Raw genomic sequence first — 66,866 nt, forward strand, 5'->3', positions numbered from 1 at the left:
GAAAACTAACTTAACCACCTTTTGCTTGTTCAGGTCGATGCTTGTCTTCTTATTAATTCATTTTCAAAGATGGAGTAAAATTCTGGTTTTTTTTTTTTTTCGATGTAGTATAAACCCACTCTCACCACTCGGCGGCCGAGTGGTGAGAGACGAAACGCAAAGTGGGAGACGAGACGTGCTGCCGCTATTCTAAAAGCAGCGATTGACTTGCTGGTCGCTTGAAGATAAAGCTGAAATACATGAGAAATTCTAGTAGGCTGAGAAAAACTTGTATTTACAGACTGTACAAAGTTTCCTTAAGTACGCACGTCAACGTTACAAAAATAAAAAGGGAACACCTTGGAAATGAACCGTCTCCTGTAGGGTGACCCTACGGGATTCGGCAGCGCCGATGGTGCCCAACACCGCAAGACCGGTTCGGTACGCTTTGTAGAGCTCCGGGGCCTCTTCTTATTTCCTCGGTGCTCCTCCCTCTCGGCGAATCGTCGTCTGCTTGTCCTCTGATAGAACAGCACTTGGTCAACCAAAACCCCGTCACAAGGACGTCAGCTTCGTACACGTGCGGGCTTATGCACTCTCCCCATATAACACATCAACCAAACGGTAAATAACACAAAACTATAAAATGTCATAGAAACAAGGGTCAGCTCAGCGAGGCACAATTATCTAGACTTAGAGCTACACGTACTGGATATTGCGGCCATAGGACGACGTTCTCTGTAACACGTCAACTTCTTGATGACGATGAAATAATCTATTTGGCCTTGTTTGCCCTAAGAGGAACCGCTGGCTGACCGCCCGTGGCCCCACCTACGAGCTCATTTGCAAGAATTGACGCGGGAGCAGTCAAAGACATGCCGATTCCCCAGACGCCGACTTGTCGCGAGCCGACCCGCTTCCGAGAGCTACCCAACCGGACATGAACGAAAGGTTCACGGCGATCACTGCGGTTTCGCAGTGCGCACCACCGATCTTGCAGGCGCGCAAGCAGTACACGGCCATGCTATAGACCGAACCGATGCGAGAAGTCGCCGCGGTGCGCAGGGTCTCGAAAGAGGCCCATTGATATGCGTTGGCTGCATGGGCCTTGAGGTAATCAGGGGGCCGTCACAATGACGTTTTTAATGCCTGCTGCTCCCGTGGGGGTCGGTTTATTTTCCCTGAGTTAACTGGAACTCGAAACGCTCGGCCGTCTCTGGCGCTGCAGAACTACGCGGGGTACCATGCAGGCAGCAGACTCTCTCTGCGTTCACGGCTAATCCGATCGGGCGCGCTTCGACCGAGTGCAACTAAAGCAATGCTGCCTGCCAGAGGCTACGTGCCTGCAATTCAATGCTATCCTGTTAATTTTTTATTTTTTTGTACACAACTGAGTCGTCAGCGAATAAACGTATTCTAGAAGTAATGCCATCAGGAATATCATTATTGTAAACTAAAATCAGTAGCGGCCCTAAAACGGACCCTTGAGGGACACCCGACGTTACTTCCACCGTAGAAGGAGTACCATTGAGAATGACACATTGTCGACGCTGTGATAGATATCAAGCTATCCAATTCAGTACTTTCTTATCAATATTTGCCCTTTCGTGTTTGCGAAGAAGCAAGGGATGACACACGGTGTCAAACGCCTTTTCTGAAATCTAAGAAAACACAGTCTGTTTGACCGTTGTCGTCAACCTCGGACACTAAATCATAGTAGAACTCAATCAGCTGTGTTGTGCAAGACAGGAGCCTGCGGAAACCATGTTGATCATCAACTAATAATTGATGTTGAACTAAGTGTTTTATTATGTCTTTATAGAAATTGTGCTCTAGTATTTTGCAGGGAATAGATGTTAATGATATAGGTCTATATTTGTTGGCCTCTTTTTTGGAACCACCCTTGTGAATGGGAACCACGAAAGCCATTTTCCAGTCCTCAGGCAGAATTCCGGTAGAGAGAGGTTTTTTGTATATTAGGTAATGATAAGATGCTATTGGCCAGGCACAGCGCTTCAACACATGTGGGGAAATACCAACTAAACCAGGGGCCTTGGTTCCGTCTATATTTTTAAAAGGGATTCGATACCACTCACACAGAGTTCAACCGGTGGCATTAATGGCTGAGTTCCCAGAGGTGGCTCTGCCAGCGTAGATAATTTCTCAAAATCCGTTTGAGGTAAAAATACGGAGTGAAAGAAATCATTAAGACACGACGCTTTATCAACATCGCTGGACTTGATCTGATCATCATGAAAAATTTCGTTTACTCCGGTTGAATCAGCTCCACAGTTTCTCATGTATCTCCAAAAAAGCTTTGGGTTCGTTTTTATACTTTCGTTTAGTCGATTGAAGTATTGATCCTTTGCGCTACGGACTTTAGATTTATATTCATTAGTTAGCTCGACTAACTTGGTGTCCTGATAACTACAATGGGTTCTTTTTAATGCCTTGTATACTCGTCGTCTTTTCCTTATTAATCTAAAAATCGCTGGTGTCACCCGTGGCTTCTTGCACTTTTTGAGTTTAACCGCGTTTGCACTTGGCACATACTTTTCCGTTAGTTCTATGACTTTCGCTTTAAATAGAGACCACAGTTGTAAAACATCGGCGCTCTCGCAATGACAATCGAAAACAGGCAAATGAGCAATTAATTCCTGAAAAATAGCAGAGTAATCACCCTTATCATAAAAACATACCTTCCTCGATTGGCGGGGCTTGGGTCTCTTGATCTCATGTTTAATAGTTGCTACAACAGCGAGATGGTCACTGATACCGGGTATACACGTGACAGAGTCTACAATATTTGGCGAATTACAAAAAAGCAAATCTAAAATGTTATTATTCCTTGTGGTCACAGTAACGTATTGAGTAAGACCGAACGTATCCACGATGTTTTTCACGCTGATGTTTTCGCGACAACCAGTCAAGGCGATACATGTTCCATTATAACACGTCGAATCCGGTAGATTGAAATCACCGGCAAGTATAAACTGATCTGATGTTCTGTAAATTATGTCGTACAGTTGCTGCAACGTATTCGGGTCAGAATTTGGTGGTCGATAAAACATTCCGGCAATAAATTTCATATTATCAGTAAGTGTCACCATGCACCACACAGATTCTACGTCATCGTGCCCGATATCAAGTTCAGATGACCATAAGGAAGAGTGAACTAACGAAAATACCCATCCGCCTGTTCGTGGCCTATCATTTCGGTAAACGTTAAAGTGGCTAGGAAACACCTCACTGTCATTGATTGACGGTATCAGCCATGATTCTGTCCAAAACACTATTTCTGCCTTCGCCGATTCAATTAAGCCCTCGAATTCATCTATTTTATTCACAATACTTCTGCAGTTTACAACAACAGCTGTTAGGTTGCGTGAGGATAAGGCGGTCTTACAAGCATGGTGTCACTTCTTTAGAGCTGGAACTACCTTTTCTTTTTCTTTGTCCCACGTAAAAGCCTTGCCATCAACAATTAGTTTGTCAAAACTTAGTTTAACCTTTCTACTGCTGTCTGCTAGTTCAGTTTTAGCATAATTCTTCAATCGTTTTCGGATTTCTCGTGTTTCTGGTGCGTAGTCCTGATCTACACTGTAATCAGACCCTTCGAATTTCTTAGCGTTTTAAGGACATCCATTTTTTCGTTGTCGGAGGAAAAATTAACAACGATAGGCCGGTTGAACTTCTTGTTGAATCGATCGATACGGTGTGTTCTTTGTGCTGACGTCAGCTCTATTGCAAGACGAGTTAGACAGATGTCCTTAATCAGTTCCTCAGACTGCTGCCACGTCTCTCCCTTGTCATCTTTAATGCCACAAAAGACCAGGTTGGCCCTTCGGCTTCTATTTTCAAGCTCAACGTCTTTTGTTTGCAGTTCCTGAACTTTCTTTTCGAGCTGTTTGACCACGTTTCCATGCTGTTCTACTGTCTCGTTAATAACTTCAATCTATCCTTCAGCTTTGCCCAATTTATGATTTATTTCAGAGAGTATAGCTTCATGTTTTGCTAGTTCTTCCCGGATAGTATCCAGCTTCTTCATGATGCTGTTCTGACCTGCCTGCAAACTCTTGAGCAATTCTAGTTCAGTTTCACTGCGGGGGCCAGGATTTATCTCTACATCACCGGAAAGCAACTGTAATAGAATCAAATACAGTACCCGTTAGCAAACAAACGGAATCTTCTATGGCGAGCACGTTCTTTCACTCGTTTGCTACAACTACAAACAGAACATGTCGTCATGGGAGGAGCCGGCAGCGCACAAAGTAATCTACGTACATGAAAAGAGCAGTGTTCACTAACTTGCAGTACCAACATAGGCATTAACTGCATGTCGGCCAGCGTGCCGGCTCCAAATCCCACGAAGGCATGTAGTTGTGCGCTTAAATAAGGTTGCACATGGTCCCGTGACACTTGATACTGGTGAGTCTCCGCCATATCACTTTCAATGCAGACGGTATCGCTGGCGTTCCTGTCGTCGAAGATGGCTGGCGATTCATTGAGGCAGTCCCTCGCAGCCAATTGGCACGATGTAGTGTCCGCGACCGCCTTTGGAAATAAAGAGATCACTGCCCATTGATGGAACGCATCGAAATTCAATGCAGCTCGGAGAGCGACGAAGAACCTGCAGTACCAACAAAAGCATTAACTGCATGTTGGCCAGCGTGCCGGCTCCAAATCCAAAGATATTTGTATTTATCTGTTATCTCTAGCGTGGCCTCCTGTATCCTAAGATCATGACTGCTGATTTTTCCTTACGTAATCTGAAATATCACCTATCCCCCTCATTACCGCAGATGTCAATCAATCTTTGCGAATCTTCCTTGTTGTCTGCCATTAGAACTATATCACCTGCGTACATCAATGCTGGTATTGCCTGTTCAATGAGTTTTCCTTGTTTGACGAAAGAGAGGTTGAAGCCAAGTCCACTTCTGTCTACTTTGGCCTCTAATCGTTGTAGGTTCATCATGAATAACAAGGGTGACAGAGGACACCCCTGCCTAAGCCCCCGTTTTACCTCTGTGGGCTTCGATACCTGTTTTGCCCATTTTGAAACTACCTTGTTATTTTTATAGATATCCTTTAAAAGATTAGTGACTCAATCTTCCACACCTAGTGTGTCCAGTATACTCCGCAATTCCTCTTGAACCACGCTATCGTACGCTCCCTCGATATCCAAAAATGCTAGCCACAGGGGCCTGTGTTCCTTTTCTGCTACTTCGGTGCACTGCGTCAGTGAGAACAGATTGTCTTCCAACCTTCTTTGTTTCCGAAACCCATTCTGCAGTTCCCCCAGCACCCCCTCATCCTCTATCCATGCCTACAGTCTTTCCTTTATAATCTGCATCGCCAGCCTGTACACCACTGATGCCATTGTTATAGGACAATAGTTGTTTATGTCAGCTCTTTCCTTCTTTGCTTTATACACCATGCTCATCCTGCTAAGTTTCCATCCATCGGGTACTTCACCATCGAATATTATTTTGCTCACCGCCTCTCTCAAAGTCTGTTTGGACTTCGGACCCAATGTCTTTATGAGCATAATTGGAATGCCATCTGGGCCTGTTGATGTACTACTAGGAACCCTCATCTCAGCACTTTCTCCCTCTCGTTGTGAAAATGGAGCCATTGTGCCACATGATCCATCCTTGTCTATTGTGGTGCGCAAGGCACTTCTTTGTTGAGATTCTTCTGTCGCCTTTGTTCTTATAAATTCAATAGCTTCATCCCCTTCTAGCCTAGCATCTTAAGCTGTAGTTATGAACCTCTGTTCTAGGATTGTCTTGTTTCTTAGGGAGTTTTGAAGGTTCCGAAATTTCGCAGCTGCCTTTCTATTCTTTTTACGTACTTCTGCCAGCCGCTGAGCCCCCTTTATTCTAATCTTTTTATTGATCAGAAGGGATGCTTCAATTCTACAATTTAGAAATATTTCCCATTTTCTTTCAACATAATCTGTCGGTTTACCCGGCTGCTTAGCATGTCTGTGTTCCCTAGAGGCTCCCTGACGTTTTGCTCTGGCTCTTTTGACTTCCTCATCCCACCAACTTTTTTGTTGGTGTCTTCTTTTCCGGGGTGAGTTGTCACATGACTTACCAAGCTCTATCTCGAGCAGTATAATTAGATTCGTGTATATCTACACAGTTTCATTATCCTCAGTCATTACTTTCTCAATTTGTTTAGTAGGTATTTCTGTTCGACTTTCTGAATAAAAATTTTCCTGTAGTTGCTCATCTTGTCTCCTTCCCACTTTCACTGCTCTTCTAAAACCCAGCTTGACACGTTTGTGATCACTATCCAGACTTCTGGAGCCATATTCGTCTATGTGCATTCCCTTGAGCGTATCATACATCATTTGTGACAGCAGTACATAATCTGTCGTCGACTGCAGCCTTCCTACCTCCCCTATTATTTGCCCTTTACACTTCTCAGTACTGTTGCAAATGATCAAATCATGCCTTTCACACATATCCATAATCATTTTGCCTGTTGGGTTAGTATTCCCATCTATATCTTCTATGTGCGCATTCATATCTCCTAGTATATATATCTCGCACTCTCATTTTAACTCCTGAATGTCATTTGATATGCACTCTACTATTGCCTGGCTCTCCTCTCTGGCCTTTGCTCCCGTCCACAAGTACACGAAACCAAGGAGTGTCATTTGCCCTGCCACTTTCCTTTTAGCCATAAAGGTTCCTTGCACTCCTGCTTGACCCTTTGCCAGTCTGTATTTTTATGAAGGAATGCCCCAATACCACCCCCCTTTCTGCTGCCTTCTGTTCTATTACAATATTCCCACGCGTTGTCCAGATTGTTAGGAGGTTGTTCCATGTCCCTGAGATCTGTTTCTACAAAACCGTATACCATCGGCCCCTCCTCCCTTAGCTGTTCTTCTATCTCTTCCCACTTCAGCCTGTTAATACCACCCTGCATGTTAATATAGCCTATGTCTGACTTAGCTCGGCCCTTGTGCTTACGTCGATTTCTTCTCCCACGGACTCCGTGTGGCTTGAATATTTGTGCCCATTTAGAGCCATCTTTGGCTACACTGTTGGCCTCAGGGCTCTGAGTCCCCCTAAAAAAGCTGTGGCTTGACGACCAATCCTATTGCCGACCTTCCTGCCCGTCGCACCATTGCAGTGAACGCCATCCTGTGCGAAGATGCGAGCGCCGGGCTCGTACACGTCTTGGTTCACCTCCATTACGCTGTACCCGAGTTGCCGGCTCATACCATTGATCCCACAGCTGGCCTCCACTGCCCTCTTTTCAATCCCACGAGACTGCTCCAGACCTCTGGGACGGTGCATTAGCTCACATGCACACTCCCAGAGGTTTCTCAGAGCTTACGCATCTATCCTCTAACTGTCTCTGAAGGGTCTCATCCTTGCCCTTCAACACATCATTGAGCCTAGCATGAATAATGACGAGATTTTCGTCCTCCATGCTGTCCTCTGTAACTTCCTGAGCTTTGGCCAGTGCATCCACCATACTCTTCCTTTACTGGGCCTCCACCTTACCTCTCCCATCTTTCTTCACTGTCATGAAGGCGCCATCCCTAACCCTGGCCACGTTAGAGTCCCCCACCACTAGGACTCTTTTACGCTCCAATCGTTGGCTTCCTGTTTGTTATGGCGCCCCTGTTTGCTTCACCTGTTCTTTCTCTGCCGTCTGTCCTGTGTTCCTGCCCTGATCGAAGACTTCCGCGCCACCGATCTGTATGTTCTCGGAGCCTCCGTGCTGTGGCCAGACAGTGCGGCCCCCTGACCTCCCCTCTCACCTGTTCCTTCCCGCCTGTCACCTTCTCCGCTACCCACACCTTCCTTCTCACACCACTCGGGGTGGGGGCCAAGCGTCATTAGCTCCTTTACCCGCTGCTCGAGCTCGGTCCGCCCTTCCCGTTCTTTTCGAAGGTCGCCTTTCATTTGCTCTAATAGGCTGGCGGTAGCCTCCCCCCCCCCCACCGCTCACGCGACGCTCCAAGCTGTTCTTCGAGTTCTATCCTCTGCTCCCATTTCTCCCTAAGCTCCCCCTGAAGCCCCTCTATGGGATGCGCTGCACCGCTGCCTTCAGTGCCTCACACAGTCTGCACCCGAAGCTCGCCTTCTGCGCGTCGGTCAAACTCGAGAATTCTGTCTCGTTCAAGTAGCACCAGCGCTTAAATTCTTCGCACTGCACCAGCTCACTCTCGCCCGTGGTTTTCCTAGCCTACGTAGCCATCGCCCGCCCGACCATCGGACCGAGCGCCCGACAGCCCTAAATTCAACCCTAATCCCGCTATCCAGCCACCTACGCTAACTCTCCTACCTTAAAGACTGTTAGAACTTGCCGCCTACACCACACACACCCGTGTTCAATTTCGCTAGTAGTCTCTAACTAGGTCCCCTTCGTGTTCGGCTCCAGCTGTTTAACAACTAACCTGGCGCCCCGAACTTCTTCAAAACAGCCGCCAACCTCGTTCACGTGGTGAACGTCACTGCAACGTTGCCCGTGTCGCACATCTACAGTACTCGCAACGCAAGTTATTGATTATGAGAGAAATAATAATATTGGTGTTCACAAACTCAAGAAAATAAAGGAAGACTTATCTCTCGTTGCGCGCTGCCTCTGCACCAACCGACCTGCTCGACTTGTTCGACCTGCTTAACCGACTGCCATTGCTGCGCCGTCTCTTGTAGGAACAGAGAACTAATAAAAAAACGTTTTTGAATGCCTGTAGTGCCGCGCTTTTCAAATGCCGGCGTCTAAAGTTAGTTAGCGTGTAAACAGCATTTACTTAATTAAATATGCTTGTTTTCTCTTGTTACAATGTTAAACCAGTCTGTAAAGTTCATCGGAGCACCCCCCAGGTTACATTTGATAGTTATATTGCCTTAGAGGCTATGGCGACACGTACAGGAGTTCAATAAAGATCCATGTAGACCTATGTGGAAATCCAATCACGAAAAAGCCTTGGCCCTACAATGCTCATAAATTGCATACTAATTAGAAGTGCTATTTCAATGCTTGATGATGTTGTCGCCATGTAGTTAACTAAATGATAAAATTCAAAATTTTAGTCCGAACAATTAGAATAATGTTCTTGTCACCAAATTCACAGTACCTGGGTTGACTCCTCACTCAGCACTCTCCCTCAACACCGCTAAAAATTGAGTAAAAGTGCTGCTCACGATGATTATAAATATGCCACCAATACTGCTTGCTCCATAACTATATCGAGTTTTTGGAGCGCAAAACCTTAGTTGTGCTTCATGTCTTGATCGGGAACTTACACCTGCCGAGAATTGAAGGTGTGTGTGTGTGTGTGTGTGTGTGTGTGTGTGTGTGTGTGTGTGTGTGTGTGTGTGTGTGCGTGTGTGTTTGTGTGCGTGCGTGTGTGCGTGCGTGCGTGTGTGCGTGTGTGCGTGTGTGCGTGCGTGCGTGCGTGTGTGTGTGTGTGCGTGTGTGTGTGTGTGTGTGTGTGTGTGTGTGTGTGTGTGTGTGTGTGTGTGTGTGAAATCTAACAGACAATAATGCCAAGGAAAGTGTAGGTGAGGTTATTAAACTGAATTGTAAGGTAATTGTGAAGAAAAAAATGTGGGCGAAAAGATATCCCTCCCAAGTACTGGCCGAGCCCAATGAGTGGTATGTGTATGTAGTGCAATTCTTGTCAAAAGGGTAAGCTTATAGCCTATGCTAACATCGCATTTTTCGGTTTCGTAACATTTCCTTCCATTTGAGTGAAATCAACTCGTAGTGTAATTCTGGTCAAACAGGTAGGCCTATAGCCTTTGCAAATCTTGTATTTTCCGATTTCGTACATTTTTTCCCAATTGATTGATATCGATATGTAGTGTAATTCTAGTCGAAAGGGTTTGCAAACGTCTCACTTTTGAATTTTGTAACATTTCGTTTCTTATGAGTGATATTTATCTGTAGTGTAAATCCGGTCAAAAAGGTAAGCCTAGAGACTTTGCAAATCTCGCATTTTTCAGTTTTGTAACACTTTGTTTCATTTGAGTGATATTGATCATTAGTGTAAATCTGGTCAAAAGGGTGAGCCTATAGTTTTTGCAAACGTCGCATCTATCGATTTTGTAACATTTCGTTTCATTTTGGTTATATTGGTATGTAATGTAATTCTTGTCAAAAACAGCTTTTGCAAACGCCACATTTTTCAATTTAATAACATTTCGTGCCCATAGAGTGATATCGTTGTGTATTGCAGTTCTGGTCAAAAAGGTAAGCCTTTGCAGATCTCGCATTCATTGATTTTGTAACATTTCGTTTCAGTGAAGTGATATCGACATCTCGTGTTTTTTGTCAGAAAGGTAGGCCTTTGCAATCGTCGCATTTTCAATTCAGTAGCATTTCGTTCTATTTCAGTGATATCAATCTTTAGTGTAATGCTGGTCAAAAAGGTAACCCGTTCTATTTGAGTGATATTGGTGTGTAGTGGAATTCCGGTGAAAAAGGAAAGCATATAGCCTTTGCTTATCTTCAATTTTTTGATTTTGTAACATTTCGTCTCATTTCAAGGACATCAATCTGTAGTGTAATTCTTGTCAAACAGGTGATCTGTTGTGTAATTCTGGTCTAAAGGTAAGCCTATAGTTTTTGCAAACCTCGCACTTATCAATTTTATAGCATTTCATTTCATTTGATTGATATCGCTGTGTGGTGTAATTCTGGCAAAAAGGGTAAGCGCTTGCAAATCTCGCAGTTTTCGATTTTAAACATTACGTTCTTCGTAATTTTGATCCGAAAGGTAAGCCTATAGCCTTTGGGAAAACTCATTTTTTTTATTTCGTAACATTTCGTGCCATTTGAATGATATTGATCTGTAGTGCAATACTGGTTGAGAATGGTTAGCCTTTTTTAGCCTTTACAAATGTCGAATCTATCGATTTGATAACATTTCTTTTCATTTAGGTGGAATCAATATGTAGTGTAATTTTGGCAAAAAAGCAAAGCCTATGTTATTTGCAAATCTTGCATCTATAGATTTGCTAACATTTCGTTCCATATAAGTTATATCGATCTGTGGTGTAATTCTCGTCAAAAAGGTCAGCCTTTAGCCTTTGCAAATCTCACATTTATTGATTTTGTTACATTTCGTTTCATTTGAGTGATATCTATAAGTAATTATGGTGAAACAGGTAAGCCTATTCTTTGCAAACGTTGCATCTATCGATTTGGTAATATTTCGTTTCATTTAGGCTGTATTTGTATGTAGTGTAATTCTCGTCAAAAAGGGTAGCCTATAGCCTTTGCAAACGTCGCATTTTATATTTAGTAACTTTTCTTTCCACTTGAGTGATATATATTGTGCAGTGTAATTCTGATCAAAAAAGGTAAGCGTATAGCCTTTGAAAATATCACACCAATTACTTTTGTAACATTTCGTTTCATTTAGGTGATATCAATATCTAGTATAGTTCTGGTAAAAAATGCAACTAACCTTTGCAAATCTCACAATTTTCGATTTTGTATCATTACGTTCCATTTGAGTGGCATCGATCTGTAGTGTAATTGTGGTCAATAAGGTAAGTCTATGCCTTTGCATCCAGTCAAAATAGTCATGTGGGTCAGTCACAATAGTCGTGTAGAAATCTTGGTAGCGATCGGCAGCACCCATTGAACCAGTGACACAGTGAACGCAGTATGAACTAATTTTATTAACAAATGACATACATCACGTTTTTGTAGTACAATATTATAGAGTACTATATACAAAATCTGAACCGTGTTCTCTCTAGCTTCTCGACCGTTCAGAACGTGCAGCCTTGAAGTACAGATATCAGCGTCAATGGAAGATTTTTTCTTAGACTCAGGGATCATCGTCTCTCCGCATTTTCTCGTACAGGGAAGCAATTTCGTCCATGTCCATGTAACAACCTCTCAGGATCCTGAAACATATAATGACAGAGTAACACGCACCTTGAATCAGTGTAAACTATATCCTAGTGACAGCCTGAGATATGTTTCTTAAAAGTGGCCAAAAGCAGCAAAATACGAAAATTCGAAATGCAAGCACCATCATGACATTCTTTTATTTCAGAGAGCCTTGATGATAGAAACTACTCTGCCATATTTAAGCCCGCATTGTATAGACTGAATTCATATCTGTTCTTCGGTTGATATTTTTATCACAGTTTTAACAAGACTGTTCCCCTGTTAAATTTAAAATGTTATCTCTGTTTTTTGGCACTATAATAACATAAAGACACGACAGTCGCTACGGGCGAAAACGTGAGCGCACAACAAAACTACGCAATCTCACCAACATGAGATTGCGAAATGTAGCTTGGTAGTCTACAGAAAACAGGATGTTCATCAAGGGATCTAATAGGATGACGCTTGTCTTTAGCAGACCTCTCACAAGCGTAATTTCTTAAGCTTTCCTGTGCCTCCTGCAGCACCAGTAGCAAAAAAAAAACAGTATTGTGCCATCGCTTCGCATCGTACTTCAAGCATTGTTGCATCACACGGTGCTGTCACTTCGCACCATACCGTATATCTAATGTTGCAACAGTGAAACGTGGTTACTGAGAAGTCCGTGTGACCGAAGAAATTAAGCCACCGCTCTTGTGCACGTATGACAGCAAGCTTGCAATTTTTACGATCGAAAATGCTGCACCGAGGCAAGCTCCACAAACGTTACGGAGAAATGGGGTATCGCCTACATGATGCCTTCTGTTAGATATCTTTCCCACAAAAAAAGAGACAAGGTTTAGCGCCTGGAACTGTGGTTCAAAAACGCAGTCTTTACAGTGCGCAGGCAGGTGCCACAAATGTAAAGACTGCCCGTGTGAACCACAGTTTCAGGGGACAAACATTAAGGACGGAAGCCGAAAGTAAGCAGCTCGAGAGCTATTGGAACCCGATTTCAAAAGATAGAAATGTAGCAACTGTGTCATTAGTGCCTGTAATTGATCATTTTTTACTTAAATGTTATTCTTCAATAAGTAGCTGCCCTGCGTGGCTGATGAGCGGACCGATTTGTGGCTGCGCATGTGATAAATCGCTATACAACGCTACGTCTTTGCATGAAAAGAAGTTGAAACCTTATTGCTCCTGCCATTGTCATGCCGCCCTTTATCCTGCTCGTCTGCTTGTGCGGCCATCATGTTGAACTGATCAATGTTTGGTGGGCTTTTACACGTCTTTTTTATTAACAATGAACAGTGTCCACAATTGGAGTGTCCACGACATCCCTTCGATAATGTTGACGCTTTCATTGCCAGGCAAAGCATTAATTACCAGAGCATTTGAGGTCTTGCAAGAGCACCTCCTCAATGAACCTTTTTTAAGAAAAACGCCACCACAGCTGTCACCATAAGCGCGCTGGCTTCACTCTTTAGTTTTTTTCTTGTGCAGGGATAGCACGTCTCAGATCAAGTGAATTTGGCAAAGCGCAATGCGTTACTCCGGTATTCAATCAAGAGCGTCTGTCTTAAGCAACAATGACATCTACTATTTCCATCTGCTTCGTGCCCCGCCGCGGTGGTCTAGTGGCTAAGGTACTCGGCTGCTGACCCGCAGGTCGCGGGTTCGAATCCCGGCTGCGGAGGCTGCATTTCTGATGGAGGTGGAAATGTTGTAGGCCCATGTACTCAGATTTGGGCGCACGTTAAAAGAACCCCAGGTGGTCTAAATTTTTGGAGCTCTCCACTACGGCGTCTATCATAATCATATGGTGGTTTCGGGACGTTAAACTGCACATATCAATCCATCTACCTCGTGTTTCCTCGAGCCAGTACCCGTGTCGGACGAGCCGAGCGGTTCAAAAGTGTAATTTTTGTCTTCCTTTTTTTGCGCCAATATTTCCTTCATATAAATTGCATAAAAATGTAAGACGGGGATTCTTAGAACAAGTATACAAGCTTTCTATTAAATCCGCAGATGTGTTTAGATTCAACGTTCGCCGACAATGTCAGTGAGTACTAGAAGAGATTCTGATAAAAGCAAACACGAGGGTCCAGTTGGAATTTAGTAAAATAAGATTGATAAACTATACAGTGTGCACGTTACTAGCACCTTAGCTCACAAATGATGTAAGACTTGATTTTTTTTATTTGAAAATCTTTTTTCTTTTGAAATTCCTTGAAAACGAAAACTTTCTATACTTTTTTTGTGAAAGCTCCACATAAACAAGTGAACTGACCCGCTTACGCAAGTCTACACATTAAAACCAAGCGTGTAATTACAATAGTGGGCTCAAAAACTGCCACCCAATGTGAAGACTGCGTTTATTGTGCAATTCCGGTACCTGAGGGTTAAAGATAGCGCCCATCTTGTGGCAACTTGGCAGCATGGAACCCCCGGGTCTCACGATCAGATGTCGCTGGCGTATGTGTCCCCTACTTTTACTTAGAAAAAACTATCTTTTGTCTTTATGAAAAAATTAGGCCCATTATACCTGTACGCTTGTCGGTTCGCCTTTTACTAGTTTTGCGTCTCCATGAACATTTTAACCTTGGTAGCATGATCATGGCATAATTTTTCGTGAGCGGTGCGAGCTCGGGAACTCGAACCATGAGCCTCTTAGTTTTGAACTGAACACCATGCCCGCTCCGCTGCCCGCACGGCACACGACGCCATGATATCTGTACATAACCGCAGTTCAGGATTGAAAGAAGAACACTTGGGAGTGTTAGTCACTGTACAAACACCACCGTATGACTTGGTTTTCTTTTTACTTTCAGTTAGAGACGAGGGAGGGTGGTTACCGACGCCAGGCCCATGATTTGAGCAACCGCCCTTTCGTTTACGACTTCCACATCGTACCGACAAGGCCACTGAAACTCTGCTGAGAAAAGACTTGAAAAGTCGCTCTGTACAATAATTAATCCATATTCATTCCGAAGATAGGTGCAGACAACCCTCCCTTGAATATAAGTTCGCTCTGCACACCTTAAAGCTAAAGCCTTTGAAAATGTTTATTTCACGTTTATTTTCTTTTTTAAGCGTATTTTCTTTATTTAACGCCTTGCATTGAAACAATTTTTCCAGCGGGCCCTTAGAATCTCACCTCAAACCACAAGGCTGTACATCTAGCATTCTTGGTTTTTTTTAATTTTTTTATGTTTTCTATTGTTCTTAATAAATAGCATTTGCCATTAGTCCTCTCCAAACTGGCGAGCCGTTATTCTTTGGAAACCTTCATGGTTTTAATTTTTTTAGGGTTCTCAGACATTTTGATCCAATCAATTTTTCAATAATTTTGTTTGTTGTTTCAATTTCTTTCGACTAAAAGGACGAGCTCGGTTCCCCCCCCCCTTTTTTTTGCGAAAGCCTCTGAATATAATGACAAAATCATCAACACAATAAGCATAAACTTGTGAGTGGTGCGCCGCTACACATACGTTAGCCATTGTGGCATGGCCTGTCGTAACCGAGTTCCGAAGCCTTCTTGCATTTGGTCTAGGATGCGTCGTCTGCATGGACTATTGGGAGTCTCGCGTATAGTTACAAATCCATGCACCAAAAGCCACTGCTTATCTACACAGCACTCTCTAAGGCCTTTCCCATTTCTTAGAAACATTCGCTTATAAAAATTCTTAAACACGAAGCTATGCCTGATATCGAACATCTGACTAAGATTGCTTGTTGCCTTGCCTAATAGTATATTCCCATAGCTTCACCGCCTGATGCGAGTGGTGACTGACGATGCACTTTACGAGTAAAATTCAATAAACTTTCATATTCCTCCTCCTCCTCCTCCTCCTCCTCCTACTACTACTACCACCACCACTACTACTACTACTACTACTACTACTACTACTACTACTACTACTACTACTACTGCAACGACTACGACTGCTATTGGCTCTCTACTACAACCATTCCTCTACTATACTGCAACCACCCATACCACCACAGGCACCAATACGAATATTACCCCTGTAATTGCTACTACTACTACCATGGCTTAAAGGCCACGTAATAGAAACGATTTTATCATAGCAGCTGCTAATAATAAAAGAACCGAAGACAGTAGCAACGTACACGTCCTTGTGGTCTGGACCCAGCTCCTTCATGCCATGGAGGATACGCCTGTTGTTGAAGGCCACCAGGTCTCCGGCCGCCAAGTGGAAAGCGTACTGGGACGATTCTTCCTCCATGCGCTTGGTGAACGTGCTGCGTTTGAATCAAGTGATTCGGACGTAAGTGAACGAAGAATGGATAGGGACTTGTTCCTATTCCATTTCGAAAGTGATTACAGCACAAGGGAGGACAACGAGACGAACGAGGACAAGCGCTTGTCTTCTTTCGTATCGTAATCCTGTGTTTCTCTTTGCATGTAATCATTCTCGTGCGTGAGCAAATCAGTGACATTACTTACTGGCGAGTGTGTTTCTTTAGCGTAACTAGGCAACAAAAGTAATTGTATTCATTACAACATCGAAAAATAGAAACTGCACAACCTAGCCAGAAGGCACATGGTTCCTGGTGCATACATATGAGGAAATATTTTGAAAATCATACGAACGTTCTCTTATAAGGAATACTCTGAATCTGTTGTGAAGATGGGACATGATACGTTTTATGTATATAAATTGCCATGCTTCCCCAACGCGTGGCGCCAAGTATGTGAGAAGATTGAAGCCAGCCGAACTTCACTCGAACAATCAATCTACGTCGTTATCACATGAATAATGCGAGATATTTTGCCACCTGGAAGGAATTGCTTTATTCACAGCCTGTGCCTTATTCAGTTATATGAAAAATTTTTGCTCAACACAGCCTTCGTTCAAGTGACTTTCTTATATACGCCGCGACTGCAAGCAACTACATCTATTCTACAGCTGTTACGTGAATGTTCTTGCCTCTACTGAAGTTCCGATTTCAAAGCTTGTCGCGCCTCTACACACGTGCAACAGCACAGCAGCAAAAGTTGAACAGTAATGACTTCACGTGAAAGCTCCCAGCTGTTCTTTTTGTCTCTGGCACAAAGCCGCATATTACCCAGTGAATCTGAAGACACCCTTTCCATATGGCAGTGCTGGTCCCTTCTGATTAATAGTTTTTAACATTGCGCCAGGAACCAATTACAAAAACAAGAGTCGCAATAACGAGCCCTCTCACAAGGTACTAAATTTTCGCACCTTCATGTTACTTAAGTGATATAAGATCAAGGAAATTGTGTAGGCCATAATGTGTTTTCTGAATACGCTACAGCAGTCATGCTTTGAACACTTACAGCTTTGACTTGACGCTCTCAACTCTGACACGTAAACTGATCTTTGTCTGACCAGACAGTATACTATTATGTAGAACTCAGACTAATTCTGACTTTTATTCCAGGTTAAATTAATCTGCAGATTGTATTTGTCAATGGTACAGACATGAGAATAATAACCATTACACAAGAGATAGAGCATTCCACTGTTGAAATTGTAAGGTTCTTAAAACACACAGAAATTCTTAGAGAATATTTATTCACGACGTTTTTTGGTCAATATGTTGCGATTGTAAGGAAACAAGTGATAGGACATCTGACAACCTTAGATGTATGCACACAAAAAGAAATGGACTTGTTAAGGTCCTGTGTGACTGAACATAACAGAAATGAATTCGGAGCCGATGGTCAGTGAAACCTTCATCTTCTTCAAGTCCCCTCCGCCTGACAAAGTGCGACTGCTCAATTGTTAGCTCGAAAAAACCCGTCTTCTTCTTACTTCATTTGACCAAGACAATTCACTTGTTCACATTCTGGCAAGAAATTTCTCTTGTTAGACCTCTTGTTAGACCCTTTCGTTGAACTACACCAGCTGTTCTTGGCTATAAAACTGATGAGACCGGTTTAAATGATTATGGTTCTTGAGCTACTTACGTCTGGATGCAACCGGACATTGAAGTGTTGGTGAAATTCATGTTAAAAAGCAGTGGTTTACCATGTGCTTACCCAAGACAAACAAAAAATTTGTCATAGGAACAAAACAACAAAAATATCTGGATTTATACCCTAAGGTGCTTACCTGTATGCCTCGTAGAACTTCGTGGCTTCGCTAGAGGACAGCAGTGGGGGCCTCATAGAGAATGTGCTGTAGTGAATCTTCTTTATCTTCCCATAATTATTTGTCCTGATAATGGGAAATGTATCTCTAAGCCACACCTAGGAAGAAAGAAGAATGTGGAGGTTTTACAGAGACTCTAGAAAGATATAAGGAAACAACAATTCCTGTAGTTCCAATGGCTCTATGTTACACCTCACAGGAATTGCGTTATTATGTGCTGCTTAAGAAGGTGTGTGAGAACACTTCTATTACTGCTTCTGCGTCGATAAACTACGTATCCCTGTGTAATCTAAAGCTGTATGTGTAGACTGCTATTTAACCGGCACATTTTTGGCAACTTGGCTTCAAATATGACCTTTGCAGACAGGCACTGTTACTACAAATGGGAGATCATCTTGGAATAGCTTGTGGACATTGACAACACTTTTAGCACGTGACTCATGTGCTCATAAGGGCAGTATTTAAAAAAGCGGCACTTAGGCAAAACACCAACACCACAAATATGTTGCTTGTATCACCTTTAGTATCCCTCTTCTATGAACACACGCTAACATGACAATGTTCTACATCACTAGACTCCATTGCCCTATCTTGATGCAGCTAATTAGTGACGACGATGAACACAGTGTAATACTAATATATTTCCAGGCACTTTACAATAAATACTTCCAGGGCACTTGACTTTCGCCTTGAAGAGTAAGACCATACATCGCACAATCATGCATTGAGCACAACTTTGAAACATTCTGCAACGACAGGAACGTTTGTGTGCGTAACATCGGTCGCTGCAAGCTATCCTGGAATGCCTGCTACAAGTACAGCTGTGAAGTGGCCACTACATAATAATTTTTTATTTTGAAAATTGATGAAGTACCCACTGAGCTATCGTAAAATGTCACGTGCAGCTGCACAGCTGCACAGTTGGTTATGAGCAGGCAACTTTAAACAGTGCACTCGTTGCATAATTAATACTTTCTGACGCCTCGTGCAATTCCACGATGCGGTTACTCAATACAGCATGCGTTAAAAGGGCATGTTCTACTGCATAATAATTTTAGGGCACTATTTTACGAAGTACTTTGAAGCACGTGTGTTGTGGTAGAACATCTGAAGGTCACGCAGCAAGTTTTAGTAGGAGCAATTATTTTTTTGTAATATTTATTTGCATATATTTCATATTGTCGCACACGACTGCAGCCGATTTATCGCTTAAAACCAATGACGCCACCACAGCCGCCACTGATTTCTGCGAATTGAGGCCTTTAGCACTCTAGCGTTGAAGAAATAGAGTTAACCGTAACTTTTTGAATTAGGAGTACGGCAGTCGCACAGGGCACTCAGTGTTCGTGTTATCTCGAGTATTCCTCAGGTTCACTTTGCGTTTCGCCGCACTGCCGACGCCCGACGCGGATCTTCGAGGCCAAACAGAATGAAGCATGTCGTCAAGATCTCCTCTGCCACGTGCCACTGCGATCGCATCTGCTTGTACCCAGACCATTTCACCTTTTAATGAACACGTTAAACTAATTTTCATTATTTACCATAACAGTGAATTGGCCGTGATCTCAAGCAAACTTATGCTGCCATATCATGTCTTACAAAACTCAACTTGAACCCGGACTTTCGATTTTGTACCGGCTTAATTGTTTTAATCGCAGAAAACCAGGTGTTAGGGCTTGACCTGAAGTGTTCGCAAAAGAAACAAGCACGTCACTTCTTGCTCGAGCCTCTAATAATTACCCATGCATCATATGTTGCCCTACTCACCCCTCTCCTAGAGTCGTAGTATGAAAAGGTGACCGGCGTGGACACGAGCAACCTGAAGTACTCCGGGTGGTTGTACTTCATCCATTGGGCGATGTAGAAGCCGTCGACGAAGAAGGTCTTCCCTTTGCTGGGCGTCCCACTGAGTGTCTGCTTGGGGACTTCTGACGATAGGCACAGAAGCAGCTTGACGCCTGTGTGAAACGAAACCGGCATTCGGTAACTCAGTCATGACTTTCTTATACCTAATGCACTTCGCCTACATCACTGCCGAACCTTACATGCTATCAGGTGTGTCTAAATTAAAAAATAAAACGGATCACAGGAGAAGTTGATGGACTGGCATATTCGTTAAATTGTTTAAAAGAAAGATGGTAGTGATCCTTATTTTGATGTATAGAGTGAATGAAGACGTACATTTGAGATGTATACGAACATTATAGTTTTCCTATACAAATATTTTTTTTCCTTTCGAGCTAGAGTGTTCTACGTAGGCTGTTCCCTTTGTTTTTTTTTAATATTTGATAATGACTAAAATGGGGCTAAGTAAAAATAAGCCGAGTGATTGTGAGCGTAATTTCATTTTCGCAACAACTTTTTTCAGAATGCGTCCGAAAGCAACTCGCCCAAAAGTTGACCTGTCCTAAGGAAACAGAAAGAAATCAGTGAGTTAAGCTTTTCACAACGCCAGAAGCACTGTTACTGCAGTGAGAAAACATGCAAAGAGAAAAACCCGCCGCTTCGAGGTGCCTGCGCCAACTCGTCGTGACGTCAGACATATTTACAGCGTTTTCTTGGCTCTAGATAGCTTACCCGTGAAAGCTAGTTTACCCGTAAAAATCTATTGTACTGATTTCTGAGGGATCGCGACCCCTAACATTGCAATTTCGGGAGAACCATATTGCACCAGTTTCTAAATAAAAAACATTAAAAGCAGCCTGAGAAGCGATGCCGAAATGCACGCGCAAACTTCAGGAATGAAACTTAGTCTCATTTGCTCATTTATAGTGAAGCTTCGACGACGATTAACTTTTGAGTCTACACTGACTCATTTTCTCACTTTAGTATCACTTCAAACCACTTCTGGTCGAATGTACCTAGCCATATGCGTATTAGTTATGTCGCCTCTCATTGAGAAATCGAAGCGTCAAACGCTTAATTATTTTTTCAGCATATCTCTGGGTGCAGGTGTTTCTCGTGCAAGTGAAAGATATGGAATATAAGTCATGTAGGACGGAAAACGAGTGGGAGGAAAGGACTTTAACTAAATTTGCATAAATGGTATGCTACGCTATAAGCTATAAGTAGAAAGGTTAACTAGATTATACGCCCTGCTCATTGCCTTCTACACGTAGGGAGATGAATCAGGTTGTAAAGATAAAGAGAGGGGAAAACCATCAGCGCAAGCATTTCACAATACACACAGCGCAGAGGCCTTCAAGAAGTGCACGAGGCCTCGTGTGGCTTTCTGCGCTCTGCGGCTGCTCGTGCAAGATTGTGGCGTAGAGAGATAGATATACATGCTGTGAAACCCGGCATAATTTTCTTTAACAGGTACTTCCGGGAAACCCCTTTCTTCTTTGATTCCTGTTGGCTTAATGGTGCTCGTGCTACATGCTCTGCGGGTACCTGGGTGCTGCCGTGCCCAGGTGCGACCAGGTGTGGTGCGTGCGACACGTGTCCCGTATTCACCTGAAGTCGACGCTTCGTCGTCAACAGCGCTACCATCTCTGCGGACCCTTGAGCTCCATCCAACGTCACAAGCGTTCTCGGCAGCAGCAGCTTGCGCTGCGCCAACTACAAAACCGTGGCGTTCGCAAGAATTACTTCGAAAGCACGGAGGCTATGCCTCGGGAAAAACTGCTATATAGGTTCCATATATTGGACAGGCGGAATTCCACAGCGTATAGCTAGATATCCAAAAAGCCTAATTGTGGCGGTTCTGTGCTGCTAAGATTACTACAGCTGTTTAGATGACCACATGTGGATGTCATTGTGTTGCTGTGGGTGTACATGATGGTTATGGATTTCTCTACACTCAAAACTACACAGACGATAAAATACCGGCTGGGTCGACCACATTTTGATATCGGCGAAATGCTAGAGGGTGGTATGTTTAAATTTAGTTGTACATAAAAGAACAGCTGTGGGTCAAAATTTCTAGAGCCCTCAACTACGGTGTCCCTAACAGTCATATCATGGCTTTGGAATTCTAAGCCACAACAATTATTCATTCAGTGCTGCGAGTACACTACGCTTGTGGGTTTTCCCACACAACAAACTATGTAGACTGTTTCTCTCTTTTTAGAACACAGGCGAGAGGGGATGACGTAGCCTCCGTGCCACCGTCTTCCTCGCAATAGTGTGTACGGATGGCCATGCATGACAGTGCTGGCTTTGTGCAGAAGCGGCAACGGTGCCTTGCGACTTAGAGTAATTATAGCACATTTCACGAGTGTTGGCCGTTAGTGCGGATGCGTCAAGCTCAACGAACTGCGATTGCTCCGTCTTTAGGAGCATATATAGCTTTCAAATGCAAAGGACGCAGCCTAAGCAATGCGAATCGCATCTCCAACCACGGTGACATCGCAGTTGCAAGTTGCTACGGCTGACACGGATTGCAAGAAATTAAAGCGGGTTACACTTGTCGATAGCCAGTGTAACTATAGAAAGTGCTAGTGCAAATTAAAGATAGGCTGTTTGCTAGTAATCGAAAACATATTCAGCGCTTGTATACGATGACGTAAAGGAGACGATAGCACAATGCGATGACTTCAACAATTTTATTTCAAGGAAACAACTATCTATCTGTAAACTGTGGCACCTCCAGTCCACTCACCGAACAACCAGAAAGGCTATCTTTCTAATGGAAGAGGTCAAATTGTGGTGCATTCCCCAAGGAGACATGGCCAGTGGCCGACGGTTGAATAAGGGTCGGCAACCAGTCGGTGGTCAGTTTAGTCGGCGAGACAACCGAAAAAAGTGGTCGGTCCGTGACTGGCCGTTGACCAGGGCGGCAGCACGTCAGCCAACGTGGTTAGGCCGACGTCGTAAATTTACCATTTGCCAACGCCACTTGGCCAGGTCGGCAGTATGCCGGCCATCGTGCTTAAACCGTCATCGTATATTTACCATCAGCCAACGCCATTTGGCCAGATCGGCAGTAGGTCGGCCAGCGTGCTTGACCTGACGTCGTAAATTTACCGTTTGCCAACGCCACTTGGCCAGGTCGGCAGTATGCCGGCCATCGTGCTTGGACCGTCATCGTAGATTTACCATCAGCCAACGCAATTTGGCCAGATCGGCAGTAGGTCGGCCAGCGTGCTTAACCTGACATCGTAAATTTACCATTTGCCAATGCCACTTGGCCAGGTCGGCAGTATGCCGGCCATCGTGCTTGTACCATCATCGTAGATTTACCATCAGCCAACGCCATTTGGCCAGATCGACAGTAGGTCGGCCAGCGTGCTTGACCTGACGTCGTAAATTTACCATTGGCCAACGCCACTTGGCCAGGTCGGCAGTAGGCCGGCCTCAGTGCTTAAACTGACATCGTAGATTTATCGTCAGCCAACGTCATTTGGCCAGGTCGGCTTGTAGGCCGGCCAGTGTGCTTGGTCCAACGTTGCAGGTTTACTTTGGGCCAACCTCTTTTTTAAATCAGTGACAAATGCAAGCGCGGGTGATCACGCTTGTAAATCTGCCCGTCGTATAAGCAGAAACACACGTCTGTACTGCGCTTTCATTTTCTTTTGAAATATTGGCTGTGACATTACTTTTACTTCGGCATACTTGCAGTGTATGTGACACATGAAGGGTGTATAAGATACAAGATTCCAGCTAAAAATTAATTCTTAGACATAAATTTCAAGGAAGTGTACTAAGGTAACGTAATTTTTTCCACAACCATAAGTTTAATTGTCTCGCATTTTTAAAATACGCTACTACGGCCTAGATGAAGATACGCATCTGTTGAATAGTAGTTGCGGCTGCAACCACTTGGAGGGCTGATTTTACTGGAGACAACGTGTCAACGTTGTGGTTCCAAGTTTGGTGAGTATATATGCCTCAATTCTTCGTAAAATGAACGTTAAGACGACAGAGAAAGCACAATGTCATGTCCTTTTAACGTTGTTATACATCCATGACCCCCTAAGCTCTCTCGCCTGCCCTTATACGTACTCCCGTGCAGCGATCATGTGAGGCTTAGAGGTGTAAGGCCTAAAGAATAGAATGTAGCAAAATCTTTGTTAAGAAGAAAGGGTAGAATATTCCAGCCATGCTTTCGTTATTTTTGCTGTTAATGAAAGGTGAAAGCTTGACAGTATAACGCTCTGACTGAATGCAGAACCGCATGTGATTGAACTGCAGTTTGATTACCGACACACTGGCACCAACATCGTGGGCGCGGAGGGGGGGGGGGGGGGGGCTCTAAAGACAAGCACCGTATTTCTGTAACAGTATCTGAGCACATTGCTACACTATTCAAGCCATAGCAATAGCATGCAATGGTTGCAAACTTGTACTCTGCACGCAAAGCTAAATTTAAACACTACCCTTGAATGAGTGATGACTGACTTTTTGATTGCTATAAAGCCGCTTCTATCATTTTTAGGCTGAAAATATTGATGGGCAGTGTCACTGAATTGAGAGTTCCATTGCTTATAGCTTGTATAGCATACTGACGGAAAGCGCTCATTTTTCCGACCAGTTTAGCTCCTTTCAGCATTGGTCATAATCTTTACACTTCTGTTTACAAAAAGTAAGTAGTTTCACCTATGTTTTGCTGGGTTGGATTGTCTGTTTGTTTAATTGGTTTCAGCAAAGTAACAAGCCTCTTAAACTACCATTCATCTCTGGTCATACTCATTAGCTTGGAAGCAAGTCAACTTCTTTCCTATGAAATCTTAAAGTGGTGCTTCAAAGCCTTGGTGACTGCTCTCATTGGGACGTTTTTTGTATTTATTGATTTTCTTGTATTCGCAGGCTGTCTCATGGTAAATCATGTCGGTGCATCAATACAGGAAGTCCGCAATGTCAAAGAAATGGTTGCCGAAACCTAGGACAAGGAAAGCAGTCGATCGCACAGGCATCACGAAAAGATCATCCACAATTAGCCATAAGTGTTCGTGCGAAGAATTTCTATAAATAAAATGTTTTAGATCTATATGTCTGTGGCGTGAGCTTCATTGATTCTCCTAGTTCATAGTATCTATAAACTACTGTGGCTGCTACTGGCGTGAGCTTTTTTTTTGGGGGGGGGGGGGGGGCAGTGGGGTGCAAACATACTTTATGTATGTTTGTGCGTGTGCATGCATATGTATACAATACAGTACACGTGCGAATTGAAAAATAAAAAAAAAGTTAAAGCCCCCCCCCCCCCGCCCCCCCCAGCTACGCCCTAGGGGCCGCCAGCTAGCCACGTGCCAATTTTCACCGGGCCGAACATGGCCCTACGGAGGCTGGCACTAGGCCAGGTCGGCCAATAAGGTCGGCCCTATGTCGGTGGCCATAGCATTGGCCAGCGTGAGGTCAGTGTCAATACCCATACGTGAGCAGACCTCGGCAACTCACCTTATGCCCAATGTCGGCGAGGTTGGCCAGCGACCTCGGGCCAGCGTTGCGCCGAGCGCTTTTGTACCATTGGGTCACACACGCTAAAATTTGAAGTTCGTCATGAACAGCACGTACGCTGAACAGCCTGTCTAATTTCGAATCGCACACACCAGCCAAGTCTGTCAGATGAGAGCTGGCGCTGCGGTCGCAAAATATCAGCCTCCTCGGGCAAATGGCCTGTATTCATTCAGTCGAACCATGCATGTGGAGTAATGCTCTGCCGTGTTGTAGAATGTGTTTTCGAGTTCCGATTACGAACGTGCCCCAAAAAAATGACAATGCAGTTTCATAGTCTTCTCGAATCAACACGAGAGTCAGGTTAGACTATGACGGCTCCCGCGGTAGTGTCGGAGAGGCAGAGGGGGCGTCTTACGCACGCATGGAAGCTGCGCATCGTATGACTCCCACCTGCGATTATTGCTCGCAGCTTTGGCTGTAAGAGGATCGGTTATTCGATCACCTGCGGGATGCCGGGTACATGTCGACCGCGCGAGAACGTAGGTGGAACCGCCTCTTTCCCACGGCTTTTCTATCATATCACCAGACAGTAATGTGCCGCCTCCCCGCTTCTGCGTACGCTGACACTAAACTTACGCGGCCCCTGTCACCGCTACCCAGCCTTGCAATGACTCACCGAAGTCTGCAATACAGGACACATTGCCCATGTGTTGCATATCAACTGAGTGCACACCCATCTCACTCTTTTTTTTTTTATCTCCAAGCAGTAACCCATTGCTGTTTGAATTTGTAGCCGCTTAGAATTTGCATATAATTTCCCAGTTTAAAAAAAAATTGCTGTTCTACCCCAGAAAAACGCTAAAATTTGAACTTTCTCCCCAAGTGCGCGTACGGTGAAGAGCCTAATGCATAATCACACATACTGCAGCGAAGTGTGACAAATGAGAGTTGGTGCTGCGTTCGCAAAATGGCAGCGTCCTCAGGAAAACGGTCTGTATGCGTTCAGTCTAACACTGCACGTGAAGTTGAACTTTGTCGAGAAGTATATTAATTCAAAAAGTCACTGGGAAAATTCTATCATTTTACAAAGCACGAAACCTTATAACATCAAAAAATACACTGAGCACACGTTCCCATCACAAGTAAAACCGTGGATCTATTAAAACGAAAGCAAAATGTGGCAGCAGCAGTTAGTATAAAATTAAGCAGGTCATAACTGCTCTGACAGCTTGTCAGGTTGGCGGGGTAACAAACTGCATCGACGGCCGCTGGAACACTCAGTCAACGTCGAATTCCGTTGCGCCCTTTCGCAGCGTCCTAACATTTGAATCCTGTACTTATGCGAAGATGCGCTGGCTAATTTTCTGAATATTTTGAAGTCGTCTTGCAGATAAAGTAAGAAACAAAGAGAATCTAATCCACAAATTAAAAGCGGTGTCACATCGCGCTCTGTATTTTATCGGTAATGGAGCTTCCACTATTTTTGAATGACTAAATCATTGCGCAAATGAAGCGCATCAGCAGAAACAATGACAGGGGCAGCAAGGTGAGTGCGTATAGCTCGTAAACGTGAGCGAATGGTTAACTACGTTCCCGAAGCAGTTAACCTGCACCATGCTTACAGCATCGCTGAATGCGTAACGGCCCTTAATTTTGATAGCCGTAGCATTAGGAACAATGAGGACACAAAGGGCGAAAGGCGCGGCTATAACGAAATGTTCCCGTAAATTAGAGCTTGGTGGTGCACATTCAAGACAACCAAGCTTATGGGCTCATAAGGGTCTCTCATCGCATGAGAAGGCGACAGCGAAAGCCATTACGTTCGCTCTATATGAGTTGCGATTTCAACACGAAAACGATAACTATACTACTCCCTAATGCACACAATAAATCAGGCAAACCTGAATGATTACCGTCATTGCGGCCACGCGTGTTAGAATTCAACACTGTTGACAGCCTTCGTGACCTCTTCAGTTCAAACCAACGACACTGGGAAGTCCACCCTCAACAGCACAGTGCGTACAACTCCAGGCCACTCAGCAGTCGGCTGCAGCCAGGTCTACTAGTCCCATCATAAGTGAATAAATCGGGTCATCCCGGGTTGCCCCGAGCATAACGTTTTAGGCACTTCAATAAAGCTCTTGGGAGGTCATGTCATACATAAAAACCTCTATACCGGACGCTTTGTCTCCTTTTTCTTACGTGCGCCTTTGCCTATTTCTCACTGGTATGTTAGGTATGCCAACTTGCCAACCGCATACTTTACTGCACTATTTTAGCCTCTGCACTATTGCATGGTCGTATTCATTTATCTTCGGTTACGTTCATATAAACTCAATTGCTTTGAATTACCTCGAGTTACATAGAAGCCCTTCTTGATTACTCTCAATTACTTTTTGTCACACTTTGTAGTGCTTTATTAGACGTTGGGCGTCTCGCATATCTCGCGTGACGCAAGGTGCCACAAAATGATACTGTTGCTTTCTTTGTTTTTTTTTTTTCAACCAATCATCTTGACACCGACAGTCGCTTTCCGAGTTCCATGAGTCAGCTGGGGCGTCTTCCTTAACATGAAAACACCATAGACTTCTCGCGTAAGGCACTGATTATTCAATGGCCCGTCAGAAAGCACGCTCGCAATGAGAGCGACCAACGAAGACATCTTACCCGGGGCGCTCTCCCGGTCGGGCAGTTCGGTGTGCTGATGGAAACGAGAACCCCTGTGTGCATCCGGCTGACAGGTGGCGTCGAACACGCGTCCCATGCCCGTTTCACGAATGTAGCCCATACGGGAAGCAACTTTCTCCAGCTCGTCTTCGTGGGGAGGAACGCCTGCATCACGAAAGGAAGAGACGTGAAGAAACTGCACACCTACCCCGGAAGCTACACAGGAGTCTGACCACATGAGTATGTGGAACACTCCCTTCACGTATTCATTGGCAAGCTCAAATCCCCATACACTCAGTCTATATAACCGATACAGGATGATGTGTGTCCTGTACTTGCAAGCCTACAGTAGGCACCATGACTCGACTAGTACCGTTATTGATAATGAGGCCACACGTGTGTCAATCTCTACAACGTAACGTGAAACGCTCGAGAACTTGCGTTCCGAACCACCAAGCTGTCAAGGTACGAACCAATGCTTCCCAGTGTGAACTGTCAAATAGAGCCTTTTTTTTTTTTAAGTTGCGAGAGAGCTTATACAGGAAACTGAATTTAATGTGAATATCATGGTGAATGCTGCACTACTTTGGTAGTTATCCCACAACGTAAACTTGACACTAACTATGACGACACATCGTAACACTGAATATGAATAAAAGCAACAGGGAATCTTAAATGAGCTGCCTACCGTGCAGCACGGAGATGCCGTACTTGACGAGGTTCTTCACCATTTGCTTGAGGCCGGAGCGTTCTTCCATGAAGTTCTTGTAGTCCAGCTCCGGAGGATTTTCGTCGAATTCGTCGCGGTTCCATAAGATCGTCGACGACTTGGTGTTGGTGTAGAACATGTCGGACACCTCAGCCGGTTCGCCGTCTTTGTTCTCGAACAATTTGCCGAACTGGTAGAGCCTTCAGCACCGCGACAAAACGAAAAGCAAAATACGGTTTACTCGGGGATAATGGGGATATACTGATATTATAATTGATAATCCTGCTTCTATTTTGAATGAGCATGATCTGCGTTATCAGCAAGACCCAGCTTAAATAATGGCCACCACATGGTCGCCCCACTGAATTGCGGTTTTATGCGAAATATAAAAGTAGAGGGCATATTGTGACTGTACATACATGAAACGTGAACAAATAAAGCATATGATATTGCTAAATGAGCCCTACAAATCACCGGTTATAAATCTCGCCCACTGCCACGACATAAGCGACGTCATGTGGCGTCATTTTGCCAAGGCGTGAGTGGCGTCACGTGCTGCAGTGCAGACATCGTCTTGTGCCTATCAGCCGCTTCATGCAAATCGTTCAATTTTCAATGTAAACCTGAAGAAAGCTGTATTTGCTCCATTGTGCGCGCAGCTGACCACGATACAATATCATTTTCGGGAATATAAACGCTCGCAGGGGAAGCGGCTTGTGTATGTCATGGCTCGCAAGTGTGCCTGTGTTGTCAGACTCTCGAGCTACTGACGCGTTCACAAAAATATTCATTACGAATTCACTGCTTCACCAAATGCGCTGAAGATTAGCCAGCCTGTCTGCGAATTTTCAAGAGATAACCTGCATAACACATATAATGAGCGAAAACTACCTGTCATGGTTTGATTAATTTAACTGCTGCTGCCTCTTTGTTTGCTCCAAATGTGAACGCTGCGTTAACCTTTCTCCTACCACAGTTATTTCGAGATGGACGCTCGATTTGCCTCACCAATCGCAGGAGTAGGTGCTGGAGTGAGGCGGTGACGAAGGCTGTTGCGGCCAGCAGATCTCCAGCTTTTCTCCGTCCTCGACCGACCACGAGAGCGGCTGGATGTTGGGGTTAATCTTGACGCTGTTAACCAGCTTCTGCCGCGTTGCGGGGTGTACACACGCTGAGCATGTACAGCTGTCGCGCAGCTGCAATAGAAAATGAGTATTGGAACCCAACTATTATGCAATAACTACCAACATCGAAGTTTATAATATTATTAACAGTGTCTATCAACACTGTTCATGCAATAAGGCACGATGTTCAACTGTTTTACCACTTGAGGACTTGATCATTGTTTAAAAAAAAACACGTCAAAACTAGCTGCAACAACATAAGAAAAGCGCTGCCCTACTTTATCAGTGTGGCATATTTTTTTTTATAACTCTCTAAATGTATGACTTTTTTTTCTCACGCGCATCACGAACCACGGCAGTAGAGAAAAATAATAAAAGATACGTGGTTGTTCGCAAAAATGTTGGTAGGGTGTGTTAAAACAACCGAGTCACATTTTGACATTGTTCACCCAAATGCGGGCGAGAAATATACATCACGAAGCTAATAGCACAGAGAAAAACGAGGACGATGATTACGGGATACACAGAAGCGCTTACTTATCGCAATCGTTTCTGCGAGCCAGAAACACCAATACACAGAGAAGTCTTTTGTATAGAGCATCATACAAGTGTTGTTTGCAAGACTTGCATATATCTTTACAAAGATAGGATAACTCTTTGCGGGAAAGGGTAACTGCTGGTTTTAGAACATTGTTTTTTTTTCAAGCCTTTCAATCATTTCTGCTCGATAATTACACGAGTCATCATCGTTTTTTAGCTATATATGGAGTTGCTTGTCTCCTAATAAAATGCCGTTGCAAGTCGGCCCTTGTGTGTCTCACTCATCTTTCCTCGTCTTGCACGCTTTCACTCAGAACTATGCCAAACCAACAAGCCCAAGCAGCTGCCTTAGTACACGAGTTAACATTCCCCGGGCACAAACTACGACGGAGAAGTCTCTGTATGCTGAGGCGCAGGTGATGCGAGTCGCAGGTGATGTGGTCGCAGGTGATGTGATCACTGTCAAGGTGGCACGTCGACAAACCCACCACACTTCTCTTTTACGTTGAATCGGTGTTCCTTGAAACGATTGTTGAGACAACTCTCACCTTGTCCCGTAACAAGTTTTTTTACACCTTAAAGCAAGGTTGTAAACAACTACGCTAGCGATTTCCAGCCCCTTGTGCGAGAAACAAGCGAGCTTCTTTTAGGGCTGAATGCACTTAGTGTTCGCCATAAACGATAATTTCTAGAGCCCTTCACTTCGGCTTGGCTGTACACACTGTCTATGTTCTGACTCGTAAAAGTGCGGATAGTATCATTATTTGAGAAACGCATATAAGAACGTTAATACTGATATAAAAATTAAGACAGCTTCTCTACAGGAGCCCTGAGCTTGAAAGAAGTGCAGATCTGAGCGGCCTACCTTGTTTCCCTTTGCTTATTTATATTTGTTTCCTTCTCTTTTTGCTTCTTTTTCTCTTCCTCCATTTCATAAATATTTGTTGTTCCTCGATATATCTATTAGTTTATTTCTCTCTCTTTATCTATACACATGCACCCTTTTGGGTGCTTTGCATATCTATAACTAACACCCTAGAATGAGGGTGTTTTGGTTTGTCAAAACAACCTTTTTTAGGGTGTTAGTTATACACACGTAAAACACCACTACGGGTGCAAACTGGCTTACAGTGTATCTCTTTCTCGTTCTTTCAGATTTCTGCCTATTTTCTTTTTATCACTCTTTTTATTTCGAGCTTGCTTCCATCTTTTCCATATTTTGATTCGCGGTTGTACCAGCGTTAGGTTAAGCACACTCGTCGAAGGACAAGGGGAAGAAGACTTCTAAGAGCGAGTGCACGCTCACTTATTGTCATTAAAGCGCTCAAAGAACAAGAGTAAAAAAAGGTTCATTTTGGAGTCAGAACACTGGACATGCTACACGTGGAGCGGTACGCCAAGTAAGGGCGACAGCATACGACAGCTTGGCTTCCTAAAGCGTCCCGTTCTTAAAGGACAAACGTCAGCAACCGAATGACCTGGCGCGTCACTCACCCAGACGCTGTTGAATTGGCACTTGGTGTCGTCGGAGAATGTGACGCACAGGGTGGTGTCGTTCACCTTGCGCACTTCGCGGATGACGGGCTTCGGGATGTTCTCCTCGTCGTCCATCTCGGCCAAATCCGACGTGATGGAGCGCACGCCGGTTCCTGCGCGCAGAACGCGCGTCCTTGCATCTCACCCCGAAGAAGCGAGCGTCGACGTCAACCCACTCAATAAAGCGAATTCGAAAAGCTCGCGAAGCACGACCAAGGGAAAGCGCCAACATGGCACTGACCAACCACTGCTCGTTACGGTTCAACCAGCAGATACTAGAAGCAGTATCTGACAGACGATAGAAACGAAGAACAAGCTTTTTTTTTTAAGTCAGCGCAAGCGAAGTAACAACAAGATGTCACAATTTCGATGGAAAATTTTGGTAGCTTTGAATATTAGATACAAAAAGAAGGCACGCTAATACCCTTGTTACACAAGCAGCCTAAACCTCGGTCAACGCAACTGTGGTTACGCGTAACCGTGTTCTGCTTATGTTGCACGGTACGCAAAACCGCGCTTACGCCGCTAAACGCGGTTGTGGTAAAGCGAGGTTGGCAAGCTCAGTTAAGCGGTTAACCGAGGAAACAGCGGCGTCTATGGAGGACGGGCTAGTCGCCTCAACGAGGATGCTGTTGCGCTGTGTAACGTCGGTGAACTATGGGCGGTGATAACCACGCTTCAACGTGGTTAACCGTGGTTAGTCGCAACTGCAGTGAGCTTGCCTGTGTAAGAAGGGTATAACGAAGGGATCGCCGTGCCGGTGAATGTAAAACTTTTCCCCCAACACAGGTGCACGTTACTCCTCTTTTGTTGGTGTTTCCTCTTTTCTTGTGTTCCTTGGTTCGGGAATCTTGTAGGCGCAGATACTACTTTCCGCATGTGGCAGTTAAATTGTAATATAGACGGTGGTTGTTAACAAGCGCAGTGTCTATCGTCCTGACTTTGACCTGTGATCAATCCTACCTTAAAAATAACGTAACAACTAGCTTATTCCAACACGCTTCCGTATGCTAGTGGAAACATCTTTGAACACCCTGGTGGCCTCCCATGGGGAGCTTTCATACAACAAACAATAAACAGCTGTTTCTGTATGCTTGAGCCTACTGGAATTTTTTTTTTCTCTCCTCTGCTGATCTTGATATTCGTTCGGAAACATATCTAATTGAGTCCTCTCACTGCTTCAGTGAAGTAAACATAAGAGGAACTCATATGTATGCAGGTCGTATTTTTCTACTCCTACTTATTGTTGAACAATTCATGACGGAAACTGCCATGTTGTACATAAACCCCATGGTCCACGCGTGCGCATTTTTGTAAAATTCACCACGTTGAAAACAAAACACATCCGAGTGATAATGAAGTTGATATCAGCAAGATTCTTACCTCCACTGCGTGCAGCAGCATTTCTGAGTAGACCACGGCCATTGTTTAGGCCCGAAAACAGAAGCCTTCGGCAAGCTGCATGAAAGAACGTAACCGGTTACGTGAAGAAGTATGCGATCGGAAGAGGGAACTAATGCTGGGCAGAGGCGGGAGGGATGCCGATGCAGAACCGTTCACAGTTGTTATTTGCCAAGAATGTCATTCTAGTTGGTAACACTATTTCCGACTGCTTTGATTTTCAATAAAAATTGGCTTCTTCAAGCGGCTGTGAAAGTGATGTCTCGTACCATGCAAGAGTGACACACTGTGATTGACTGTGTCTGTATGGTGTGTTATGTGCTGTCTCTCTCTCTCTCTCTCTCTCCCTACCCTGTTCCCATGTGTAGGGCAGCAAACCAGTTCCCTAAACAAGTTAACCTCCCTGTCTTTCCTTCTTCACAAGTTCTCGTTTCTTCGAAAGTGCTATTATTATTCGTAGTGACTGGCATGCTTCATTTCAGAATATCGATACAAACACCTGCAGTATTTATTCTCGTAGAAATATGTAAAAAAATCTCGTAGTCGGTTAACTCTCAAACAACATAGACCACATTAATCATTTTACATGAGTTTTTATGTATTTCACGGGTCCTGTAAGAGGTCAGCTAATCTTCCTGTCTCAATGCTATTCAAAAAACCCTCAGGCATCACTATAACGTGAAGCTCAAGTATTGCAAGGAGGTTAGCATAAATATCCAAAACGCATATTCTCCTTGCGTAGGCAGAGTGCGTTGAACCTGTTCAACGAACAGTGCTCGCTTGTCAAGATAAGGAGTTGGACTTATTTTATGTCAACAAAGGCTTCGAGGCATAACAACAAAGGCAAAGATAAATAAATGGGCAGCGCGATAAACCGTAGTGCCAGTTCAGAGTGTTGTTCTTGGCATTGCGTGTGTACAAACGCAGACCCTTCACGTTTAGGTCAGGGACCTACTTCGACCCCCGGTGACAAAAGCCATACGGTTTTCTACCTGCAAGACATTGCAAAATAGATCTGTTTATAGCAACTCCATCCGCGTCCAAAAACATCCACAGGGAGTTAGAATGTATTTCAAGTCCAATGCACAGTGACTGGAATTTGTATTTACAACTCTCCTGCGCTTCCTACTCATTTACCGTTTACTGGGTGTGAGAAAAGTGCTTGACACCAACGAAGACGAAAGGTGCATAAAAAGGAGTGGCAGTATAAGTCAGGCAGATAACATAGGATATCTTTAGCGCTTTCAGGGAAATATTTCGTCACTGTACTCTATCTTTGCGTTTTGCTTAGATGTGGAGTGTTGTCAGTGTCACTTTAGGTTTTATTTTCAACACGTGTGCATCAAACAAGCTCATCTGCCATGAGATCTTTTATCATGTGCATACGTTCGTGGCTGGTGAGTATGAAAAGGAGGAGGAGATGTCTGGAAGTTATGTAAGTGAGGCATATTCGAACTGCTTAGACGTTCGAAAATGTTGATGCCTAGTTTACAGCAGAAATATAGCTTTTCGTTATGCTGATCGACAGTGCTGTATGGTCGTCATTATTAGGCATTCATCGAAAGAAAGGTTGTATATGTGCTGAACACACTTAAAAAAAAACTCACTCAGCGCCCAGCACGTACAACCCTGCGTTTATGTCAGGATCCTCGCTCATTCTTAATCAACAATGTCTTGCGATATGAGGACGAAGATTGAGGTTACACTGACTAGATCGACACGAAATGCCGGAGAGTGGCCTGCAACAAAGTAACAGCCATGACTTGCTGGCCGTGATCAGCATCGGGTGAGATGTTCAAAGGTACATAACGAGGTTTTTTTAAGCTTCTGGTGTAAGCTGTCAAGTTTTCTCATGAAACATGCATTTGCTGTTGAATCGGCAAAGATGAAATATTTTTCACCCTGTAAGCGCTACTGTAAAGAGATTGGGTGAAAATATTATCTGATTTGTTGTATACACTACAATCCGTTAAGCACTGTCACGTAACTCTGCAATAACCTGACAGCACGAAAAAAAGACTATCGATGTCGTATTTTAAATGACAGCCTTCAAAACAACCCCCTTTCGCGGTCTTCATGTAAGAATTTTCAATAGTTTGAACAAAAACAAATCTTATTGTCTTTTTTTGTTGCACAAAATAGCTTCTACAGTACACCTGCGTTGCGTTTTAAACAGAGCGTGTAATAAAAAGATATTGCAACAGCCTTCCTAACGCATTTATATTTATTCAGCTTTTAAGCCTAAATTGGCAGGACGAACGCGTTCTAATTTTTCACTGTGGTCGTTCTCCTCCGAACTTCGCGGTACCCTATCGGCGCGTTGCTATCGCGCCCACGAGCCTAGCTGATACGAGGGACGGTGGAGAACTTCCGAGATGGCTCTCTCACTCTCTTCCATCATCCTCGACCATCCGCCGGCTGGCGACACTCCACTTTTGTAAACAAACTGATTAAATTCACGGCCTCGCGCTTCGCCATGTGCGCTCGAGCGTATGGCATAGCGCGAAGTGAACATTCCTCATGGCTTATTTTTATTGACCCACCGTTTTACTTTTCTTGTAACAAATTTTGAGAGAAAAGGGTAGTATTATACAAGTGGTAAGAGAAGCGTGGGAAAGATTCTTATTGGCGCTAAGCAATGTTTTAAGTATTTGTGTTAACGTACCATAGCTCAAAAGTTATGCTGAATGTTCCACTAGTACGACGCGCATTTCGACGCATTACCGACGAGTTAGAAATGCAGAGTGGTTCCCCAAATGAGATACCGATGCTGCTAACACAAATATTCCCAGAAACATTGAGAAGAAGAGGTATAGAAAGAGTATGACACTTCCCTTTATGTGCAAAAACAGTTCATGACTGAAGTATGAGTTATGCTTGACCAGTACGCTAGCACTTCAGAGAATGTTATATTGCATAATTGAACTTCCGCCATTGCAAATTCTAGATATGGTCAGGAAACCATTGCAATCTCGTTCAATACATTAATATTTGAGATTTCAATACATGACCGAATCTCCACTATTAGTTTATGCTTCCAAGAAAGCGGCTATCTTTAACATCCTGTCTATTCAGTCTCCAAGTAATTCAGAAAAAAAAAACATAAATAGTGTTCACCGCTAAAGACCATCAGCTGAATTATAACGCTTGTGACACTTTGTTAACCTACGCCTGTTAATAACATGCCTCTCCACCGTTTTGAATCGTTTCCCTTCCCCTCCTCGTAGAGTAGGATAGCTAACCTGATATTTCAATTTAGATTAGCATCTGTACCATTCACTCATCTTTACCAATGTTGATTTCTCTACGGCAATACAAATACCAGGATAGCTGTTCTTTCAGTAAAATTTCTTTATCAGGGCATGTCTCACGTAATGGGTTGGTGATGGACGAGTGCTCAGTTACTAAAAATTGAAACACACGCACCTTGCATCTCGACTGCTCTTCGGGCTCCCGAAGTCTCATGCGCGCGGCGTGTTTATCGTCTGCGTCCAGCCGTGCCGCCGCCTGCTTTGAAACTCGGCCGTCCTTGGGCACCCCCAGTGACGTAAAAATTGGTTGCCAGCTCCGCCGCCAGGCGTCCTGCCGAGTGAGTAAGGGAAGCCCGCTTACACATGTGAGAACTCGGCTGCGAAACGTGCGAAGGCTTCGCGTCTAAGCGGTGGGCGACGGGTCATAGCTGAGAGAGCGATCAGGTAACGGAGCAGCAGTACATTGTATCTCAAATATGAGAGAAGCCTGGTGCGGCGTTTTAAGGGCGAAGCTTCTTATGCCATGGGTCGTGCGTCCGCGATGTATGTAGTAGTAGTCGTCGTCGTCGTCGTCATCGTCATCGTAATAGTAGGTAGGATGGATCATCGTAATAGTACGATGGATGCCTGGGCGAACACAGGCACGGACACACGGACAGCCGCACGGATGAACGGACGAACGCATGGACAGACGCACAGATAAACGGCCACCTGTACGGACGGACGGAAGCAAGAATGATCGAACTGACGGACGCTTCGCCCCACTTATCATCATTCCGTCCATGGATATGCTGTTATTTTTATTCACTGGTAAGACAGAGCTCCGACACACGTTTCGTGTATTCAAGGGTAATTGTGAAGACTTTTTTGTGGGTTAGAACGCATTCTTTTGTACAGAAGGACACTCGCTGTCAAAATTAGAAATGGCTAGGCAAGAAATTTGCAGAAGTAGTAGAATGCCGAGCATCAGTCTCCACTCCTTGCACAGCGCACTAGTTGCTCAGAGCAAGAGAAGTTCGAGCCTGCTTGCAAACTGCTCACTTTTATTTGTTTGTTGAATTATTATTTCCCCCACCCCCCGAATAAAGTGGTAAGTGAAAACCATTGTACGTTCCCTCTTATAGTAGAAGTATAACGAAAGTCCTTTTGCGGCACAAGGTGGCGCTGGTGTACCGCTTTCTGTCATACGGACGAGAGGCGATAAAGAAGGAGGAGGCAGGGCAGTTTCCGCTCCCCCCATTGGCGAGGGCGCGAACAAGCAGTGGAGATGGCACGGCTTTGCCGAAGCCAGCCGGCTACGCGACTCTGATCACGTCGGTACACCGGCGTCATCTGCGCATATGAGTTTTTGTTGTGCCAGTTGTGCGGGCGAAAGAATGGGGCGCAGCCGGCGTACTTTAAAGAAAACACAGACAGGTCCAAGCGAGGAGCTCGTGAACGAGGTCAAAATAGGTTATGATGCCAACTGAGTCGCTTCAATGTGTTTTTTAGGAGTAGCGAAGTCGTAAGCACGCCCATCGTTGGTTGCGAATTATTTAACAAGAACGTGCTATAATGAATGTAGTTCCTCAATTTTTTTATTGTCATATCAACGGCCTAGTAAAAGGCCCAGAGGATTTCTCCTCTCTGGCGTCACATCGATTTCTGTTTATGTCCAGCAGACATGGCATCAAGATTGCCGAGCATGAGAGTGAGCTTGTAATTCCTTTATTTCAATGCTTCTAGGCCAGTGATTTCACGATATAGGCCAGTGATTTACCGATTACACAGCCGCACCGTTTTTGAGCGACATGGACAGTGTTTCTTGGGAAAATGCACTTTGGTCGAAATAATTTCGATTTATGACCTCGAATATAGCGCCAAAAAGCAGACGAAAAGGCTGAAGCGTAACGTTTACGAACATGTACGTAAGGACGAAAAAAAGAGGTACTGCATCTGGGTAAACTTCATCATTCGAACACAGAAGTAATCTCGAAAAGAAAACAAATTTGGCGTTTACGTGAAATTATAGCCAAAATTTTTATTTTTTCGAGAGCCCCACTTTCTGTCTAACAAAAATGGGCCAATGGTTTCATTTCGCGGAAGTTGTACTCATCAATTTAACTAGTCATATGATTTAGAGTGCTATAAAAAGTATGAATATTTCATTATTCCTAACATTATAAATGGTATCAGCACGTTCTTAGAATACTGATATTTGTTTGCTATTTGTTTTTGTTTTCTCTTTACTTTTATATACGTGTCCCCATAATCAAGGTTTTGACGTGTAATACCCCACTCCAGCTGTTCTATTTCACGGGCATAGCAGAAGTCTCTTTACAGATGATCATGAAGCAGTGAAGAGATAAGCTATTTTGATGTATGTTCATGAGTGTTTGTATCATCTATAGTATACGTCTGCATATGTGCATACGCAAGACTAAAAAAAAAAAAAATTGGCAGATCCCACGTACAGTGGGAAACGATGATATGCAAAGCACGAATGAGCAAGGGTGATAGGTCACTTTAAAATCAGCACAATGTTAAGAGGCGGAGGTAAATTATGCCGTACATGACTTCCATGTTATGATTATCATGTTTGGACGTTTTACTTACCTTCGTCGTCTATTAACGTCACCTGATACCGACTTTGGCATATATGGAGCAAGCGAAACGCCTGTGAGCGTGCTATGAGCATAGCATGTAGTCATGCTTTACATGAAATCCATATCATGATTATTATATTTGGACGTGTCATTTACATTCATCGTCCATTTCCACCACGTAATACTAAATTTGGTATATGTGCAACTAGTGAAACGGCTGCGAGAACGCTATGAGCGTATCATGTAGTCATGTTCTACATAAAACGCATATTATGATTATCAGGTTTGAACGTGTCATTTACTTTCGTCGTCTATTCACTTCCCATGGTACCTAATTTGGTACATTTGCAGCCAGCGCAACGGCGGCTAGTGCGTCATGAAAGACCCAATATACTCCGACGCAACGTTGACGCACGCGCAGGCAGGGCGCAGTGACGCCACGCTAGCAAAACGCGAGCACTCTATAGCGCGATGCCAGGCGTGACCAGCGCGACCAGCGTCCGTCGGCGCGGCCCAGTGGCAACCGGTGCGAAATGTGACATGCTGCATTTGTTGTTTGGTGCATGCAGTCATGTTGTTACATTACACACATCTCATGATTATCATGTTTGCACCAGTCACGTACCTTCGTCATCCATTCAAGTCCCGTAAAACCGAATTTGGTCCCTGAGGAGCTAGCGAAACAGCCGCGAGCGCATTATGAGGATGTCATGTAGTCATGTTGTTAATTTACACGCATCTCATGATTATCACGTTTGCACCAGTCACATACCTTCGTCATCAATTCACGTCCCGTAATGTTAAATTCGGTATACGCAATGCTACCGAAATGGCCGCGAGCAAATCATGAGTGTGGCATGTAGTCATGTTATTACATGACACGCATGCCATGATTGTCATGCTAGGGTCTGTCGCTTGTGTTCGCCATGCAGTCATGTCATGCCATACCAGTTTTGCAACATATCATGTGAATGAAACCACCGCAAGAGCAGCAAGATCATGACATACATGTCATGATTTTGATGTTATAACTAGTCAGTTATGTTCGTCATACAATCATGTTATATCATATCAAGTTTGGTATCGATGCCTCTATCCAACTGACCAGGAGAGCTAAAAGTCGTAGGCAGCTACATAGATAGATAGATAGATAGATAGATAGATAGATAGATAGATAGATAGATAGATAGATAGATAGATAGATAGATAGATAGATAGATAGATAGATAGATAGATAGATAGATAGATAGATAGATAGATAGATAGATAGATAGATAGATAGATAGATAGATAGATAGATAGATAGATAGATAGATAGATAGATAGATAGATAGATAGATAGATAGATAGATAGATAGATAGATAGATAGATAGATAGATAGATAGATAGATAGATAGATAGATAGATAGATAGATAGATAGATAGATAGATAGATAGATAGATAGATAGATACGGTCAAAGTCGCCGAAGTTCGTTAAGAAGTGCTTCGCATTTAAAATTTCTAAGCGAAGTTTGACCCCCTCCCCCCTCCCACGCTATTCTTCTAATTTACAACCTTCAGCTGCATATAGCTGATCCAATTATTGGTGTCTAAAGTTTTCGTGAACCTAAACGGTGCCACGTGTTCGTCAGTATCACGTACTTAGTTAACTTTATTCTTGTTACCACTACCTGGGACTACATATCTCTTTGCACCACGGGCAATTGTGCAAATCAAGCGCGCAAAGGCCAGCAGCTAGGGACCAGTGCATAACAACATTACGACGACAACAGAAAAAGCGAGAACTATTCATTTTTATAATTGCTACTTCAAAATCCATGTTACAAAAAAAGAAAAGCGCGCCTGTAGCGAGTCAGACTAACGAACGTTGTTATTTACAGTTACGGTCTGAGCAACGCAATTTTCAATGAAATGACCACGCCTGTGTTCACGTGGTGTTTCTGAACGCCGAACTGAGGACCATCACATATGCCCAGCTGAAGACCAACTTGATCCTGCAACAAACTGCAAAACGCCGAAAAAAAAAGCTTGCGTTATCCCGACGAGGTTACGAACACCAACTGCATGAGGCACTGAAGGTCATCGACTTAAGTCAGCTTCGATGACAAACGCGCCGACCAATTTATAACATGTTCGAACAGCTGTCAGAATATCTAGTTACATTGTAAAAACCAAGCAATGAACCAGGTTAACATCTCAGGGAGGGGGGGGGGGATCATTAAAAATTTCTGCCTGCCTGCTTGCCTGATATTCATCTGCCTACTATATTAAAAAAAAGGAAGCAAGCAAGAAAGACAGCAAGCTAGCAAGCCAGCCTGTGAGCGAGAAAACAAGCGAGCCATTGATCAAACAAACAAACAAACGAACGAACAAAAATCGGGAAAAGCTAAGCGGCAAGTGCTACAGATGCGATCATCGAGGTAGATATCACGAAATATTTTTAGCCAAGCCAATGTATTGATATTAGTAACACGTACTATACGTTCACATATAAATGCTTGTAGCCCGATCAAATTTTGAAGGAAACATCAAGACGCTAATTAAGGTAACTTAACTTAACAGTCTTCCCTCATGTGTCTGAAGGCCGTCTTTGACACACTTATTTGGGCATATGCTTGTACCTTTACATGCATGCATCAGAGTTGATCTTCGAGTTTTCGCACCACACCTATACGCAATAATCAATGACAAAAAGAAACGGATTGTTGGGTTAAAAAGTAGACTGCACTGTACTAGAATATATCTATGTAAAACTACAGCTGCCAGAAATCAAACTTTGCGGAGACGCTTTACTAAGTTTAATATTTCGAAAAGTGGCTAGGCGCAGTTTTAGGACTCGAAGTGCTACACGCTCGTAAAAGGCGTAAGCGTCAGTGCTCGTACTTGTTGTTCTTCTTTGTCCCTGGGTGCTTGCTAAAGTGGCACTTAGATGAATTTACAATCGCAGTAGTTGTCACGCAGGTCCCGTTAATTAGGGAGGCGATCGCCGGGCTAATTCCAAGAGCCGAAGTATCGGCCCCCCGATCCGCACCACGAAAGCGTGGACAATTTAGAAGTGGTTCTTATTGGTGTGCCAGCAGACGCCGGCTGTGGCCCAAAGAACAAGTCAGAGCCGAGAGTTGACAAACAAACACAATTATATTCTCAATAATGGCCGATCAGAAAAACAATACACAAATATGCTCACTCCACAATAGCTGAGTACAATATGTCCCCGATCAAACAACGTACTACACAGTACAATCAGCCACACTCAAAACAACGGACACAGACAACGATACGCACTACAATGCAGTCGCATGCATTGAACAACCAAGACACTTAAAGACTAAAGAGATAGAAAACCTATTCAGTCCAAAGTCCTTGGAACAAAAGTCTGAATGATACTCTTCCGAGAATCACTCACTCAAAGTCCAGCGTTGTTGCCGTTCCGCTGCCCCGAAGTTTCTCTTCCAGGAAACCTCGCGTCTTCAATTGGCCACTCTTCAAACTTCAACTTCTTCGCCGGAAACACGTCGGCTTCACACACGCAGCTGTTGCCACGCGTCTTCGCTCGATAGCGGTAAACACACGCTCTTGCCTGTAGCTCGAGCCTTCACCCCTCAGGTGGAAATCGTCTTCTTCTCCTGCTTTGTCGCTACGGGCAAAACCTTCGCCGACTACACGGCGGGATACCCTACGCGCTCTGGCGCTAACCTCCGTCTTCTCCTGATCTCTCATCTCCGCTGCTCGGTTAAATACCTTCCGCGCGACATTCCAGAAGGTTCTCGTCATTTCGTCGGCGCGATACGCAGCGAACGCTGGGGAGAGGCGCGAGACTGTACGAGGGCCGTCCCCGACCGATGACTCAACCCGCTCCAAACACGCCCCTTTCCTTCTAGAACGTTCCAATGCTTGCCCGGCCGCCGCTGTGGGATGAGGAGGTTCATCGGCGAAGCCACGCTTCCGAGGGGAGAGCATCGCGCGCCCGGGGAGCCTTTAGATGTTTGTTTTCTTTTTTTTCCCATTGACCTTGCGGCGTCATTCCGGCGCGTTATCGCAAGAATTTGGCGGCGCGCCCATTTCGAGCACTCGTTCTGTGACACTGCTCCCCACTTTAAGAATATTATCTCATAATATTCAAAACCACACAAACGAGCGCGAACAGTCACCACACACTCTGAAAGACTGTAACACAAACCGTCGCTCATGACACTTCACATTCGGAATAGATCCTCAATACAACTGTACATTGTAATTCAATTCCACGACACATGAAATATAGCCACAGGTACATGACTACAACACTTCATCACACATTCCAAACAATACAAACGTACAAAGTTCTCTCATTACAACAATTATACAACACTATACATCACATCACAGCACAGACACTTCGACACTTGTGACACAGGATAACACAACATTAACAGAACATATGACACTCAGCACTGCCAAACACATTCTGATTCGACTTCAGCACTTATCCTGTGTACTTTGAGCGGCGCTTGCGCCCTTTCTTGTGGTACTCGCTCGATCTCTTCTTGTGTTTCCACGTTCTTTTTCGGCGAGCCTTTTCCAACGACGATATCTGAGGCGGCGTCTCAGCCATCGTTGTCACTTCCGACACCGTTAACGGGTCATAACGTTCAACGGGTCCTGTCTGTTTATTTACCAGCTTGATCATGTCTCTACATTTTGACCGGCTGGCCAATTCCGTCCCCTTTACACTGTCGGTCGGTTGAGGTCGTGCCGACGTAAGTCCAGTTGCTCGGCCCGTGAACTCATTCAACACGATCATCTTCTCATTCACGGTCTCTTCTACCGCGGCTTCACCTTGGGCTCTAGTGAGATCCGTCACGGGCGGCTCCTCCCTTGTATCTCGCGGTCGCTGGGTTGGCGAGGACTCTATCTTAGGGTCTTCTCCCAAACATTCCGGATCATTCGGTCCTCGCGCCCCGTCGATGTTTCCGATGACAAGGTCGTAAAGGGGGGTCGTCATGCATAGAGCAGTAACCTTCCCGCTGAAGTACGGGGTTTCAACCTCAATTTCTGCTTCGGGAAGCATCCGAACCGTACGTTCAATTAGGCAAACCAGTTTCGTTCTGCCTGTCAACTCACTTTCCCGTACCAAATTTCTCCGCACGATAACCGTGGAGCTACCGGTATCTCTTAGAACCGTAATCTTTTTGCCCGCAACCTTTCCAGGCAGCGTTGGCATTCCCTTCGTAACACCGGTTGGCTGTTTTGACATTACAGCTCCCACAATAGGAATTTTCTCCCCATTTTTCAACTCTACAAATCCGTCGGTGACGGCATTATCATCGGATTTCGGTGCTGCTAGCACACAGGATACCTGGTGAGTTTGACTCGCTCCGTTTCGACATGCGTCTGCTTTGTGCCCAGTCTGACGACACTTAAAACATTTTACTGCCGTAGGGCTCGTAAAGATCGTTCGACAGTTTTTCGCGCGATGACCCACTCGGTTGCACAGAAAACATCGCGGAATGCTCTCTGGTGCACGCTTCTTTTCTTCGGGAGCCAATTTCTTCGAATCATCGGGACAATCCTTCTTGACCTTGGCCAAATTAGTTCCACCTTGCGCTTCCAAGAATTGATCAGCCAATTCAAGCATTCCTTCAAGTGAGTCAGCCTTCCTCTCTTTCAAGTACAGCGACAGGCTTGGGTGGCAACTAGTAAGAAATTGTTCTCTAATTAGGAGCTCTCTAAGCTCATCGTACTCCTGCGCTGTCCCTGAAAGTTCAATCCATCTGTCGAAATAATGGCTAAGTCGGGTGGCGTACTGCGTAGCCGTCTCACCATAAGCTGGCTTTCCTGTCCGAAATCTGTCCCGGAAACCATCCACAGTAAATCTAAATCGCTTCAGCAAAGCAGCTTTCACCTTCGCATAGTTGGCTGCATCGGTTGGCGTCAGCCTACCGTACACACTGAGCGCCTCACCACTCAAGCAAGTACTCAAAGCAGTTGCCCATTGATGTTCCGGCCAGTTCTGGCTCCTCGCAATCGTCTCAAATCGGTGAGGGTACGCGTCAAGGTCGTCCTTCTTTTCATCAAACGCTACGAGCAGCTTGCTTGGGTTCAAGCGGAAGCCGTGGTCCTCCAGTTCGCTGCTTTCAACTCTAGCTTGGACGGGAGTTTCACTTCGTTGTTGCAAACGGAGCCGCTCGCGTTCCATCTCGTGCTGTCGCTGCCGTTCCCTTTCTTCTCTTTCTTTTTTCGCCCTCTCACCTGCCAGTCTTTCTTTCTCCAGCTCCAACTTCAATTGCAGCTCACTTTCTTCTTTCAGCTGTCGCTCCTCTGCCTCTCTTTCTTCTCTCGCCCTTTCAGCTGCCAACTTTTCTCTCTCCAATTCCAACTTCAATTGTTGCTCTCTTTCTTCCTTCAGCTGTCGCTCCTTTGCCTCTCTTTCTTCCTTCTCTCTCGCAGCTGCCAACCTCTCTCTTTCCAACTCCACTGCTTTTTCTTCCTTGGCTCTCTCAGCTGCCAACCTATCTCTCTCCACCCCCTCTTTCTCCTTCTGGCTTACCCACTTCCGTAGTTCGGCGCCAGAAAGACCCATCTTCTCACCAAGAGCTACTAACTTTTCGAGATCCATTTTGTCTCGCAAATAAAACCTTGCCGCGTGTAAAAGGTATCTGCCTAAATCACTCTATCGGAACACTCCCCTGCACTCGTTAACGAGAACACTGAGCGACACACAAAATCGTTCCGATAGCACTATCAACAACTCGAGGCTCTTTCTCACTCCTTTGGACACACTGTGCACCAATAGGTCCTGTCGCGGACGCCAGATTAATTGTCACGCAGGTCCCGTTAATTAGGGAGGCGATCGCCGGGCTAATTCCAAGAGCCGAAGTATCGGCCCCCCGATCCGCACCACGAAAGCGTGGACAATTTAGAAGTGGTCCTTATTGGTGCGCCAGCAGACGCTGGCTGTGGCCCAAAGAACAAGTCAGAGCCGAGAGTTGAGAAACAAACAAAATTATATTCTCAATAATGGCAGATCAGAAAAACAATACACAAATATGCTCACTCCACAATAGCTGAGTACAATATGTCCCCGATCAAACAACGTACTACACAGTACAATCAGCCACACTCAAAACAACGGACACAGACAACGATACGCACTACAATGCAGTCGCATGCATTGAACAACCAAGACACTTAAAGACTAAAGAGATAGAAAACCTATTCAGTCCAAAGTCCTTGGAACAAAAGTCTGAATGATACTCTTCCGAGAATCACTGACTCAAAGTCCAGCGTTGTTGCCGTTCCACTGCCCCGAAGTTTCTCTTCCAGGAAACCTCGCGTCTTCAATTGGCCACTCTTCAAACTTCAACTTCTTCGCCGGAAACACGTCGGCTTCACACACGCAGCTGTTGCCACGCGTTTTCGCTCGATAGCGGTAAACACACGCTCTTGCCTGTAGCTCGAGCCTTCACCCCTCAGGTGGAAATCCTCTCCTTCTCCTGCTTTGTCGCTACGGGCAAAACCTTCGCCGACTACACGGCGGGATACCCTACGCGCTCTGGCGCTAACCTCCGTCTTCTCCTGATCTCTCATCTCCGCTGCTCGGTTAAATACCTTCCGCGCGACATTCCAGAAGGTTCTCGTCATTTCGTCGGCGCGATACGCAGCGAAGGCTGGGGAGAGGCGCGAGACTGTACGAGGGCCGTCCCCGACCGATGACTCAACCCGCCCGAACACGCCCCTTTCCTTCTAGAACGTTCCAGTGCTTGCTTGGCCGCCGCTGTGGGGTGAGGAGGTTCATCGGCGAAGCCACGCTTCCGAGGGGAGAGCGTCGCGCGCCCGGGGAGCCTTTAGATGTTTGTTTTCTTTTTTTTTTCGTTGACCTCGCGGCGTCATTCCGGCGCGTTATCGCAAGAATTTGGCGGCGCGCCCATTTTGAGCGCTCGTTCTGTGACAGTAGTACAGGAGCTGATTAGTACAGGGCTGCGTTCCGCAATACATGTGAAAATATCTGTAGTAAAGAAAAACTAAACTAAGTGTCATGTCAGAAGAAGGCAAGCGTTTTACGTATTGGTCACGGACATACCAATGCCAGGAACGAAAATGATTCGTCACTGTTGCTTGGAGCACTCACTTTGACGAGCTTGTCTTGTCCAATACGGCTATGTTTCTGAAACATACCAACGCAGAGCTGTGCTCATTAACAAATTCTGGTTCATTAATAAATCACACAGGTTGCCCTATAGCATCTAAAAGGACGTGTACTGATCAAAATGGGTAGTCAGCTGCGATAAACAGGCCTACTGGAGGTGAAATAAAGTGCTGGACATGCGCGCAACCGAGGACCCTGTTTACGTACTGCATATATTTAAATGCTAATTGCACATCGTTGTGGCAGCAACAAAACTGTAATCAGTGTCATTTTTTGTGTTCTTTTTTTTTCGTTTTCTCATCCACGGCAAACGTGCAACGTATTACATACTAACCTGTTCAAGTTCAAGCCCTTTTAGTATGAACTGAAGCGTACAATAATCATAGAGTATCCATGAGCTCCTCTTCCAAACATTTAGGACGCGGTTGTTTTCTAGTAACAGCGCGGCAACTTCAGGAAGATTGATTGATATTGATTGATATGTGGGGTTTAACGTCCCAAAACCACTATATGATTATGAGAGACGCCGTAGTGGAGGGCTCCGGAAATTTAGACCACTTGGGGTTCTTTAACGTGCACCCAAATCTGAGCACACGGGCTTACAACATTTCCGCCTCCATCGGAAATGGAGCCGCCGCAGCCGGGATTCGAACCCGTGCCCTGCGGGTCAGCAGCCGAGTACCTTAGCCACTAGACCACCGCGGCGGGGCAACTTCAGGAAGAGACAAAAAGGGCAGGGAAGAGCGCATTTTTTTGCCAAACAGTGCCATGTACTGTGGTCTGTTCTTTCTTTTTCAAATATTTTTTTTTATTTCCATAGGCTACCAAATAGAACCAGAATAAAGAAATGTAAACACATTGTCTATGCAAGAGATTAACCCCATCAACATTTCAAACGTACAAGCTGCCACTGTATGCACATCATAAATAATATTATTTGCAGATTGCTGAACTTGTAAGAAAAGTCCTTTAATTTCAATTTTTCATGTATACCTTGCCGACAACACGGTTGGGCTTACTTAATGGAAGAGAAAAGAGAGCAAAGACAGAAAAGCCATAGAGTTTTCTAATATACACTAGACGGAACTCTGGCGCTAGTGCCTATGGGAGCTGCAACGCACGGCGCTTCAGCGAGCATGGGAATGATGGGCAGTACACACATTTGTTTAATATTCGTGCTTCTCACCAGTTTTTGGCTCCGAGTGTGTTCGTGTGGCTTGGAGCTGTTTTCTTACGAAACAAATATTAGCAAATGTTCAGTGGTTGCGCTTCACCATCTTATTTTTTTAGACTTACCTTTACAAATCGGGTAACAAAGTTCAAAAGGTTTGAACCTTTCTTTCAAAACGAAACCGAAGCACAGCAATAAACGAAGCCACAAGTACGATTCGTCATTCGCAAGCACGAAGACTAGGCAAACCCGTGTACTACCCATCATTCCCATGGTCACTGAACGATCGCAGCGCCAGAGTCCCCTGTAGTTAGTATTAGGAAACTCTATGAGAAAAGCAGATTAAAAGTGAAGGCAGGGTGATTAACTTGATATCCACAATTATTTTGATACCCTGTAAAGGCGGGGAAATAGGGGTTGCAAAGAGGACAGAGAGAAACAGAGATGAAGCAAAAACAAAAAAGACACTCCACCTATCCACAAATCGGCAAGGTGTTCCGATCAAAGGCATTCTAATAGACAGCCTAAGTGCAGAAAGTTCTGTCCTAACTGTTTCTCAAACGTGACCTAAAAGCTTTTAGAAGGAGGCGATGAATATATTATGAATATGATACTCTTTATCTCGTTCGCCGTGGTTAGTTGAACCAAAAGATGAAGCAATCAATCAAATTCAATTAACCAAAGGGTCAAGCAGAATTTCTTACAGGCTACTAAACAATAGACTACATTTACAATATTACTCCAGTGATAAATAAATGCTCAGAATTCGCCCTATCACTATAGATATCCTTCATAGATGACGAGAAGGCATTTGGATTGGATTGGATAAACTTTTATTTGGTCCTCCAAAACACAGATCACTGTGTTGCGGGCAGCTCCCACGTGGGGACTGAGATGCCAAGCTCCTCAGCCGCCTCGCGGGCTTGGTGGACAGCCCAGAGCTGATCTGCCAAGGATGAGCTGCGGATTGCCGCCTCCCATCTGGCAGAGGTGATGTGCGATAAATGAGCGAATTTGGTGCACTGCCAGAGCATGTGTTCTAATGAAGCTATTTTCCCACAATGTGGACAAAGATTGCTTGGGTATAGGTCAGGGTACATGATGTGTAACATTTTCAAAGTAGGGTACATCCGCGTTTGCAAAAGCCTTAATGTAAGTGCTTGGGGCCGGGTTAGATTTTTGTGAGGTGGAGGGAAAATCCTTCTAGACAGGTAGAAATGTTTAGTGAGCTCGTTATATGTTGTAAGAATTTCCCAGTTATCCCCTTCACCGCTAGAACGCATCCCCGGGGAGGCGCGGTTGGAGAGTTCTCGCGCCGCCTCGTGTGCTGCTTCGTTGAGATTGGGAGGGGAATCGTTGATTTGTCCAAGGTTAGCTGGGAACCAACTCAGAAGATGATGTGCTTTGTTCTTGCCTTGCAGTATTTTCAGCGTTTGTTCACAGACCGTCCCCTTGGCGAACGCCCGTAGTGCTGCCATGGAATCACTGTAGACCACTTCAATGTTATCCATCTTGAGTGCTAAGGCGATGGCCAATTGTTCCGCAATGATTGGGTCTTTCGTCCTGACCATCGCTGAGTTGACGACATGGCCAGCCCCATCGACTACCACTGCCACAAACGCTTTCCCATTGGCGTAGGAAGCCGCGTCAACAAATACGACGCCTCGTTCCTCGTTTGAGACTTGACGAAGTATAGTCCTGGCCCTCGCTACTCTTCTTCCGACGTTGTGTTCTGGATGCATGTTTCTCGGTATAGGAGATACCGTGATAGTCTCCCTGATGTTGTCAGGGATATCATTGTAATTGCGTCTGATTGTTATTGGGTTTTGGCCCAGCTCCTGCAGGATCATTCTCCCCGACCTTGTAGTAGATAACCTTGCAAACTGTGCTCTCTCTTGGGCTTCTGCTATTTCTTCGAGCGTGTTGTGTATGCCAAGCTCAAGCAGACGCTCGGTGCTGGTATGTATGGGTAGGCCCAGGACCTTTTTGATAACTTTCCTGAGGAGCACATTCAGTGTCTCGGACTCTGCTCTTGACCAGTTGTGCATTGCTGCCTCGTATGTGAAGTGACTTAGAACAAACGCATGCATCCACCTGATGAGGTTGTCTTCCTTGATCCCATTTCTTTTGTTGGCCACTCTGCGTATGAGGTGCACCGCACTGTCTGTTTTCCGAGTTAACTTGGCTATAGATTTGCTGTTGGCGCCGGTAGACTCTATCAGCATTCCCAGGACTTTGATGGAGTCGACCCTCTGGATGGCATCCCCTTGATTTGTACGGAGATGGATGTCTATCTGGTTTAACGGCTTCCATCCCCTGGGCTTTGGTCCCCGGCGTGCAGTCCGATAAAGCAAAAGTTCTGACTTACTCGAGGAGCACTTGAGCCCGGAAGGGCGAAGGTAGTCTTCTACGGTGTCAATCGCCTCTTGCAGAGCGCTCTCACTTTGCCCCTCGCTTCCACCTGTGCACCAGATGGTAATGTCATCTGCGTAGATGCTGTGCTTCAATCCTTCAATGCTCGATAATTTCTTTGACAGTCCAATCATGGCAACGTTAAACAGCATTGGTGAAATCACTGCCCCTTGTGGCGTGCCCCTTGCTTCTGGTTCGATTTCTGCAGTCTCGATATCTGCAATCTTCATCACGGCTTTCCGATCTGTAAGAAAGAACCATACGTAGTCATAGAAGGCTTTCCCTAGACCAAGCTTGGAAATTGCTTCGAGTATGAATGAGTGGTGGATGTTGTCAAACGCTTTTTCTAGATCTAGGCACAGAATGGCTCTCACGTCTCTGGTTTCATTGTCAATGACCTGGTGTTTGATAAGCTTCAATGCATCTTGTGTGGATAGCCCTGCCCTGAATCCAACCATATTGTGTGTATATATGTTGTTATCTTCCAAGTACTTGTTTATCCTGTGCAGTATGGCATGTTCTGCGACCTTGCCGATACATGATGTCAAGGATATTGGCCTCATGTTGTCCAAGTTAGGGGGCTTTCCTGGCTTAGGAATAAGGATCGTGCTGGCCAGCTTCCACTGCTCTGGCACCCTGCCTTCTTTCCATGCTGAATTGATCATATCCCTCAGGGTTTCAATTGAATCGTCATCAAGGTTACGCAGGGCCTTGTTTGATATACCGTCCGGGCCAGGGGCCGACCTGCCGTTGAGATCATGCAAGGCTCTTCTGATCTCCTCGATGTTAAAGTCGCCCTCAAGACCTGGATTTGGCGTGCCCTGGTACTGTCTACTTGGTGGTGCCAATCCTCTTTTGATTGGGAGGTACTTATGCACGAGCTGCTGGACAACTTGCTGTTCTGTAGTGCGCCCTATCTCTTTATGCAAAATTCGAGCGATGGCATGCTTTTGATTTGTTTTGGTGGTGTTTTCGTTGAGGAGATGCTTTAACATATTACATGTCTTGCCATTGCGCATCTGACCATCGACGGAGTTGCAGATTTCGTCCCATTGCTGCCTCGATAGTGCGCGACAATGTTCCTCGACTGATCTGTTTACCTCAGCTATTTTCTTCCTCAGTCTTCGGTTCAGGCGCTGACCCTTCCAACGGTTCAGTAGTGCTTGCTTTGCCTCAAGAAGATGAGCAAGCCGGCTATTCATTCTTTCAACCGGAAGATCTGTGGTAATGGTGGAGGAGACGGATTTGATGTCATCTTTAATCTGTTTGACCCACTGCTCCAAGCCTTGTCTGTGGCCATCTTGTTCCCTTTCCATCCTTATCTTCCTGAACTTATCCCAGTCTGTGAAGTGGAATTCTCTCTGCTTTTTACGCTCCACGAAGAAAGTAGTGGCAAGAATGCAGTGGTCACTCCCTAGGTCTACAGCAAGGTTCATCCACTGGGCCTTCTTGATGTTCCTTACAAATGTAAGGTCCGGGGTGGAATCCCTGCAGCAAGATGTACCAAGCCTTGTTGGTAGGCTGGGGTCTGTGATTAAAGTCAGATCAAGTTCACTGGCACTTTGCCAAAGTCGATTTCCTTTCCCAGTGTTGTACTTGTAACCCCATGTATGATGAGGGGCGTTGAAATCACCTGCTAAGACGAGTGGACATTCCCCGGCGATATTAACAGCTTTCTTTAGAACCGTCTTGAACACTTGCTTTTGTTCCTTGGGACTGCTGTATATATTAAGAATGACAATGCTCTGACGGTTGCTGGTACCCGGCACGATCTCTACCAAGACGTGTTCCAATCGGCCTGCTTCTCTCTTGAGGTCATGGGTTACGTGCGTTAGTTTGTTGCATACGAAGGTGCAGACTCCCCTCCCTTCAGTATCCCCTATTACAGGCCGGAATCCAGGCAACGTTGCTTGCGGTGAAAGGGTCTCTTGTAATAATATAATATGAGGCTTTTCTTGGCTGCTCCTGATATACTGCTGCAGGGTTGCCTTCTTTTTAAGGTAACCTCTACAGTTCCATTGCCAGATACGAAATGCCTCACGTAGCGCTGCCATCATGGTTATTACATGGGTGGCCAGAGCCTGATGCTGCACCTGTCGACAGGTTTGGTACCACTAGTATTGGTGGCCGAAGGGGTGAGCTTGGTGCATGAGGAGGCCTTGCTGTTTTGTGCAGATATGCTTCGACCTTTGTAATGCGCAAAGTCATATGCTCTTCCAGTGCCGCCACGCTTGATTGTAGCCTACCCATCTGCTCGCTAAGATTGGCTACTACTTTGCTGAGCGTGTCAAACACCTCTTTCATATCTGACATGGTCGTTTGGTTGGCTTCCACGTGTTCTGCCATGACTGCCCTCTTTTTCGCGGTTCTCGAGTCCCCCACGTTTTCAGCCACAGGGACATCAACTGGCTGAGGCATTGGCTGTGAAGATTGCGCGCTGGTTAGCTTAGTGATAAGAATTTTTATTTCCTTTAACTCAGCTGATAGCCTCTCATTTGATTTTGTAAGTCTTGCGTTTTCTTGCTCTAGCTGTGCAATTCTATCATGCTCTGGCAGCTTACCTGTCATCACCTCTGCCCCGCCGTTGCGCACTCGCTCAGCCCAGCTGCCTTTCGAAGTAACTGCAGGCGTCCTCCCCGGGTGTGAAGCCGTGATCTCGAACTGAACGCCAGGTAGCTGGCCATTCGGGTGCCGCCCAGGCTGATCCCAACCCTGATGGTGACCTTGAGAACTCGAGCGCCCCCGTGATTGGGAGCGGGCCTTGGGTCTAGAACCTCTTCTGGAACGCGACCTCCCCCTGGAGTGGGGCCGCCTTTCCTGTTCTTGTGTAGTCTGGATGCTCTGGGTCCCGTAGGCTGGAATAAGCTGCTTGTCATTGATGTCTGGACTCGATGTGATTGATGCGTCCCGGGCTTCTGCGGCTGCTCGCGATCTTTCCCAACGTCTGCGTCTGACGACGTATGGCACTAAGAACCTGTTCTTGCACTCCTTGTCTGCCGTGGGATGGTGACCGTCGCACAGCCTGCATCTTGGATTGCACTGGTGCAGGCTATCTGGGTTCTTGATTTCGCAGCCTCTGCAGATTGTTTCAGCTGGGTTCGGACAGACGTCAGCCCGATGTCCCAGCTTTCCGCAGACGTAACAAATATCGATGTTCTTGCGGTAAAGGGAGCACTGCAAAAGTGAAGGTCCATATCTCACGAATCTGGGCACCTTGTGTCCTTCGAACGCTATAATGATTGTCCCGGTGTTCTTGATTCTCTTGGCCTGCAGCGCGAGCGGGTTGTTCGCGTTCACAATCTTTCGGGTCAAAATGTCCTGAGTATCGCTTACGGGGATCCCGCGAATCACTCCTTTACAAGTGTCGTGGGGTGCCGCGGCGTACGCGCTAACCTCGAAAACTTTGCCTCCAATGTCAATTTGCTTGACCTTGAGGTATCTTGAAGCTCTGTCTTGGTCCGGAGTGCTTGCCACCATAATGTTCTGCTGCAAGTTGGAACAGATGATGTCCTGCATGGCCTCTTCCTCTTTGACGCCGGCCGCCAGTACTATCGCGTCTGCCACGGCTCCAGTGCCAATTCTCGAGATATTTAATCCTCCACGTGGTCGTAGCACAATTTTGCTGAAGTCCTTAGGTAGTGGCGGCATGCGTCCAGCTCGCACGATTGTATGCTTGGTGTCATACCTACTACGACTGGCTCGAGCGTCTCCCGCAACGCCGGCCTCGGTCGAACCCTTGGCAGCAGGAACGCTAACCGCGGCTTGCTTATTCCTTGAGCGTCTCGTTTCGGCTTCCTTCCAACCCATTTCTTCCGTGCAATCCTCTGGAGAGATGTCCTCTCCATCTACTTGGTATTCCATTCTCAGTTGCAGATACTGGAACGCGCAGAGCGTTGAGTCGCGTTGGCGCCGGGCCGGCGCATCGGCGACAATCGCCTCCTTGGTTAGGCCTAAATCCCCCGGTGGCGTTGCCGTGTAAAAATGTCCTAAAAAACGGTTTAAAAGTCCACTCACCGGCACAAAGGTGGTATCTGCTGATTTCTTAAGAACTTAGGCACACGATGAGAGTAAAAACTCGGCGACAAATTCGTGAATACCACAGGAAAGCATTCTTGAAAGCAGGAGCCGATCTTCGCGCGTCCGCACTCAGCGCATCACGAAGCATCCAATATCGAGAAGGCATTTGATTCAGTAGAGATATCAGCAGTGATGCAGACACTGCCGAATGAAGGCATAAACGAAGCATATATAAACATCCTGCAAGAAATCTACAGCGGGCCAACTGCCACCTTAGTGCTCCACAAAAAAAAGCGACAAAATACCAATAAAGAAGGATGTAAAATCAAGAGAATGGGATATTTTTATTGTGATTTGCCGCGTGCTTACAGGAGGTTTTCCGAGGCCCAGAATGGAAAAAATTGGGGATAAGAGTTAATCGTGAGTACCTTAGTAACCCGCGCTTCACCAATGACGTTTCATTGCTGAGTAACTCAGCCCAGACAACACTCGACGACCTGAGGTCGTCCTCATATGGTACAAACGTCCTCGGCAGTTTCAGGACGTCCTCATTTGGTCCTCTAGTCGACACTTGCAGGATTATCCCCAAAATGCCCCTTTGAGACCTTTTTAAGGACGAAGAATTGTCCTGATATCGTCTGCTCGAGGACGTTTTGAGGATATGCATGTTTCGTAGGTGCATGCAGCTTTCGCAATTCGTGTTTGGTTAATTTTCTGGCTGTTAACGAATAAGTCCACGGGATTTCGTATGCCTACTTTCGAGTCATAATAGTAAAGTACTTCTCGATCATTAAAATGAGATAGTTACACGAGGAAGCACTTCAAGCCAACACGAGAAAGACGTGTTCTTTTATTTATTATTTATTTATTTACTTTGTAAGTGATCGTAGGCCAAACTTTCTGCCTGCACGTTTTCGTTGGTCGTGATCTACCGCCGACGTGCATACGGAATTATATCGCACTGACTGTGGTCTGACCCGTTTCCCCAATGAACGCACGTGCGGCAGACCAAGTTTGGTGCGAGTATAAACGGTGTCGGCTCCAAAATGAATGCAGGCGTGAAAACTGTGAATAGCGAGCACGTTATTCTCGAGTGTCCAGTGTTGCAATGCCGCACGGTCCCATCGAGCAGACGACAACTGACCATGCTGACGACTGGGCTGGCCTAGGTTATCGTGAATAGAGCAGCATTGGAACTAGAACGCTGTGGGAAAACGAATGGGCGACTGAAGTTGTGGTGGTGCTAACAAAAAAAAAGCAGTACCTTAATGCGGTCACCATGCGCAGTCAAGGTGCTTTTAAATCTGGATGTCTACGACACTGTTTACCCATTTTAAAGTGACGCAACTATCATCATCATCATTATGGGCCTGCAGTAAGTCAAGTCGAGTCATTGGTCGAGTCAACATTCCAATACAACACTTCTCGCCATAGAGGAAGCTTCTCGCAGAAGCCCTCAAAGAATCGTAAGCATGCCAGGTGAGTGTCTTCTGTTAAATTTTCATATTGAAGTTGTAAGCCGCAAAGGTAAATAAATAAAAAAAGAGAGGACAGTTGATTTTCAGCCTCGCGCTGTATATCTTTACTGCTTATTCATGTATGTATGTACAAACCAACTGACTAGCCTAACAACGTGTTCTGGTGGTGGGTGTTCTTTGGTCTAGCCACCATTCTACTGTGCTCACGTGCTGTTCAAGATGGCTGAGAGCGCGGATCGCAAATTTCGGCGTGAAATTAATCGGCGCGTCAATGCTAGTTTTCAGCTTATTGACAGTGAGGCCGATGTCATAAATGACACGCGGTACGTTGACCGAGATTCCCGCAACGCCGAAAGAGAGAGCGACTTGCCCTCCGAGGCTTGTGCGGTCGACCTCGAAGACGGCCATCGTCGCCTTTGTGTTCATGACAGAGAACGGCCTTCGGCACACTCCTCGATCGTTCCAGAAACGGATGTGCCCCAAGGACACGTTTTGATTTCTGGCGACGCGTGCTACCCCAGCGGCTGCAGTGTTTCTGTGCCTCACGATCACACAGACTTCGAACGGCGTGCCTTCCATGACAGCAGCGCTGCGGCTTCGACTTCGGCGACCTCGCAGGTGAGGCAGAGGGATTCTTTCGAATTGGCACCGACTGGGAGTAACGAAGAGCAAGTTTGTGAACGCGGCAGTGTGGACAGCTTGCTGGCCTTTCGTGAGAGACTGCAAGCGTGGGCCTTACAATCTCGCGCATCGCACACTTCAGTTACATCGCTCTTGAGAGTACTACAGTCCCACGAATGCTTCAGCGCGCTCCCTTCAACTGCAAGGGCATTGTTACAGACGCCCAAGAAGTGCCTGGAAGTGTTGCAGCTGGCCGGCGGGAAATACCATCATTTCGGCCTCAGTGCAGGCCTACAGCGAGTGCTGCAAGATTGTGCAGAACTACCAAGAATTTTGAAGCTTAGCTTCAACATTGACGGTCTGCCGGTTTCAAAAAGTTCACGGGGCCAATTTTGGTGCATACTGGGACGCATAAGTAATTTGGAGGACAAAGCACCATTTATAGTGGGTGTTTTTTTCGGAAGCAGCAAGCCCAACAACGCGAATGATTTTTTGCGACCATTTGTTTGTGACATAAATGCTGCTATCACAACAGGGATTACCATTGGAGAAACTGCAATTCCTGTTAGCTTGTATGCCCTCATATGTGATGCACCAGCAAAGGCATTTGTATTATATGTCAGAAGCCACACAGGCTATTACAGCTGCACCAAATGTGACGTAAAAGGTGTCTACTGTGAGGGCAGGGTGTGCTTCCCAAACGTCAATGCTCGCAAGCGAACAGATGACAGCTTTCGCTTAAAAGTCCAGGAGGAGCATCACACAGGCGAAAGTATTCTTGAGGAACTTCCTTTTGACCTAGTGAAAGATATACCATTAGATTACATGCACCTTGTGTGCTTGGGTGTCATGAACAAGCTCTTGACACTGTGGGTACGTGGCCCAAAAGTGACCAGACTTGGAAGCAAAGTGCGTCTTGAGATGTCGGAAAAAAATTCTCAAATTGCACGGTGTGTTCCATGTGATTTTAGCCGAAAGCCGAGGAGCATTGCTGAACTTGATCGGTGGAAAGCGACTGAGTTTCGCTTTTTTCTTTTATATGGAGGACCCGTTGTTTTGTCATCACTGATTCCTGCACACATGTACAAGAACTTCTTAGCTTTACATGTGGGGATCTCTGTTCTTTCCACACCAGCTGCACCTGCAAGTGAGATAGAGTATGCCGGAAACCTTTATATTCATTGTTTGGGGAATACAAAGTGTTTTTGCCTGTACGTTATAAAGGTTTGCAAGTGCTAAGCAACACGTTTCGTCTGATAGCTGCACCAGTGGTAAACAACATAGGGTGCTTATTTGCAATTTCGGAACAATGTACCAAATGTAGTTGCTTTATCAAGTGTAAATGCCTGTTGTCTCAGAAAAATTGAAGCTAAGGTGCCAGTAATTAAAGCTTTAATACATAAACAACTGTTATCACCTTTTTGGTGTACAGAACATGCCTCTTGATCGCAGTGGAAATGAGAAAACTGCGTGTCACTTCGATGGCAATGAGCACGCTTTTACCCCATAATCAAAAAAAAAATATTTTTTTTTCAGTAGACAGAAATGACAGTGGCATCACTTTGTAGCAAAAACAATGGCAACTGTCACTTGTAGGAACTGTCACTTACAGAGCATGCAGACAACCTTGAAAGGCAAGTGTTGCAGCAACATAACAGTAGTCAGCAAGGCCCTTCATGTAAGAATACTTTCGATGAAATGTTCAGAGCTAGTTTTTAGAAGTGCATCTTAAAACCTTCATCTATGCTTCTGTAGGGACTGCACACAATAATACCCATGGGTCTTCATTAGGCTTCCCCTCTAGCAATAGAAGCTCACCTCCTGGTAAGTAACATTAAAGCTTTCTTACCCGGGTGCCACTTCAGAGGTGAAGACAATCTTTGTATTTATTGTCTAGGGAATACAGTTTTTTTTCTCTTTAGATTAAAATCTTTGCAAGTGCTAAGCAAAACGTTTTGTCTTATAGCTGTGCCAGTCGTAAGCAGCATAATTGCTTATTTGCAATTTCGGAACAATGTACTAACTGTAGTTGCTTTATCAAGTGTAAATACCTGATGTCTCAGAAAAATTGAAGCGAAGGTGCCACAATTAATACTTTTAATTCATAAACAACTGTTGTCGCCTATTTAGTGTAGAGAACATGCCTCTTGATCACAGTGGAAATGAGGACTGTGTGTCACTTTGATGGCGATGAGCACGCTTTTACCCCATAAATGAAGAGTTATATTTTAAACATTTTTTTTTTGCTTTCGTTGGGAAAGTGATAGTGGCATCACTTTGCTGCAAAAACTATGGCAACTGTTATATGTATGGTCTGGTCACACATTGTTTCAGTGCTTAAAACATTAAAGTATCTGTTTCTGCTTATTCTATTTTTCACAAATTCACTTAATAACCTAACTTTCAACAATTTTTCTGAACTTATTCCAAGTTTTTGTTGAAAACTAGGTTGTAAATATATGGGTACACTGAATCACAGCACGCAATGAAGGTGCTTCATCTCAGTGTCAACTCTGCATGCGTATTCAGGTCCTAAAAAGGCATCACTGAGCATGCTAACAAAATAACTGAAGCCATGTAGGCACAAATTTCTAAAACCGACAATAATGTGCAGAGAAGCCATAAACAACTGTGTGCTTGTTTTGCTGTGTTTAGTAGCACTTCTCATTTTCAATGTTATCTCAGCTTTTGCCATTTTATATGTTGCAATTCAGCGCTATTACTTCATGAACACGTCTTTACAGAATACGTGCGTCAACTCATGCGAATTTCGCAAACTATCCTGATGAGGCTAGAGCAGCTGGGACGACAGGTTGATGCCATGCAGCAGCACCTTTTCAACACAACAGTGAGGCTTCAAGATGAGACAAATGATGATGTGGTTTTGACACCGGTCAAGGATATTGACCAATTTCTAAGTCTTGAGGGGAGACTTGCTGCTGATGGCAACATTAAGCTAAAGCTTGTACGTCATTCATTATATTTTTCTATAATTTTTTTTTCTAGTCACTGCATTAAGCTACTCTTCTAAAAAAAATAATGACCTCAAAACTTTACAGATACAGCAGCTTGCTGGCCTTGGTGGCTCAACTTTTGGGGCAGCAGCCAGGAGGATGCTGGAGCTTCTGCTAAGCCTTGAGGTTGCTGTGCAGTTCAGCTGGGCAGGCCAAAAAGGCAAAAGGAAGTTTGTGGATCTAGGTGTCACAGATGTCATTTGCAGTGAGTAATTTGTTTCACAACACCATGTGCTGCAAGAGCCGTGTTTGAGTACAGACATTTCTAAGTCTGTTATCCACATTATCTTTCATTTGAAGTCAATAGCAAAAGAACAATCTTTTCATGAAAGCATTAAATTTTTTAGGATGCTTGCTAATTAAAATTATGTGCTTAAACGTGGAAAATTTTTAGCATGAAATATCTGTTGTCAGTAAGAAACCCTGCAGCTTCTTCAAGCACACTAGTATACTTGCATGGCACACATACGCAAGCATTCACTACTTGCAGAAGTTATTATCAGGTAGCACTACTAGGCATTCTTAACTGTAGTGGAAATCTTATGTACAGATGAAAACTAACAGATGGAAGCTCATAGTGATCACTGAGGATCTCTAAACAGGAATAAGTACCTAAGACAAGCTGGTCAACATTTTCATACATGGACGTATTTTCGTCAAAGGCGCCTCATCATTCTTTGCATGCTAGGTTTCAAAAAAGTTACAATGATGTCTTCTTCGTGGTGTTCTTCTTGTAATGCAACACATAGTGTCAATGTCAGTACTCTTGAAATTAACATGGGGAAGGATGGCAAGGACCTTTAATGATGATGTGCCCACCTATCAAAATGTCGATCATGCTGACTAGAGGTACTTCTTCAAACAACCTATGTAGCATTATATTAATGTATTATGTTTGTGTAATTCCTGTTTTATGAACTTTGTACTTTTTCAGAGGCCGTGAGGCGAAATTTTCCGGAAACAAAAAAAAATGACATCGAGTGTGTGATTAAAGTGTGGCTTCGGCATGCTGGGGAAAAGCTCCAGAAGCAGCGCTTAAGAACTTCTCGCACTCACCATGAGGGTGAGTTTTATTATCTGTGCTGTTGAAGCTATCATAACATATGATACTTTTGCTGTTATAGTTTAAATAATTTTCTTGCCTTACTCGAATTTTGATGTGTATGCAAGCATGAACTATATAAATCATTTTCACCATTATATAATGGCTAGTTCGTACCTGCACATTATGGTAATATAATTTTCATTTTATGCTTTCAAATCTGGCATGCTGTTATTGTCTTAATATTCTTATTGATACTCTAAATTCACTTGTGCTTCAAGATATGCTGCTTTCTATTACTACAGAATGTCTTCAAAGTGTCGCGTTGTCAAGCCCATCGGATGAAGACCTCTGAAGGCACAGGGCAAGAAGTCTCATCTAGTGAAAACTGCCAAGTTTCATTCCTGAAAATAAACATGTTTTCTGTGCATTGCTGTTTTTATTGCTATACTTGAAGAAATTGTTACTGAAACCTCACAGGCAGTGCTTTAAAGAGTGTGCATGTTCAGGCACTTTTGATTGATCAGTTGTCATTTCAGCGCTCCAAAAGAAGAATTAGAGCAACTTTTCGTAAGGTCTGATGAGTGCCTAGGTCTTGTATGCTTCGTCCTCAAAAAGTACTAGACTCATCATAATGTGCTCTTTTCTGGATGCCCTGAGGACGATCTGAGGCCGGACAAACGGACTGGTTTAGGACCACTTGAGGTTCATTTGAGGGCTTCCTCAGGTCATACTTTCGTACGGTGTAGGTCATCCTCAGGACAACCTCAGGTTGTCGGAGCGTTGTCTGGGAGGGGACGAATCGCAACTCATGATTACGGAGTTAGAAAAGGAGAGCAGAAAAGTAGGTCTTAAAATTAATCTGCAGAAAACGAAAGTAATGTACAACAACCTCCGAAGAGAACAGCCCTTCTATACAGGCAGCAGTGCACTTGAAGCTGTAAAAAGCGCCAGACCTGCGCGATAGGCGCAGCACAGTCACAGCGAAAGCTAGAAGAGCGGCTTTTCGGAGCCTTTTCAAAACACTCATTGGGTATCTACTGCAAACACACTTGCTTGGTACCCACTAGAGCACTATAATAAACTTTTTTGTAGTAGGCCGGCATTCGGTATGCTATCTTTCGTTATTCTTCTAAAAAGCGTGCTATCGGCTAAAGACTTGCAAATAATTTTCTGCCAATTGTCCATGCAGTGGCTGACGACGATGAGGAATTATGGCTGTAGTGGGTATGCACCACAATTAATAGGGTAACAAGAACAAGGTTTTGTAGTTGGTTGGAGCATAGGACGGCCCACTTGTTATGGTAATCGCATTGTGCGATGACTGGTTGTTCTTTCACTGTTTCAAAACGCTTTATTAGCCGTATTAACGCGATTGCTTTCCGACATAAAGCCTGCCTTAGGCAAGTTTAATAACAAGTCACAAGCACTGGTGTAGCTCAGTGGTAGATACAGGGCTAGCACCCAGCGTAACCGGGTTCGAGCCCCACTGTGCTATTGGTGCTAGGTCATGCCAACTAGGCTTGAGGCAAGTTTGACAAGTTACAAGCACCGGAGTAACTCAAAGGTAAAATATTAAACTGGCACCCAGCGGACCCGGGTTCAAGCCCTACTGTGTCATTGGTGCAAGTTTTTTTCTTTCTAAATATCGCGCGATATGGTTACGGACGACGGCGGTGTGACGGCGGACAACATGAGTGACCCGGAAAGTGGCCTCATAACAGCTTTCGCTGTAAAAGTTACGGCTACTTTGGACAGGTAGTAACTGTGGAGCTGAAACTCGAGAACCACGAGTAACTAGAATAATAAGAACTTCCGGCATGCATTCTCAAATCACGACTGGTATATTGCCATTATTCCCCAAGAGGTACATAACTGCGCTGCATCTAACCGGTACTTACCTAAAAAGCAGAAACCTAGAGGATTACAAAGAGGGTTCATTTACGTTGAGGACCACGCAGCGAGCAATGGGTAGGAAAATGATAGGTATAACCCTAAGGGACAACAGAACAAAGCATATAAGGGAAGAAACGGTTGTTACGGACATAATAGTCAAAATCAAGAAGAAATAATCATAGGCACGCAAGACACGTAACGCGAAGGCAAGATAATCGCTGGGGTTTAAGGATCACACATTGTATTCCAAGAGAAGGCAAGCGGTGAGGGGGAGACAGACAGTTAGGTGGGCAGATGAGATTATGAAGTTTTCGGGGAATAAAGTGGCAGCAGCAAGCACAGGACCGACTTGCCTGGCGGAACGTATACAGGAAAGGCCTTTGTCCAGTAATGGGCGTCGTCAGGCTGATGATTGTCATTATGATGATGATGATCTTGTTTGAGTACGAATTTAATTACACATTAGTAAAGCTGATGACAGAAGTACATTCAGCAAGTTGACGAACAAAGTTTAAAAACACATTTGCGTTTTTAAACGCCTGCAGAGAAACTGGTGTATCCTCCGTGGTGCCTGACACTTGCACAAGTACGTGTTTCCATTTCAGGAATACAGAAAAAATCAAATTTGCCTTCATCAGCCCTAAAACGATTGAGCTTGAGCCTTCTGCACGAAATGTACAATAACCACGTGCACATATACACTGATGGTTCAACCACAGCGTATGGTTCTGTCAGTGCGGTGGTGATTCAAGCTAGAGTAATCACTTTGCGAATCAAGCTGCCACATGTCAATACGTCCACAGCGGCAGAACTTGCGGCTTTGCGTGGCGCCATAGAGTACATCAAATCCCAAAGACCGAGTAAATGGGCTGTGTTTTCCGACTCAAGACCAGCCCTACAGAGCATGCAGTCAGTCCTTCGACGAGGTTGCCATGAACAAGTAACTTACGAAGTTGTCAAGCTTCTTCCCCACGTCACAGAAACAGGCCACGAGGTCAAGTTTCAGTGGCTTCCTGGCCATTGTGGGATCAGTGGCAATGATTCCGCAGACAACGTGGCTCGCACATCGCACCAAGAAGAGCACATCCTTCCAATTCCTTTGTCAAGGACTGACGCTGCAAAGCAACTTCGTCACCTGGCACGTAGTCTGTGTCTGCAGGAGTGGAACACCCCAACCATAAGACATACGAGACTATACCAAATAAGCCCTCGACTGGAACTTCGACCTCCATCAGGACTTCGTCGCCGTGAAGATTCGCTTCTTTGTCGGCTTTGGTTGGGGGTTGCCTTCACACAAGCATATAGAACCCTCGTCGGATTGACCGACAATGCGGAATGCAACGTCTGCTGCAAATAGGACATCGACCATCTCATATGCCATTGCCCTCGATCTGCCTCTGAAAGACACAAGCTTTCGGACGCATTGCGACAATTGGACGATCGGCCACTCTGTGTGCAGATGCTACTGGAACACCGTCATCGCCTTTCGTCGGCTCAAAAAGCAGTCAAAGCTGTCTTGTGCTTTTTGAAGACTACAGGCCTACGTGACCACCTGTAACTTTTGTGTAGTGCCACCGCTGCATAAGCGCCAGCCGATTGACTGACAATCCTCTTTTTCTTTTTCTCTCTCTTTCTCTTCTCTTTCCTCTCTCTCTCTCTCATTTTTATGCCCCCTTCCCATTCCCCCAGCGTAGGGTAGCAAACCGGGCATGTGCCTAGTCAACCTCATTTCATTTCACTTTATTTTCAATTCTAACATAATAGATCAAAAAACTGTTTGGACCCATAGCCAAAGGCTAGAATAGGGTCCAATGATGTGATACAAGATGGCACTGTATCCAAACGATAGCACAAGGAAACAATAGCACATGTAGCAAAACAATAGAACAAGGCATTGAACCAGGATACAGCAAAGAACGTTAGGCATTGTAAAGACATATATATTCAGATACTCGAAGTTAGGTAAGATAACAGAAACATGTAACCTCCCTGCCTTCCCTCTTGTTGTTCATCCTCCCCCTCCCCCCACCATTTGCGGTTAGAGCATTAACTTTCTGGCGGTACGTATATAGAGCAACGTTTAATAACAATTATTAGCACCGATGTGAATATGTCAAAGAAACATGCGAGGATCCATTGATCAGGTAACTTGTCGCTCTGCTAAACTGAAGAACCCGGCTTTGATTCCCAGGCTGATCATTACGGTAAGGGCAAAATGAAAGAACTGCCGTACACCTAGGTTCTAGTGCTTTAAGTGATCAAAATTTAGAATCTAGAGTTCCCCCGTCCTCCCACTCAAGAAGTAGAAGCCGGTAAACATTACTAAATGAATAATCAAAATATTGTGCGTGTCTCACAATGGTGGGCCTCATAATTATATCGCAATTTCGGCAGGCAATACCTTAAAATTTCATATTGCATTTGTCCCACCGTCAACCCACAGTACTTAGTAAAGTTGAGCTGTAAAAAATTACCACGATATCGTGTTACTAAAATATGTTTAAACATTTTTGATATGACTCCAACTGATTAGACCAGACATACACACTTCGGAAAGGTCAAGAACAACAGCTACACAAAAACAAGCGCGAGAACCATAAAATAAAGTCATGGGAAGCCTTTCCGCTTAACACTGTCGTGCTTGAGGCATCAAATCAATATACCTAAGGGGTGACTGCGGGTACGGTTGGCCTTACGGGGAAGGTACAATGTTTTCACAGTGAAAAATAAAGCATGCAGCTAATTTGAAATTCCGGCACTCTTCAAGCTTGATTTGATGAATATGTGGTGTTTAACGTCCCAAAAAAACCATGTGATTATAATAGACGCAGTAGTGGAGGGATCCGGAAATTTCGACCACCTGGGGTTCTTCAGCGTGCAACCAAATCAGAGCAGTGGCCTATAGCATTTTCACTTCAATCGAAAATGCAGCCGCAGCAGCAGAGATTCCATCCTGCGACTTGCGCGTCAGCAGTCGAGTACCTCAGCCAATAGACCACCGCAACGAGTCGACATTGTTCGAGCTAATAAAGGCGACGCCATGCTGCAATTACGAGTTTGTTACATGAAATACACCGATAAAGGATGTTACGACCGGCCCTGGGGAGCCAAGCAGGAAGAGGTTGGGGGAGAACCGGTTCTTGACCTGACCGTGTCGTCCACCCCCACCTCCCCATTCGGGTTCCTCCTCGCCGGGAGAGCTCCGGGGTCCGCTGTGCGTTCGTGACCATGTTTGGTAACATTTTAGGGCGCCGTGACCATATATGGACCTCGTGTTGGGATGTGCCACTCCATGTGTTGTGAGGTGTGTTTTCCCCTCTCTCGTGGCCGAGGGGCCGGAGACACCGTATTGGCTGACGATGCGGATGGGGCGCCCAGTGTCAACGGCGCGGCGCTATAAAATGCCGAAGACGTTTTGTATCACACGCACTCTTCTCTCTTCGGGTCAGTTGACCACTTCTCCACATGTAAATAAATCTCTGTTTTTCGTTCGGGCGCTTCTTCTCGCTGAATTGTTGGACGATGGATCCTGCGACGGGGCCAGCTACCGAAAACGAGACCAGCAGGACCCGGAGTCCCAACAACTGGAGGGCAGCGGCGGGATGCTGATAACCCCGAAAGCGACCACTGGACGGAGTGAGCCCGAAGTTCAACAACGGGACGACAGGAGAAGGATTACACGAGCTCATCGACTTCCAAAGGGAATCGAACGGCACTTCTGAGAGGCACGGCGCCGGAGACATGACTGCGAACTGGGTGAGTGCCGGCTTTCTCTGTTAAATTTTACCAGGCATTTACTCTATGTGTTAAGTAAAAGCTGGCAGAGAGGGGCTGTCTTGGTCATTGTGTTAACAGGTAACTTGCGTCAGGCGGAAATTGTGTGATAGCTTGGTTAAGCTCTTTCTGTCAGTGGCGTCAAGGTTAACAGTGGCAGGGCAGGATTCCGTATA

The 66,866-nt window shown here is 45.0% G+C and overlaps 2 protein-coding genes across 2 annotated transcripts; one reads left to right on the forward strand and one right to left on the reverse strand.

The window, feature by feature from the left end:
• Nucleotides 1–11,619: 11,619 nt before the first annotated feature.
• On the reverse strand, nt 11,620–36,878 carry LOC119172227 (gamma-butyrobetaine dioxygenase). Its single transcript, XM_037423261.2, has 10 exons — nt 36,726–36,878; nt 33,282–33,356; nt 31,857–32,011; nt 29,707–29,894; nt 28,678–28,898; nt 27,990–28,154; nt 19,752–19,942; nt 17,946–18,082; nt 15,973–16,104; nt 11,620–11,870 (listed from the first exon to the last, which is right to left on the reverse strand). The coding sequence occupies exons 1-10, from the start codon at nt 36,730–36,732 to the stop codon at nt 11,792–11,794; spliced, it is 1,350 nt and encodes a 449-aa protein (XP_037279158.2). The 5' UTR covers nt 36,733–36,878; the 3' UTR covers nt 11,620–11,791.
• Nucleotides 36,879–57,045: 20,167 nt separating this feature from the next.
• Nucleotides 57,046–61,450, forward strand: LOC142814516 (uncharacterized). The gene is made up of 6 exons (XM_075893356.1): nt 57,046–58,598; nt 58,720–58,788; nt 59,709–59,929; nt 60,024–60,183; nt 60,913–61,041; nt 61,326–61,450. Exons 1-6 carry the CDS (start codon nt 58,541–58,543, stop codon nt 61,373–61,375), a joined length of 687 nt encoding a protein of 228 aa, XP_075749471.1. The 5' UTR covers nt 57,046–58,540; the 3' UTR covers nt 61,376–61,450.
• The last annotated feature ends 5,416 nt before the right edge of the window (nt 61,451–66,866 follow it).

Source organism: Rhipicephalus microplus, chromosome 4, assembly GCF_043290135.1.
Source record: "Rhipicephalus microplus isolate Deutch F79 chromosome 4, USDA_Rmic, whole genome shotgun sequence".
NCBI lineage: Eukaryota > Metazoa > Arthropoda > Arachnida > Ixodida > Ixodidae > Rhipicephalus > Rhipicephalus microplus.

Coding starts and splice junctions, on each gene's coding strand:
- LOC119172227 (XM_037423261.2), bottom strand. Junction 32,012..33,281: donor TGCTGCTGCACGCAGTGGAG/GTAAGAATCTTG, acceptor TTCTGCGCGCAG/GAACCGGCGTGCGCTCCATC. Junction 28,899..29,706: donor AGCACCTACTCCTGCGATTG/GTGAGGCAAATC, acceptor GCGGTGCTGAAG/GCTCTACCAGTTCGGCAAAT.
- LOC142814516 (XM_075893356.1), top strand. CDS start 58,541: ATGGCAACTGTCACTTGTAGGAACTGTCACTTACAGAGCATGCAGACA. Junction 59,930..60,023: donor GCAACATTAAGCTAAAGCTT/GTACGTCATTCA, acceptor AAAACTTTACAG/ATACAGCAGCTTGCTGGCCT. Junction 60,184..60,912: donor TGTCACAGATGTCATTTGCA/GTGAGTAATTTG, acceptor GTACTTTTTCAG/AGGCCGTGAGGCGAAATTTT.